This window comes from Colossoma macropomum, unplaced genomic scaffold (assembly GCF_904425465.1).
Source record: "Colossoma macropomum unplaced genomic scaffold, Colossoma_macropomum, whole genome shotgun sequence".
NCBI lineage: Eukaryota > Metazoa > Chordata > Actinopteri > Characiformes > Serrasalmidae > Colossoma > Colossoma macropomum.
The window spans coordinates 30,717,154-30,789,242 of record NW_023494800.1 but is presented as its reverse complement, the minus strand read 5'-3'; positions in this window follow the sequence as shown (position 1 = coordinate 30,789,242).

The window sequence follows — 72,089 nt, the reverse complement described above, 5'->3', positions numbered from 1 at the left end:
AGAGATGAAGAACACTTCTCGAGTCCGTTTTTGAAACTCTTCCAGTGATGTGGCGTTACCAAGTGGCCTACACCAAGGAACGGAATCCTCACTGTATATTCCTTCCCAGTCTGAAAATGCACAGACTATATACCTGCCATCGAGGAAAAAGAGGACCAACCATACAAGGGCTGAACCAATACAGTAAGAGATGCGTATAAACTTTCGTACTCTTCCGTTCCGATTCTGCCTCCTAGGGCCTGGCCACAGAGCATAAAATGTAAATGCACAAGAGGCTGCAGCAGGCACCACAGCATAGCATATGCACGACCAAACATTATGGCTTGGTTTGCAAGGACAAACAAAGTCACGATCCAGCAGTTTCTCTATAGCGGTGAGGATAAAACTGAATACAACAAAACTCTCCAAGGGGCTCTTTGTAACTATTTTTTTAAAGAAATAGAACGGCATTGCAGGACACGAGATGCACAGAGGGGAACCGATGCAGCAATGAGTGCAAGGTGTGGCACAGGAATGAGAGATGTCTGTCCGACAGGTACATACGTCACGAGCTCTTTAGTTTCGTTTCTGAAAAACTGAAAAACATGACAGTAAGGAGAAAGTCAGTAGAGGAAAACCCCACCAAAATAAAAATAACCTATTTTTCATACAATCTCAGAAATAAAGCTACACAAGAGTACAGATTCTGTACTTTGAAGTACAAAACTGTACCCCACCAGTAACTGTACTTCTTAAGGTACAAGTTTAAGTCTAATAAACTGGAATAAACCGCATTGGTTACTGATATTGTCTGAAAAGTACAGATTTGTCATGTGACAGAACAGTAAAGAGAACGTAATTGTCATATTTAAGGTACAGTTGGTCTTGTCACTGCGTGACACTTGGCATTGGAAACCCATTCCATGAAGCTCTCTACGCTGTTCTTGAGCTGATCTGAAGGCCACATGAAGTTTGGAGGTCTGTAGTGATTGACTCTACAGAAAGTTGGTGACCTCTGCGCACTATGCGCCTCAGCATCTGCTGACCCTGCTCTGTCATTTTACATGGCCGACCACTTCATGGCTGAGTTGCTGTCGTTCCCAGTCGCTTCCACTTTGTTATAACACCACTGACAGTTGACTGTGGAATATTTAGTAGAGAGGAAATTTCACGACTGGACTTGTTGCACAGGTGGCATCCGATCACGGTACCACGCTGGAATTCACTGAGCTCCTGAGAGCGACCATTCTTTCACTAATGTCTGTAGAAGCAGTCTGCAGGCCTAGGGGCTTGATTTTATACACCTGTAGCCATGGAAGTGATTGGAACACCTGAATTCAATGATTTGGATGGGGGAGTGAATACTTTCGGAAATATAGTGTATGTACTGTCCCAGTTCTGAGACAGGATAAATTAACTTCTGCACTAGCCTGGATGACAGAGACAGGATTCAAGCTTATAGACAGTTTCTGATAGCAGACGCGTGCATGCATGACGTAGTTCAAGACTGTCCAGTCAAACAGGTCTTGATAGGTTTCTAGGTGATCCTAGAATAAAGTAGAACAAATAGATGTTTTAATAAAACCTGAATAAACTAGTTAAATAGGTAAAACTTGTATAACCTGTGAGAGAGGCCAACTGTTGATCACGGTAAAACAGCGTTCAATGTCTTATGCGAGGTAGAACAGAGAATGCAGATGAGTTACAGAAGTTCTCAATTCACAAAACTAATCAAATCTATTAAGATTTTTTTGACATGACAGTCTCTGTAGCAGCAGATAATCAGTCCTATATCACATGTAGCACTTACAGACATGGAGCATAAAACTAAGCTGGCATCGACTAAGCCACCCAGGTTTGTTCCGGTCCTCCAGAAACTTCTATTCTATCTTCTATTTTAGTTATTTAAGAATAAATAATACACTTAAATTAGTCTATTTACATTATGTTTGCCAAATTATCTGTCTCGGGACTTTACAGATTCTCAAACACGACCAATGTCAGATTGCAAAACACAAAATGTCTGCATATACACTCCAACATACAGTGCACACAGACACATCTGTGGTCCAAAAATACATTTATGTAGATATTATGGGAGTTTGTGTATCAAAGGCTCTGTAACTAAATATGCAATGTTGTAAAACATCACTAAAGTCTTTATAATGCAGTGCAAAATAGATCTCCTGCAGGCCGTGTTTAGGTTCTCTTGCAATAACTCAAAATGATTTTTCATTATTACTAAATGCATTGAAATAGCTAGTATACAGTAGTTATAAACACTTATTAACATTTAATTTATCACCATTTATGACTATTTTTAGAATAAGAACAGAATAAAAGATAAAACTCCAGCATACAGAGTGAAAAAAGTGACTTCCACATCTAAGCTTTAATTGTCCAATTGTCCAATATCCTAGCTTGATGTTAATATTACAGTGGAATTCCCAGTGACGGACTAGTGGAAATTAGACATTGCTCTAATTAGGGTAGGTTCAAATATTCGTTATTATATTACTATATTTTACAGACTGCATGTCAAGTGTTAAGTTAATGCATACAAGGTAATTATCCTTAAATATCCCAAAACAGTTTAAACATATACTTTTACTCTTTTCTATCGTCTACAAACGACTGCACAGCATTAATCTGGAGCCTTGACTGTTTTTTATTCAGAACACGTCTAAAATTTCCTAAGCTACCTATTAATTACTTGTAATTGTATTAGAGATTCAAGTTGCTAATAAACAACTAATGTATTTAATGAAAATAACACTTAAAGTCTGTAATCTCATCAGATAAGAGCTGAGACGTTTCCTGTTTGCATATACGTGGCGAGTTTCATACACTGAGCAATGACATGGTCGAGAAATTTCCTTTGATCCCTCGTATCTCCAAAATGGTAACTTTACAGGAGAAGGAAAAAGCCTACTTTACCTTTAATGTAAGTCAATGGAACCAGACATCTTTCCAAGTCATTTTGGGTCGTTTCTTTTGGTCCGTTCATCATGAAATTCACACACAACATAAGGGCCAACAGGCATTTTCAGATTATGTCAAAATCTGAAAAACAAAAATGGAGATACGAGGTTTTCTTCCCACAGCAGAAATCACAAAAACGCAAACAAAAGTCAAGTTGAGGACACGTAACTCCCTCTTCATTTTTATGTTTTTTTGCAATGTAGTTCACACAACCTCAACTTATTTGTCTTCCAAGATACAAAGAAGAAACAAAGCCTGTCAAAAGTTAGGGGACATCATTTAAAAATGTTTTTATATTTGTTGGTTTTCAACAGCTTAAGGGTCGATGTTGAGATAGAGGAGTAGGGTGAAATGTTGGGGCTACATGGCCCTCCAAACTGAGGTTTTTCAGAGCATAACAAGCATAAAATATTGCTAGTAGTGCTAATATCTCAGAAGCTAGCTAAAGTTCCCATTCCACCTTAAGGAATCGCCCATCTCTAATTCTTCATTGATATGAAGCTGACATCAGCTATTTGCCAGCTTAAATGGTGGAACAGGAAAATTCGAACGAGAAGCTGGTGAATGTCTGACTTCAGCTTCATATCACTGAAGAATTCTAAATAATAAATAATTCTTCACTGGCAATAATAAATAATTGCCCCCCTCTTTGAAGGCATATGATGCCCTAAATGTAACTAAAGCCCAGCAGTGAGGAGCTGAACTTTACCCTCCTCTGCTGTCACTGCAGACTGGCAGGGTCGCCTACAGAGCAGCGCTGGTAGCTGTTAATGAAGTGATGTTCTTTTTATTTGAGGGTCTCATTTCAGAGGGAAGATTTCAACCACTACCCCTTGGGACTGAATTACAAGGTGACTTGAAAACAAGGGAGTAGGGGCTAAAAATAAGAAACAGGGTTGGGCCTCAGTCAGAGATTTAATATGTGGAACGAACACCAAGGTTTCACGCAATAGAGGATGGGCTGACTGCAGTATCATCAACAGCAAGGATGCAATCTCAATATGCAGAGATGGCTGTATAGGTACCAAAAATGAGACGAGCAATATATCGCTGCTGTCGGAAGAAAACCTTGTATTTTTGTCGCTTGTTGATCTTTACATTGTATGTAAATTTCATGATGAATGGACCAAAAGAAACAGCTCAAAATTACTCTGAAAATTCCATTCCAAAATTCTGGTTCCATTGACTTACATTAAAAGTAAAGTGTGTTTTTTCCTTCTCCTTTAAAGTTACCATTTTGGAGATATAAGGTTTTCTTCTGACACAGCGATATATCAGATGATGTGGCTCCTTACACCAAGGAACCAAACCCGTACAGTATATTCCATTCCAGTATGAGAAGGAGGTGGCATATCAGTATGGATGGGTGTCAGTACTGGGCTGTTACCAGGAGAAAGTGCTGTTTGTGATATGGGAGGGAAACAAAAGAACGAATGTGATACAATCCTGAAACAGCTCTCACTCACTCGTGTGAGGTGATGTAGCTCTTGTGGGTTTATAGTGTTTGAGTAGTTTCAGCATCAGTAGACAAATACAGTTTACAGCTCTTTTAAAGCTAGTTCTTAAGAGAAATGTTAGATCTGATACTCACGGTTTCAGTATCTGTACTGGGCAAGAAAAAGTGTTTGACTTACAAACTGGCAATATGTCGATATTTAATGAATGAACTGTGTTGTCACTAACAGACGAGAATGAATGCAATTACATTTCAATATAGTCAGAAAATTCCATCCTATTAAAACCAGAGTTGATCCTGAGGGTCCCCGACTACAATGATTATTAAACAGTGTAAAGAATTAACATAACATTTCAACATCAACTGACGTCTATTATTATTAAAAAGCAGTGAATTTCAATGAGAGAAAATCAGTTGTAGTGTATAACTCTTTTGTTTTTGTGTCTTGACATGTATGTGGGCGAGAGGTGATGAAACAAAGAGACCATTGCTAAAATGTGAACAGATTAAACAAGTCAAGCAGGTTAAAACATCCGTGTCTGACTGGTCAAACTCCTGCGGCTCGATCATATTACAGTATGAATTACGTACTGTTAACACATACAATAAGCTATAATGTCATATGCAAAATAAAACACATAGATGAGTCAGACTCAGACAAATGATGAGAACACAGGCTGTTTGGGAGCCAGACATCTTTAAATATCATAGACTTCACAGCGGCAGATAATAAGAAAGTTCCAACAAAATCCAAAAAAAGAAAAAACAAAACAGAAAGAGCTAAAAAATAAATAAATAAATAAATAAAAAAAAATAACGTATGTAAAAGGTATGCAAAAAAATAATTTCAAGCTGTTCTATGATTACTTTCAGTTTTGATTTGTCCTATATATAAATGGAAAGACCCGTTTCAACCTGAATTTGCCTGTTAAACCACACTGACAGTACATACTTAAAAACCGAAAGAGCTGAGTTCACCAAGTACATCAAATACCTGAAAAAGAAAAACGCTGACAGTAATGCACTGCACCAAAAAAGTACACAATTCTGTCTTTGGTCTAAACTCCACTCGACAGCAGTATGAGTAGTCAGCTAGCGCTCCTCTAGATTTGCGGTATCATCTGCTGTGGCCTGTTTCGCTGATGTCCTCGAACAAAATACGTTGAGCCTGTAAAAAGAATGAGGTGATTGTGAGAATGTCTAGTTTTTTTGTTGTTTGTTTTTTGTTTTTTTTAAATACTATCTTCAGTTGGGGAACTGACCAGTTCAGTGCTGGCTTTGTCCTTCCTCACTATTTTTTTCACAGCACTTATAAATCAGTACTATAACCGAGACGACAAACAGGAGAACAAAACCTACAACCTGGAACAAAAGACACAACAGCTGTAATTAATGCACCTCACAGCACTGAATAGCCAACAGAACAAAGAGACAATCAGTCATAAACACATCATCATCAAACCAAAGACTCAAAACTTCAGAAGAACCAGAGAACTTTGTAGTTCTTACATTCACTATTGATGTAAAACATCTTCATATATGTTACGTATCTTCACTAAATGCAGACGATCACTAATGTGTAATCTCAGTACTGTACAACCAACGGTAATATGGTAATGAGTGAAGTAATATGGGAATACAAACAAACAAACAAACCAAAATCGGTGTAATCTGCATACTGGCCTTTAACATAGTGCAGATGTGTTAAATTGCTTTTATGTGTCAGTGTTCAAACTATTTCATACAGCTGTATAAGCAGCTTTAGATATAAGAAGTTTACCTTAGATGTGTAAAATGATTTCTGTGCATGTTTCTGGCCACCAGTCAGTGTTCGGTTCTGGTCACACCATTCCCACGCAGGATGCAGGCTGCTGTCGGCATTTTCTCCCTCCAACTTAGTGCTCAAACATGCCACATATCTGCCATCGCTGAGGAACAGAATCCCCCAAATAAGACTTGGAATACAGCACTGCAGTACTACTAGCCATTTACCTGGTCTTTGTGTTACTGGAGTAGATTTTTCCCGATCTCTCAAAACATAAAATGCCAGAGTGAAAGCGATAAAGGCGGGAGTCACCAAGTACATGAAGAAAAACACTGCTCTAGTCTGTGCATCACAAGGACACACAAAGTCAGCCTCCAAAAATTTTTCAACAACAACGAGGCCGATTAAAATGAAGAGAACGGGCGGTTTCATTCCCTTAAAAACATCAGAAAAAAAACGGGGGAACTCTTCCCCTATCATTTCTAATTCACGTTGTGAGTAGCACGTTCCCTGAGAACCCAGAATCCGAACTCAACTATTGAGCTTTAGAAGGCTGGATGGATGGCAAGAGAAGACTGTTTTGTTTTAGCTCAAGACTCTTTTTATCCTGAGGTGCTTTTGGGTGACAGACAGCTAACAAACAGGTTACACAGGATAAATCATGAGATGAGCCAACTCCGGCAGAGTACTCATGTTAAACGTATGGATTGTGTACTTTCATGATGACTCCAAAGCTGTGTTATACACCCCCTTTTCTAAAAAAGTTGCGATGCTGTGAAAAATGTAAATAAAAACAAAATGCAATGATGTGAAAATCATTTAAACCCTATATTTCACTGAAAAGTACAAAGGCAACATATCAAATGTTGAAACTGAGAAATTGTACTGTTTTTTGAAAAATACTTGCCCATTTTGAATTTGATGCCAACAAAATTAGGATGGGGCAACAAAAGGCTGGTAAAGTTGTGTAATGCTAAAAATACCTGGTGGCTGACTGACAACAGGTCAGTAACATGATTGGGTATAAAAGAGCATCTCAGAGAGGCGGAGTCTTTCAGAAGTAAAGATGAGGAGGGGTTCACCACTCTGTGAAAGACTGCACCATCAAATAGTGCAACAATTCAAGAATAACGTTTCTCAACGTAAAATAGCAAAGAACTTTTGCTTTTCATCATCTACGGTACATAATATCATTAAAAGATTCAGAGAATATGGATAAATCTGATTCTGTCGTGGAAATCACTGCATGGGCTCAGAAACACTTCTGACAACCACTGTCGATAAAAACTGTTTGTCGCTGCATCCAAAAATGCAAGTTAAAACTCTAAAACGCAAAGAAGAAACCAAATATAAACAGAATCCAGAAATGCTGCCACCTTCTCTGGGCCTGAGCTCATTTTAAAATGAACTGAGGGGAAGTGGAAAAGTGTCCTGAGGTCTGACAAGTCAACAATTATTATTATGGACACTGTGTTCTCTAAAAGAGCATTGTGAAATAGTCTCATTTTAAAACAAAACATATGTGCATAATGTCAAATACCTAAAGTTAGTGACAAGCAAATCTCTTCTCAGGTGATGACACAATGTACGTTTTGTGTGTAACATTAAAATCAATGTATGACCGTAAGTTTTTTCATGAATCCATGGAGAGGCACCTCAGTTGTGGAGCATAAACTCTGGTTTCAATGTACAAAGAATAAAGCCCACAGGTTTTTCAATCAAAGCCTTCGCTTACGTTCTCCAGAAACTTCTAGAAAAGCTTTACATTCTTCTCCAACCTCATTTGGGTTTTTGGAACGAAGCTGAAGGCAGCAGTGATGACTCAGCATTTCTCTGGATCTTTAGTTAATCGTGGGCACCTCAGGAGCCACACACACACACACACACACACACACACAGACACACACACCATGGAACCGCACCGCAGGAGAGCAGACGGAGGAATTCCGCTCTTACTCATGGCTGGAGAGAACACGTGTCACTTTAAACCATGTCTGCAGCGAACCCACACTCTTCCTCTTTCTCTCGCAGCTTTCTTCTCCATCCCCCCTCATCCCCAACATTCCCTCCATGAGGAGCCATAAATCTTGACTCATGCATAGAATGACTGCGAGGCATTTGTCCGGCCTGCGGAGAGAGAGACACAGAAACAGAGAGACACAGAGAGAGAGAGAGAGAGAGAGAGAGAGAGAGAGAGAGAGAGAGAGAGAGAATCAGTATTCCAAATTCCAGCTTTAACTTTTTCATGTGTGCTAGCTTGAGTCTTTATCCAGGTTTGAAGTCAGTGCAGTGTCAATACAGGCAGGCAGATGTTTGAACATACAAAGTTTGGACATACAAAGTCAGCCTCCATGGTCGGGTTGTGTTGTGCTTTTTAAGAACAAATATAAATATGGCATTTTCCTGTAAACATTAGTGCACAATTTTGATGTATTTGCTGAGCTCAAAAACACTAGAAAAACAAAAACACCAAACACCACAACAAATATAAAATATGCCTTACCTTTACCTCAGGCCACATTTTATGTTTTGTTTTTTCCCCAATATGTTAAAATCAGCAAATAAACAGTAGTTTTCCATTAAAATGTGCAGAAGTATGTCTCAGCAGAGGACGTGTTAAACTATTTACATTCAGAAAATCAACAACAACATGGAATTTGACCAGGGGTGCCCAAACTTTTGCAAACGACTGTAGCTATACCATTCAAAAGTTGTAAAAGTCATGTTTTCGTCTATCTGCTATCACTCTACGAATTCCATTTACATTCTGCATGGACTGACTTCCGTTTTGTGTTTATTTTGATGTCAAACAATGACGTTAAAAATGTGAAGCAGAGCTTTTCTTTCTGCAGAAGAAGAAGGAACACGGAGCAATAACTTTTCATCCAATTCAGTAATAATCAGAGATTTCCATGTTTGAAATGCAGTGAAACAGGCTGTGGATTCCTTCATCCTCATTAGTACTGTGTTGTATGTAGGGAAGAAACCTTCACAATACTTACTTAGTGAACTACAAAAGAACAGAGCTTCACGCTGCTTCACGGCTCATCCAGAGGTAAACAATCACGACCGCCAACGAACGCCAGTCACTCCCGGAGGATCAGCTTCATCTTCACCAGCATCACAGGAGCCTTCATGAAGCTTCACTGACTGACAGCTGGGCTCATCACCCAGAATGTGTTCGAGCCGTAAAAAGGGCGCGGTCACTTCTTTGGTTCGCTGTCCTCGGATTCTTTAAACTTTGCTTTCAGACTTTTAACTGTTCTCGTTCTCCTATGACCGCGTTCGGACATTTCTTTCAAAAACTCGGAGGGTTTTGAATGCGTCTCTAATAATTTTTGATACAGAAATATCAGCCCAAATGTTTAGGAGTCTCAGCAGCGCAAAATTATGCAGAATGTTGAGTAGGATTGATGTAAAAGTTGCATGAATTCTGATCTGGCTGGTCAGACTGAGTCACATTGCTGCAGATCGGATTTCAGTACCGCATATGAAAGCGTCTTAAATCGGAATTGAAAATGTCAGATTCAGTGTGTTTATCTGTTCACACTGACACACAGATACACATCCGTGTCCGTCATTCTGGAATTCCACTTTAGGATTCGGATGCTAAGCTGTTCTTACACCTAGTTTGTTTTCTAAAGACCGAACCACAGATTTTTATGACATGGTATCTTTTTCAGTTGGTTCGGCTGGTTTCACATCACCATGGTTGCCGTCAAATTACACGTGCAGTTGTTCACTGATTGGTTGGAAATTTAGTGGGGATACAAGAACCCTGCTACCTTCAAATCAGAGCCAGTGCAAATAAACCTCACTTGATCTCTGTATCTTTACGATTGAATGGTTTTCAGTTTGAATTTAGGTTGCTAATGCTTGGCCAAACATGCATTCCACGATGTGTCGAAATCGAATGCATTGCATTGCTATTATGTCGTTATTGGCGCAGGTTGTGCTGCAAGAATATGAGGATCTGTCAAGAGTCAGATGTGAAAGCAGACAGATGATGAGGACAGCACAGCACAGACGTGCTGCTAGAAGATGAGAAAGCCATGCTGAACCCCCTCATTTGTTGCGGACCAACATAAAAATGTGTCCCCACCAGCGGCAAACTGAAATAGGCTACACCTGGAAGCGGACAGAAGCTCACAATTTTTGGTGGACCACCATTCAGTTGTTTAGTTGTTCACACCTGTCAAAACAAACCAAACTAAGGAAAAGGTTAGATTAGTCCACACCAAACAAGGTAGGTGTGAAAGCGTCCTACACACTGTAAAAAAGTGGGCTTTTAACATAAATTAGTTCCCTTCGAACTTCTAATAGTGAGTTGACAGAACAAGAACCTGTGTTTTTATGCCCTGTCAACTTATTTAAAAAAAACAAAGGTCCAACTTTATATTAAGTGTCTCTAATAACTGTGTAGTTACACATGGATAACATATGCAACAACACTGTAACTACTGATGATTTAGCCAGTGTTACAGATGGGTAACAGAAGTACAGCCAATGTAATTACACGAGCATCAACTTCAGCTTTGCCTCATGTAATTACACAAGTGTTACAACTACCATGATACACATGGTAATTAGACAGGGTGTACTTCTGTAATCCATCTGTAACAGTACCTAAATCATTAGTAGTTACACTGTTGTTGCATATGTTGTTCACATGTAACTACACAGTTAGTTAATTAATATAAAGTAGGAACAAAAAAATATATATATATATATAAGGCAGCCCAGTAACGAACCTTAAGTTAAACCCCATCATTTTTTATGATATAAGAGAAAAATGGAGAGTAGTGACATAAAGCGCCATTTCCGTCACAGGCTTGGGCTGACTGACTGAGAACTTTCTAGAACAGAACCCAGAAAAACAGCTGAATGTAAAAGAAAGAAGTTCTGAAGTCTCTCTCTCTCTCTCTCTCCCTCATATTGCAGCTAGCTTAGCTGGCAGGCTGTTCTCTGTGTGTTCTGCATGGTTAATGTCTCATTAACGTTTGGCAGAGAATGTGCGGAAACTCTGAACAGCTGCCTCGAGCTAACAAAACGATGACACACAGTCTCTCCAAACACTCATTTAGCCTCTTGCTCTGTAAAGCACACAGCGCATTTGTTTTCATACCTTGTCAGGACATGGGATCACACATATGTCCCATATGAATAACATTTATATTTAAGTACTTACATATTATTCATATTAATTGTATCATATAAATTGTACACCTATTACTTTCCTTCTAAGTTACTCTCTAAATTCCATCCTCTGAACTCCGTCAGTCCTTTTAGCACTTTGTTTAGAAAGAAACAGCCCATCAGAGTAAACATCATTTAAAAGGCTGGTCAGTATCACTGAACAAGACACAGCCAGTTATGCTTGTTAAAAATGATAAAAACTGAGAAACTGGCCAGTAGAAACAGTTCAAAAACAGCTGCTTTGAAATAAGGTCTTTAAGAATAAAATACAAAGCTTATAAAGCCATTCCTGTATGAAAATCGAGTCGGGACTGTTAAGAGGTAGGGACTCTGTCTTCTTCGGCAAAGAGATATTTATTCATGATAATTTATCAAAGGGATCCTAATCAATGGCAGGATGTGTCCCACATGTATTATACATAAGCTACTATTAGGGATGTACATGATTAACCAGTAAATAAACAATTGTTTAACCAACGCAATTAGTTAAAAATAGTTTTTTTATTTCATTTCCAATAAAAAACAGTTCTAATTTGAGTTAGCAAGCTTATAATTCAAGTTGAGGAATGCACAGAGGTATAAGAAAATCACACATGGATGTGCAGAATTAGGATGCAGTGGACAGCTAGATATTTCCCCTTATCTACTGTCTCATATTTGTTTATTTTTAGAAGCTATTTCTATAAAAGTTTATATAAAAATACTCCACTTTCATAAGGAAGAAGAAGGACAAAAGGGAATAAGTGAAAGGAACAGGAGTTTTCACAACTAGAGTGCAAAAACTGATTAAAAGCTAGAGAGAAAATGTGCCTCCTAACAACCACCTGGAAGACCTGGTGGACCACCAACACTGTCCCCATCAGATAAACAGCACTTAAAGCTTTCATCTCTGAGAGAGAGGAGAAAATCAAGCTGCTTCAGATCTGAAAACATCCACAGGTGTTTCTGTCCATCCTTCCACTGTGAGAAGACGACTCAGCGCTGTGGGTCTGAAAGGATGTGTAGCTGATCAAGAAGAACCTCACTGAGAAAAGGAGACGGACACATCAAACAAAGAAGCTGAACGATGGACTGACCACCCCAGAGTCCAGACCTCAACACCACTGAATGTGTTTGATTACTTCAGAAAATCATCAACCAGCTTCTAAGACTGAACTTTGGAGGTGTGTCTGCAGATTCTTTGAGGAACTAAACGTGAGTCTCCTGAAAAGAATGGAAGCTGGAATAAAGGTGAAGAGTGACTCACTGAGCACTCACACAGCTGAGATTAGATTTAGCTGTTGAGGCTTCTGTGTCTGTGTTTTTGGTTAAATACATTTTCTGCTTTTTTCCTCGTGGTGAAAAAAGATGAACTTTCTGTAAACAACCGTTTTGACTGGAAAATTAAATAAATCATGGGTGGTTTCTGACTTTTGCACAGAACTGTAATAAGAATGTTTTAGCCCTTTAGCCCTTTGTAAAAAGCACCTTACCAAATGAGGACCATTTTGTTGTGTAGGTCAGTCCTGCTTTTTTCTGTTGTTTTTCAGTTCATTGTACCAAACGAAACGTAAACATACACGACTGTGTAGATATCACAGTGAGAGATTCCGCCAAGAGTAAAGAAAGAAGTGAGTGAGAGAAAGACAGAATTTCAGAGATGGGGGGTGAGATAAGGATAAAACCATATGGACTCCATTGACTCTGTGCCAAAACACATGCGGCCAACCAAAGGCGCGAACATGCAGAACATAAACACACATACTTACGTGCACTCACACAAATGTGGCAAGACCAGACTGTCTTCAGTTTGTCTTGCCTCATATCGTCCCAGGTTTCCTTTTCCAATAAACTGCTTGAGGCATGTGTACCTTGTCACGTCTGCCACGTCAATCAGCAACATCAACAACTCTCATACCTTCTCAGAGAAATGAAACCAAAGCATTGTAGTATTTTTTGTGAATCGAGAGAAAGAGAAAGACAGAAAGAGAAAGCAAGAGAAATACTGGCAGTCACATTCATCATCAGTGAACCTAAATTTGTGTTCAGGTAAATTTAGGTTAATCTTGCGTATGTGGGCCTCAATATGCATGTACAAATTATGTTCTCTGAATAACTTTCTAATACCGAATAAATGGCTGATGTATTTTGCCAACATTCTCATCTTTCGATGTAAACTGGTTGGGTATTGCTTGCATAAGCGTCCCCTCACCAATCACTGATGTGGTTTGTGCTGCCCACAAAGTGTTCCCCCACTCTCTGTGTTTGAGTCAGAGGAACTTACAGAGAAAAGCTAACACCAAGCAATAGTTAACCTAGCACTCATAACTGACTGGCTGGCTGATCTGTCTGTCTGTCCTTATCTATTCGTTTGTTCCCTGAAACCTTCTTTAAGATGTTACCATATAAAAGCTACACAGTCGATTCACATTAATATGACCACCAGCTAATATCAACAGTAACCCTAATTGGTTGATAGTGTCTTCCATATGGATGAGTGGGCCCTGTGAATGCCACGAGAACATTCCCCAGACCATAACGCTGCCATCACCAGCTTGTGTTCTTCCAGCAATGGGTGCAGGGTGTTTGTTCTCTGATGTTTCTTGCCTGACACTCCAACGGCTATCTGTTCGAAGAAGCAGAAAACATGACTAATCGGAGAAGGCAACCCTTTGCCAATCATCAGAGGTCCAATTCCGATACTGCCGATGCAACTACGTTTCGCAGAGGTGCAATGACCATCCTGCTTCTGAGCCCCATACGCAGTAGGGTTTGCTGTACTGTTGTTTTAGACACACGTCTGGTAGCACCCGGTTTATTTCGGCAGTGAGCTGCTCCACTGAAGCGTGTCGGTCCACCCTTGCGCACCTTCGTAGCTAAAATTCACCTCTCACATCAATGGCACGTGGTGCTCCGCAGTCTCCACGTCGCTTATTCGCAATGGTGCCATTTGTCCACTCACGATACACTTTCACCACAGCAGCACGTGAATAGTTCAGAAATACTGCCATCCCTGGCCCGAAAGCCAATAATCATCCCTTTTTGCAACTAAATCGGCCTTTTTACCCAGGACAGCAATGATGGGTATGTGTGCAGACAGCCTATCGCACACTTTGTATACCCTCCAAGCCATCTCATGACACGTGACTCCCTTCATGAGTTACGCGCTGCCGGCGTCAAAAGTAGGAAGTGGTCATAATAATGTGACTTGACTGTGTAGATAATGTTTTTAGTGAGTGTAAACAGTGAGCGGTTACAACACCACCTGTATTTGAGCCCGAGCCTGTAATGCTAACTTCTTTCTAGTGTGTATTTCTGCATCAGTGATACAATCACATGTGCTCATTAGAATGTCAAGCCTTGCCCAGACATTAATCAGGTCTGATCAGCATTTTTTTTTCATTAAAACCTTACTGTATGTTTATTAAATCACTCAATTTTAGTATCACATTATAATCTTTTGTACTGTGTTCCCTGGGACTTTTTCAGTCGAGAACTCACTCTGGCCACCAAAATGACAACACAGCCATAACAAGCAACTGTTTATTTTGGGTGACCATCAAGCTGTCCATCAAAGCCTTGTCTCAAACACTGTACCAAATCTGCAACCACCTAAACAAGCTACCGAGCCAAAGACAATTAAAGGATGATCCAGTGTCTCGTCTGGGTCTAAACGGTGTGTCTAAAAAGCAGACTACTTGTTTCTGAGCTGTGTAAACACTGGCACTGTATTGGTTAATAGTCATTTGCAAATTAGATTAGTTTCTCTACAGCTAAACATAATGTTATTGTGCCCATTCTAATAAGGAACAATAAACACTTATGTATAACATTCACTTTTCTCATAAATAACTACCTCAAGTTATATCATACGCAAATATTCACAAGCACACCTTTGTAAACCCAGAGCGTTCGATGTATGTGCACATAACCCCACCTACTAACTGCTGGCTGATGAGGTACAGGTTTTAAAAAGTGGTTTTCAACAAGTTCAAAACACAACAAAAACTGAAACTGTAGAGATAAAAAGATAAAAGTGTTAATAAATGGAGTTTCCCCTCCAAAATGTTTTAGAAAAAAAATTATTTTATTCTGGCTAGAAAACAGAATTTACAATAACTCAAACATGTACATCTGATTCTGAGAGCTGAAACAGTGTTATTCTGTTGGTAAATATTCTGTTGGTCTTTTAGCACGTCTTCGACGCTCATGCTTCTGTCTATCTGCTGTGTCTACTGCCATTGTTAAATACAGCTTCCCAACAGCAATTCTAAGCTGTTCTACATTAAATCCGGACATTTGAAGCTTGTAAAACACATTAATATATATTTGAGCTTGTATGTATCTGTTTGCAATTTCTAACAACTGACAGAAACTTTTTAGACTATGCCTTCGTGAGACCAAGATGAGACCAGGTCAAAATATTGTCCCTTAAGACCAGAACACATTGTTACATTGCGTTCTCGAGATTGACTGGATTCAAACACAACACTAGTATGGAGACCTTACATAACACATGATCTGATTATATCAGTTAAAAATGGGGAAAATTTCTGCATAATTAAGTGATTAAGACAAAATCAAAGTCATTCAGAGTGGTTTGGTGTGAAATGCTCTGTTTTAGAGAAACTTGCCGAGTCTGAATTGTTCACAGTGGTGGTGATAGGAACCAGACGTCCACCTCTAAAAGCTCCCTCACAGAAAGTTACTACATGAAATGGTTATGAATTCACTGCCTGATGACTGAGACACTGTTTTATGACAGTTTTCAGAAGATTTTGACCTTAAAATCCATTCATGGTGGAGGGATACATACAAGTGCAAACTGAGATGATGTGCAAGTTCATTGCGGATAGTGTGCAAAATTATATGTGTTGTTGGCAACTCAACATCTTTTTAGCACCACCAAACAGTTCAACTCAGCTGTTAAGCTTCTTGACAACATCAGAACATTCTGAATGACATCTTAACAATGCTGAAATTTTAAGAAGTCTCTCTTCAATGTGGCCAAATCACAATGAAGCTGTACTACTGAAATGTACTGTCAATGTGTGATCAAGGGAATCAAAGCTGCTTCAAATGATGCACAATAATTGTTTATTGGAAAGCGTTCACAAGTATCTAGGCATGATTCACCTCTGTAAACATTAATGAATGCTTTGTGTGTCTCACTCTTTCACTCCTATTTAGACTCTGTGTTACCAGCGCCTGCGCTGTAAAAGCAGCTTCTGTCTTCCCTCTCTCACTTTACTCTGTCTCCTTTTTTCCTCTCGCACATTCTCTCTTTCCTTACTCTTTTTATGGCGCTTTTTTCAGTCACCCCTCTCATTTCCCGCCACAGTCCTCTCATTCTCTCCTCTCTTTCCTCAGCAGTTGTTTGAAGACAGAGGAGCAGCCTGGGTCACACAGTGCAACACACACACACACACACACACACAGTGTAGTGTTTCCATATGCTTCTGTATGAGTGTATTCTATGCTGTGCTCCACCAAATCCAAATCTTAAAAGGGAATTCCACTGAGTTTCCAACATTTCTGCATATTTCAGTGGTTGAGATGTAAACAGAGTCATTCAGAGTGGTTTGGTGTGAAATGGTTCTGATTTCTTTACAGTGGTGGTGATAGGAACCAGGGGTCGCCATGACTACAACACATAGACATTTTATTTACTATCTAGAACCACCAGTGAACCTACACGAGTCGAGAGGTTTATACGGAATGTTACTGATGGTTAAAAACAAAAAAAAAAAACAATGGTTTTAAATGGATTCCAATGGATTTTCCACACTGACGTGGTTCGGCATGGAACGCTTGCACACCATGCTCAGCAGGGTTGCCTTGGCACTGTTGGCCAACCATTTAGGTGGCATGGCTTAATGATGTAGCTATTCACTGATGGGTTCTATGCTTACATTGCTTTGGTGCTGCCTCATCCTGCCTGCATTATTTCAAAAACAATCACATAAAAGGTTATGTCATCAAATATATTAATGCAGTGCATGATGTTCAATCTATCATTTAATATGTGTCAAGCCATCACTCTAACAACTGTTTAAACGGTGCTGCTAAATGCCTCAGCATACTTCTTGCGGAGACGACGTTTGCCTGGCTTCAGGGAACAATATGACATAATTGTGGAGAAAACGAACAACCGGAGACGTCGCACGGAGGCTTTGTGCGATGTGTCACGCACATGCCAGCTGGGCTAAAACACTACTGATTGGTGGGTGAAAAAGAGGCATGCCCTGAAACACAGATGGACAACTTTGAGGAGCACCAAAACACATAGGCTTTGTATTCGCCAGCTTCTTGTTAGAATTTTCCCGTTCCACCTTAAATGGTGGCAGTATTCTGAACTCAAACGTCGCCCATAGTTAGAACTGTGATAGAATCGTTTCCAGCAGTCATGAAACTTATCATAAAATGTCATAGTGTCACCTATATTAGTGGAGACTCTGCGACGGGCAACACGAAACCTCAGAAAGTATGCGAGCTTGTAAGCTCACGAAGGCGCTTTCGGCTTCGCGCAACCCTTGAGAGTTTAGTTTGGCAAGAAGTATGCTGAGGCCTTAACTAGGACAGAGGAGCTAGCATTAGTTTGGCTAAATTGCTAACAGTTCTGCTCACCACAGAACATCAGTGTGTCCCAATTCAGGCGCTGTGTCCTTCAGAGGCTGCATCTGAAGGCCAACTGCGTCACAGCGGCGCATCTAGGCTGTCCCATTTCGAAGGCTCCTTCATATGTGGCTGAGAAATGTGTCCTTCTTTTCCATGGCATCAAAGGATCCAACGGGTGGATCCTTCACCAGCCAACATATCCCGAGGTTCATTGCGTGCCGGTGAGGATTCGAGAACATGGCGGCGTCAGCAGAGGAACGAGCAGCGGCTGAAAAGTACAATTTTAAATGGAAGTACTGGGTTTAAACGGAGGCGAGTAGCTAACAACACAAATGTAAAAAAAAAACAAACAAACCAAAAAAATCATCAGTAGCTGGCAGTGAAGCATCTCCAGCTACAATTTCAGTGCAGTCTTCACGGGTCTAGACAGCCTTTGAAGGACACGCCTTCATAGACCACCTCCTTTAAAATATCCAGCCCCTAAACTGGAACAGACTGTGTGTTTAATAACTATGGCTACACTGACACATGTTTAGATGATAACGACTAAAAACTGAATGAGTAAAGTTGAACGACTAATGCTGGAGGGACCGAAAGCCCATAAACATCTTCCTTGGCAGCACCTCAAATGGAAACCGTACCTGGTCTTGTAAGTCGGAACAGAACAACACAGCATGGCCAGGGGAACCATTTGGCTGTACAGTTGAAAAGAGGCTGTATAATATAGAATATACCTTGTGGGGATCTATATATATACTCACTGGCTACTTTATTAGTTACCTTGTTTCTACACTCATTGTCCTTTTTATCAGCTCCACTTGCCACACAGGAGAACTTGGTAAATCTACAATTACAGACTGTAGTCCATCTGTTTCTCTGCTCAGTTTTTTAGCACCCTTTTCAATGGTCAGGACTTCCACAGGACCACTACAGAGCCGGTATTTAGCGGGGGTGGATCATTCTCAGCAGTGACACTGACATGGTGGTGGTGTGTTAGTGTGTGTTGCACTGGTGCGAGTGGATCAGACACAGCTATACCGCTGGAGTTTTTAAACACAGCGTCCTGTGACCACTGATGAAGGACTAGGATGACCAACACAGACTGTGCAGCAGCAGATGAGCTGTCGTCTCTGACTTTACATCTACAAGGTGAATCACCAAAGTAGCTGTGTCTGATAGAGTGGATGTAATGTTGGAACTACAAAGTGCTCCTATATGGTAAGTGGACCAGATAAAATGGACATGGAGTGTAGCATAAAGTAGCCAACCAATGAATATAACTGTTGAATTATAACTCCTGTAAATTACTTGTTTTTCTCCTGTAAAGATACTTTTTATTTGGACAGTGACAACATATCTGACAATAATTTTCTCCATATTCAATTATAGTTGTAACAATGACCTTGTTAGATCATGTTCTTGACCATCTTAAGCAGGATTCATCATAACACTTAAAAGACAAAATGGTTGATTTCCATAATCTTCCATCAAAATGTACAGACTTTTGCTTTGCCTCTGATTTTTTATGACACTGAGCATCAGTGGGCGGGGCAAAATAATATTAACCAATCCTATCATGTTTCATCTCCTTCTCCCACCACTTCCACCTATCATACAAAGAAAACGCTAGCTAGCTCAGAGCCCATCCCTGATACTGAGTTTCACTCACAAATACGTAACGGAACGATATGCAATACATGATTTCTCATTCATGACTGATTCATGTGTACATTAAAAACACTATTTTAAACAGTGAGTGTGTTTATATGCGCTCAATAACGATCATAATCAGATTTCTGCAGTTATGCGATTACTCAAATGGTAATATGAACACCATACCCCAATCTAGAAATCCGATTAAGAAATCCGATAAAGTGGCTGGATTTTAGCTCAGTAGTCAGGTTTCTCAGCGCATGTAAACTCTTACTCTGATTTCTTTCGGATTACTCAGTCTGCACATGCGCGAGAACAGACTGTGGCCCCATCAGCGTTGCCGCAATATGGCAACAAAACACTTTTGTAGCAACGCTGAAACCGAATTCATTTTGAGTTCATACTAAGTTTACGTCACATCTTCTGTGAGTTTATTGGCTGGTTGTAAAGCAGAAATCTGATTACTGCCTGACTCATGCAGACCTGGAGTTTCCCTATTATCTGATTACTCAAGTGAATGTAAACACGCTGATCAGATTACTGACAAAATCTGATTTTCTGCAGTTATCGGATTATTAAGTGCATGTAAAGGCAATCAGTGTGAATGGCGCAGAAGCAGTAAAAGAACAAACTACCTTTCCCAGTAACAATAAAACTGAATTAATTAGTTTCTGTGGCGTCAAACTTGATGTTACTGACCAAGCAGCCCAGTCCTCAGTCCTGAAGCATGCTGACCACAGCAAAACAGCACTGACTTGGTGTATAATGTCAGCATATTTAGAAAGACTCCATTTAATTGTTTTCCAAAAAGCTCAGTTCTCAGTGACCTAAACTGCTGTATTTCAGTAATTTAGCTTAGCACAGGCGAAAAATTTCCAAAAATTAGTAATCTGTCAACCGATGTTGTTCATTTTTCTGTCGGCCAAATTTGTGCACGAGTCTGCAATCTAGTGCCCCCTACCTTATTTTAGTGATGTAACTTTAGATTTGAAGTGTTGACAGGCCAACTAATCGATAATAAGATTTGTTGCCGAGTATATTTTATGACTGTTATTGATTTTTATTGATTTAATCGATTCTTTGTTAATTTTTTTACTCTTTTCATTGTGTCTATTTGGGTGTCTATTTTGAGTTGAATGTTCCTGAATTTCCATGTGGAACGATGAGTCTGCACAAAGTATTAAAGAAACACTCAGAAACACACAGAGCTCTCTCTGTCTCTCATTCACACACCCACACCTTGACCATACCAGACATCCCATGGTCTATGATGATGAATAGCTTTGGATGAGGTAAAATAAACCGTTATTAACTGCACTTAGAGAATATAAACCAGCTCGCAGTCGTTGCGCTCGCTCTGGCCAAGACATGACCAAAGGTTTATGTAGAGGTTCCTAAACACCATCCAAATTTCTGTGTAGAACACACACACACACACACACACACACGTGAGTTAAATTAGGAGTCTGAGCAAATGTGTATATTCTTATTCTTATGTTCATAAGTAACACAGTTTGTGTTGTTTAGGTTTGGTACTATAGCACATGGAGTAGAAATAAAACAATAACTATGAGGTTGAAGTGTAGAATAACTTTATCTTTAAACTTTATGTAGTTTTAACATAATTAGCCCATATTGACTGAACTGCGGTAGAAAAGTTGGAGAGTTGTTTTCCCAATGGTGAAAGATCTCTCCTTTTAAAAGGCGCTAACATCTGCCCCACAGCGAGGTGAAAGCCAATGACGTGTTATAAATTTTGGGCCGGCATCTGAGTTGGCCAAGTCAGATTTCAGGGAGGGCACTGGCTACTCCAACCACCCCTTTAAAACTGCACGTTTTGCCCAAATAGCTTCCCAGCATTCTTAGCACTTTCATTGGTTTCTGTTAATTAACTCTTACTTTTCAAACTTTTAATGAATTCTCTTTGCATAATGATGTTATTTTTGTGTCATAGCATGTTCTTATACTACATGTGAAGTTTAAATGCATTTTGCATGTTTTTGTTTTACTGTCACCATGATGGTGTTTTGTGCTGGGGTCAAGGCAATGAGTTCAAACAATCTTCTTGAGAAAAGGGACGTTATTTGGGGTAGTTAAATGAGAGGTGACTAGGCTGATTAAAGTTAACCTAATTCATTCAAGAGGAAGTGTGGATCACTGAAAATTAGGAAGTAACTATAACTCAAATATACTGTTATTTAAGCTTGAAGCTTGAATATAAAAATAATTTGCTAAGCAAATTGTTTTTTTTTGGAGACAATAAGTTTGCATGATTTTTAAGTAAAAAGTTTATAGTGTGCACATCACGGATTGCTCAGCTGCATCGTGCACAAGAGAAAACAATAATAATAGCTAATAATATCATGTTTCACCTCCCCCTCCAACCTGCCCCTACCTATCACCAAGAGAAAACACTAAGCTAGCTCAGGGACCCTCGCTGATCCTGTTTTACTCAGAAATACTAATGAAAAACACCAATCCTATCTTCTGAATCATATTTCCGAAGAAAAAGACTTCAATCACGGGTTAAGCAAGAGATCTTTTGCTGAGGAAAAAACGTATTTTTAAACATCAGCAGTGTTTTTCAGCACATGGATTTGAACAGAAGCAACCATGATTGCAGGAAATCTTTAGCTTGTTTTATGTAGCTTTAATTAAATTAGTCCATATTTGGTGAACTGCGCATGGATTACAGCCCTTCTTTAAGTAAGTAACTGGGCAAAAGTAACTGGTTTGCTGCTCAGTTGTTTATTGGCCAGCTGCATCTCTAGTTCATGCATAAAAGAGCTACTAAAATTTGCAGAGTTGAGTTTGGGTTTGTACTTGAATGCTGTTGTCTCTCAAGACCAACAAATTGTTTGAACCTGAAAAGCAGGTCTTCGGAGCTCCTGAGTGGTGGTTATGCCATCTGTAGGTGGGTAGGATGGTCCTCCCTCTCCCCCATCACTCCGCACAATGCTAGCCAATGCAGACATCTGTTAGCTGACATAACAGAATTAGACAGTGTTCTTTTCCAGGTGTGCTGAGCTGTCCAATGACATTGTGTTAGTGACAGTTCAGAAAATGTGATGGCTGGATTGATATGACTAAAAAGAACCACATGCATGTGCTAGCCTTCACTTTTGGTAACATAGTAGCATCTTGGATGCATTGTGTGATGGGCGGAGACCTAGCTTGCAAGTGGAATTTGGAATTTAATCCAAAAAAAGTAGCCCTAAAAGCATAATACGTCAATCAGAGCGCATACCAAAAACATAAAAAAAACAACTGTTTGGTACATTGTTAAGACACAAGTACAAACTAGTGAGCCTAGAAATAGCAAACAACCTACCAAACTACAAAAGACACCAGTAGGAGCTAAAGGAAGAACTCTTTGAATCATATAGAAGCAATTTTTAGCAATTGCTGATTAGTGGTAATAAATGCCATTAGTACAGGAGCAGCAACCACACTGAAGCCTGCAACTCCACGGTACCCACAGCAGGCATGTGCCAGTAAAAAACCAATCATGATGTTATCATGATACTGCATTAAAAAACAAAAAAAATTAAAATTGTTTTTAACATTACAAAGGTATTTCCTCTTTTTTTAAAAAAAGATGTAAATGTGTGCAATCATCAAAAAAAGTCCACTTACAGAAGCTAGCTGAGTGGACCAGCAGTAGTCAGGACTGGAGTTGGGAACGTGCAATAGAACACTGAGACCTTTACCAAGAGATGCTCCAACATACCAAGTACCACATGGAACAAACTGCTAGTACCAATACTTTATCAACATATTTAAAGTGTCCACGAGTTTGTTACTGTGCCCGTTTAATATCACTGTATAGCAAATTACCAAATACCAGCACGTTTAGCCTCATGCAACTCGGCCCCCTTACAGCTTCCTGAACCCCTTATGCACTTTGCACCCATGGCTCATGGGTATCCCACAATAACTTAGTAGTATATACTACAATTCAAAAGTACAAAATCACTGAATAATCGTAGTTACATTAATAATGTGTTTATATATATATATACATATATATATATACACATACACACATACACACACACACACACACATACACATATATATATATATATATATATATAACATATATATATACATACATATACACACACACATACATATATATATATATACATATATATATACACATATATACACACACACACACACACTAATAATACTAGGGGTATCTAGACGAGTTACTATATACTGTGATTATCTATTTACATGATTTCTTGTCAGATTATCTACCTTAATAATCTAAAATATCTACCTTAAATGATGAACTTGATGAGCTTTTATAAATTCATTTTATACATTCAACTGAAACCAATCCAAATTGTTTGACTGTCGAACACATTGATTCCTAACTTTTGAACCATAGTGTACTTAGACTGTCAACCTGCATTAGATCACAAACTTGGTTCAGACAAAGCAATACTGAGTAAATAAGCAAATTACACTCTCTTTTATCATTCTTTGAAGGTAATTTCCATATCAGGAGCCTATTTTTACTTCAATGACATGGGAAGGATGGGAGTTACAGATGACCCAATATAGAATGCAAACACCCTCAATATAAAACTCATATTCACTTTAAACTCACTGCCAGTGTTTCTTTACAAATCCACTGTGTTGAAAGTCAAAACAATCAATGTCCAAATACTTCTAGACTGCTCTGCAGAGTGTGTGTAGGAATGCATGAGAGAAAGAAATGTTAGCACTTCGGGGATTTAGACAACACTGCAGATTGGAAAGGCAGTCAAGGAACTGTTGTTAAGTGCAAACAGGGCAGGAGACATGCTGCCAGTGCGTTCTCTCCAACAGAAGGGGAACAGGAGAAAGAGAATGAGCTAAGTCTCCTCAACAGGCTGATGTCAGTGCAAAGGAGGCCAATTTGGAGCTGTTTCACCATGAGCAAGAAAAACATGGCTTCCGCAGAGAACTCGGCAGTGCCTGGTCCGGGCTCCTGCTGCTGAGTCTGGATTTTGGAGGTTTCTCTCGGCGTGGGTTGTGTGGGAAAACACTAAATCAAAAACTCTGTTTTTCTGGATCTTTCAGTGAAGCATTTGTAGAACACTTTCTCAACATCTTCAGCTGAAAGCCTAGCATGCGAACTGTATAAATCTCTGTGGTATTCCTGCTCGGTCTGTAATGATAAAGCTTCATGCCTTTTCAGCTTGTAATGGTACATTAGCTTCATAGTGTTGAGCTATGTTCATGACTGGTCTGACTGTAATGTGTGGGCTGATGCCCAAACTCCCCAAACTTCCTAATAGCTACACGTCATGCTTTTTCCTTCTTACTCAGCTGGTTCCACCACAGAAGTGCTGCTCGTAAATGAACTCATATTAGCCACACTGGGCTACAGTTAACTTGTAGGATCTCATCTAAGGCCAGGATTCCAATACGTGCTTCTGAAAGCATTACAGCACAGACATAAATACAAAGCCCAAAGTTTTATTACACACATCTATATCCTAAGAATATGTCGGAGCAGTGAATAGTGCTGTCATTTCACTGCAAGAAGGGTCTGGGTTCAATTCCCCGACCGGGTGACCAGGGTTCTTTCTATGTGGAGTTTGCATGTTCTCCCCGTGTTTGCGTGGGTTTCCTCCCACAGTCCAAACACATGCAATTAGGCCAGGGGTCGGAAACCCAAATGTTAGGAAGAGCCATTATGTCCTTTTAACAAAAATCAAACCACCTTGGGAGCCGCAATATTATATATGCCTATTTTATATCTTGGCTGTAAATATGTCTCAATATGTAGGCTAAAAACAATGTTACGAGCTCAGGAACCACTAAAGCGAAAGAAATGGCAAATTGTCTAGGGGCTAATTTATATATTCTAGCCCTGACTGTAACCAAGGCACACTGTCCCTACGTGTTGCGATTTAGTGTGAAACATGAACCCAAGTGAAAGTGCATGCCTGAGTCTAGTTGGAAACTCCGACCGAAGGCCACCTCACCTGCTGCCGAGTCTCTGAGTCACCTGGAAAGGGGCTGAGGCCAGCCCAAGCCTTGAGCCCGTGGTCAATCAGCTCAAGCTGTGTCCATGATAGCGTTCAGGTTTTATCAGTCAATGGAATGGGTGCTCCGACAAAAATCCAAAATATATGCAATACGAGTCCACAAAGGGGAACGAGAGCATAAGAGAGAGAGAGAAAGGCGCCAGACTTCAGGGTTAATGGCTGGTGAATTAGCAGTTATAGGCTACTGTAACTCCAGCATTTAAGACCATTTATTGCTCACACTGTGTAAGAACAGTGTGTTCATTTTACTGTAAAGGAGGATTATTTTATTTTACCTAAAAAACTAATTCTGCTGTGGAGCCACAACAAGGCAGTAAAAGAGCCGCTAAATTGACACTAAATTGCCCCTAGGTGTGAGTGAGTGTGTGAATGTGTATGTCTTTGTAAGCCCTGTGAAGGACTGTATAGGGTTCAGTGCTGCCTGTAACCCAGAAGGATAGGCGGCCTAGATAGCGAGTGAGTAATGTAATAAGCCTGGGATATTAAAGGGTTAACAGAAACCCTTTGAACAGAAACTCACAGAAGTGTTCTATGCCTAGAAGTGACTGCCTGGCCATGTTTTGTTATTTTTAATTGTAAAAGAGTGATACAATAAGTTATTGACAAGAGTTTGTATAATTTCACAACTCAGAAAATAAGCCTTTTAACAATATCAATTATTAAACAATGGGGTTATCCGTCAAGCTTTTTGCTGAAGAACACTGGTGCTCCTGATCTGAAATAAAAAAGAGCACACAAAAAAAATCTATGAGCACAAACTATCTAATGAACACGAAGTATGTTTTTATATCAGCATGTACTAGTTTGGCCTGCCAAGCCGTTTGCTGTCAAAGCTACTGAACGAAGAGCCGTTTGGGAGCTGAAAGAGTCGGCTCTTACTGGTGAGCTGAGCCAGTTGATCTGACTCACTGAAAAGAGCCGGAATGTCCATCAGTAGTTGTCCAAGGGTGCAGGCTGCTTTTTACTGCACTTTCATTTCAAACAGCCCTGACGCCATGATCTTTACAGCACATCTAAAAACTATACAAAAAAATCTTTTCCCCTAGTTTAACTTCTCAATGCAATCAAATTAATCTATGCTTTGCTTAGCATAGTTTTCTTGTGTAAAATAATGCTATTTAGCTGCTGGTTGTTTTGTGAAACAAATGTTTTAACCTGTGAGATTTACAATTACTGCTGTGAGACCACAGCAAAGGATGTAACTTTACAGCTACGCAGGTTAGTTATTTAGCAGGCTTCTTGTGGCATGTGTGATGAGCCAACTGGCCAGGGGTCAAACCCAAATGTTAAGAAGAGACATTTTGCGCTGGACCCATTACTGTGCTGTGCAACGGTAAAGCTATGTCAGCACTCGTTTTGAATTGCATGAGTGAGGATCTCTCAAGATAAACCTTCATCAACCTGCATCAATCAGATCTGCTGCATGGTGCATTTAATATTCTGACTGGCTACCAAGTAATGACAATTACATGCCTGCCAAGTTATATAGGTTTAAATACTGACATTCATTCTTAAAAGGTTGAGAGTTCCCTTCATTGCCAGGCAATGAATTCTACGTGCAAGTAATCTGATGAGGTTTTCCATCCAAATGTAGCTGGTGGTAAAAGCCCCTGTAGGTCCACCCCCACTCACATACTATCTTGGACTGAACTTACTCATTTCTAGGAAACGTGAGTGAACCCTTCTATGTGCAGGAAAGAGAGAGAAAGGCACACAGAGAGAATGTGTAGGCTTGGGGCTCGTGAATTAGGGGAAAATAAGCCAATATCAGAGAGTTCAAGTGAGTGGGTGTAGAATGTATATTGTGAGTGTGTGTAGAATGTATACAAGTGTGTGTGTGTGTGTGTATGTGTTTGTTATAATTCTCTATCAGGACAGCAGTCAGACCCTGACACATAGAATAAACACATATGCAGAGTCACAGACTCGCTACCAGAATTCCAACATTTTTTGAGAAATCATTTTTCAGGACTTTTCCTGGACATTTTCCACGACATCCATCTTGAACATCACAATCACGACTTCACATGGTAAAAATCACATGCAACTCTATTTGCTAAAAACTAAGATAAAACTAAATTTCACTTGAGCTACGTAACATACATCATCATGCAACTCGTTTGAAACTTAGCCACAGCACTGAAAACATGATCACGTCAAACGTCATTGTTTCGTATGAATGAGAAAATGATACAGAAGATGGCTGACTGGATGCCTGAAAAGGAGATTCTCCTGATTAACTTTATTCAAGGCTGGTAATTTTTCATTTTGTTAGGTTCCTGAGCCAGAACGACAAACATGAATGTGTTAAAGATTTCCATAACCAGCTGGCTTAAGTAGCAAATGCTGGGCTACTGAGCTAAAAAGTCAGCATTTTATGCCTTTAACTGCATTTGTAACAGTTTACAAATGAATATTACATGTTATATATGAATGTTCATATTCTGCAATGCCACTCCAACTGGATATAGTCCCTATTTCCACACATTATAAATGTATTGTATCCCGGCAGATATTGATATGTTGCTGCTGTCGGAAGAAAACCTTGTATCTCGTTTGTCGTTTTTCAGTTTTTGACATGATTTGAAAATACGTGTTGCCCTTTACATTGTGTATAATTTCATGATCATTGGACCAAAAGAAATGGGCAAAATATTGGACAAAAGTATGTTTTTTCCTTCTCCTGTAAAGTTACTACTTTGGAGATGAGGTTTGGTCCGACAACAGCGATATGATAAATATCAGATGGTCTAAATTAAAAACAGGCTCTAAATTTCCTGTTTTTCCAAGACACGCGGTAAACCTGCACTGTATACCCTTAAAAAGATTCCAAAGACACGTCTTTAACCCCCTCCCTCCGCTTAATAAAGTTGTGCAATTTTTGTAGACTAGCTCTTCCAAATAGTTGTGTGTGTGAGTGCGTTTGAGAAACAGACAGAGAGAGAAAGTTTGGTCTGGTCTGTTTGTCTCAATCCGGTCGTTTATCCAGAGGATTCCATGTTTCTTAATGAGGATTACAGTTGGGCTCAGACACTGTTTCCTGTCTTCTGCACATTCAACACTCACACACACATTCCCAGTTACTCAACAAGGACGCCGCATCCTGTGCTGTTTTCCAAAAAATCTGAAGCGTAATGCTACAATCCAGGTCCTGGGGGTGGAGGGGGGCCCAAGGAGAAAAAGACGATAGTCTGAATGTGAATTAAACTTACAAACTTTTAATTTAATATGCAGCATATTGCAAACACTCCTATCAAGTGAGTGTACTCGTGTTTTGGAGGGAATCAAACAAAGTGTTACATGTTTTTCCCCAAGGCAGCCAGAAGTATACAGGACAGGGATGTTCGAAAACAAACTGTAAATCAGTTGTGCTCTTTACTCTTGCTTCACTTCTTGCACGGAGTTCCCTTTTTAATAGAAGTAATATTTTTTAAAACGTTTTCTGTTTTTATGCTGTCCTAAGTAACAAATTTATGTAGATATGTTTTTAATCATTTATGCGTGAAAAGGAGACAGATAATGTTTTTTACCCACCGTATCTGCTTATAATGTATAGAGTGATGACATATTTGGTTATGGACTAATATCTCCTACTCTAGTGCACAGGAGAGTTTATTGAGGTTGTTTATGGATTAATATCTCCTATTCTAGAGTATAGGAGCATTTTTTTTTAGTTGTGTATGACTAATAGCTCCTATTTCAGTGTATAGGAGCATTTACTGTGGTTGTTTATAGACTAATAACTCACTGTGCTGTTTACAGAGGTTATTTGTGGACTGATATCTTCTATTTTTGTGCAAAGTATTTGTTATTGAGGTTATTTATGGACTGATATCTTCTATTCTTGTGCAGCGTATTGGTTATTGAGGTTATTTATGGACTAATATCTTTAATTCATGTGCAAAGGTCTGTTTTATTGAGGTTATTTATGGACCAATATCATCTATTCTAATGATTTTTTGTGGTTGTTTATTGACTGATATCTCCTATTGCAGTACAGAGTGTTCTTGAGAGTGTTTATGGCGTTCACTGTGGTTTCTAACAGAAGGTTGTCTGATTGACTGTACAAGAGTTTCCTTTGTGGTGAAAAAAATATCATAACGCATTAGTGTCAATTTAAGTGTCATAGGGTTTCAGGTCAGTTACAGATCTCCCTCCAATCGCATTTCTGCCTGACAAAGCAGCCCTGCCAGGGTTAAAGGTCATCTCTGAGGGGTAAACGAGTATATTTATGGCCTGCAGGTCTGTCCCACTCTGTTCCCTCCGTCTTGTCCTCCAGCTTTCTCTCTGCCTTGAGGAAACTCTGGAATGTCCTGATTCCGAGATGTACATCTGCATTCTTACTCAGAGATTCTGCAATCAGCCATTCGAATGTTTGTAATACACTACATACCCAAACGTAAACCCAAGATTTATTCACAATTTAAAATATTTTGGGACCAATATGTTGAGACATGGAAAAATAAAGTTAAATATAATCAAATAATAACTTGTATTATATATACAGTAACTATGAATAGACGTGAGATTTGGTCCATGTGAGGCATTCTGAGAAGTTCATTCTCAGCACTACACTTTCTAAATTATTATAGAATCATCTACAGCTCTATTCATCATTGAAAATTTCATCATTTATACAGCTTTTTACAAATTGTTTAAACCATATAGAATATTGGCATCATAGTATAATAATTTTATTCATGTACCTCCAACAAAAATGACTGTATATTATTGAAAACAGTGATTCCAAACTTTTAAACAGTATTGTAGTTCACATGCACAGAGTAAAGACACATAAAGGAAGGGAAGGCTAAAGGACGGCGGAGAGAGAGAGAGAGAAAAAGAGAGAGAGAGAAGGGGGGGCATTGCTTTTCTAGAAGACAGTAAAGAGGAAAGTTCCTGGAGGAAAGAAAGAAAAAAAGAAAGAAAGAATACTGAAAGAAAAAGCAAGTAAAGAAGCAAAGAAAGAAGAAGGAAGGATGAAAAAAAAACAGGACAGTAAAGAGAGGATAGATCACTCATTCAGTCTGTGTATAATAAGGGGGTGGGTTTTTCGAAGCTGGTGGGTGGGCTAAAGCTCTGACTCCGCCCTTCCACACTCTTTAGCCACCCCTCTCTGCTATCTCTGTCTCGCCCCCTCCGTCTCTCTCCTCCTTTTCTTTCCCCCCATACACTGTAAGAGCAGAAACATATGCGCGCTCTCTCTCTGACATCACTGTTCTGCAGGGTCCAGCAGGAGGGTGGGGGACAGACGGTGAACTCCGGCACTCTCCCATTCTTCTCTTTCTTTTCTTTGCCTCTCCTCCTCCTCTCTCGTTCCTGTTCTTTTCTAAAACATGACTCCCCCTTCTGTCTACTTCTCTGTGTGGTTTTTGAACAAAAATGACAGAGATGCCTCCATGTCTTCTTTGTATGAACGGTCCTGTACATGATGACTCTTGGACAGAGTATTCCCTTGGCGCTCTCTCTCTCTTCCTCTCTCTCTCTTATCCGTGTTCAGCACTTTTATCTCTACATTCACCTCTTCACACCCTTCCCTCTTTCTCTCTCCCTTTTTCTGTCTCTCTATTGCCTGCGACGCTGCCCTTTCACCTGAGGCTCTAATTTAAAATGGACCAATGAGAACACTCCTGAGAATGTGGGGCGTGGTCTAAGGATCTAAGTGAGAGAGAGAAAGAGAGAGAAAAGAGAGAATCAGAGAATTATGAGAGGAAGAGGAGGATCTCATAATGCAGTGTGTTTGGCAATCAGCAGCTGACTCTGTACTCTCGTGAGGACTCTGGAAAGGGGATTTGCAGCACTGAGAGACAGATGGATGTGAGGACAAACAAACAGATCACATGTGGGAGAGAGAAAGAGGGATGTCCCTTGCACTCCCCCTTATCCTTTCTCTCTGTTTTCTGGAGGGGGCGTAAACAGTTTTTCTCCTGAAATGAATGATAACTGCTTTTTCATCTAGGCTGCTGGAAGAGGATTTGCTACCTGCTGGCCAAAGGGAAAGCAAAAAGAATGGTTAAGAAACAAATAAAAAAAAGAAAAGAAAATAATTCAGAAAAAGACGAAGGAGGAAGAAAACAGACATGAAAATTCCCAGATCTGAGTTCGGTTTAAGCGGTTTTACAGCTCATCAAATCTACGGTGTTTGTTCAGCTTTGTTAAGAGCCTGTTTTTGAAGCAGGTTAACATACAATCTGCTTTATGAGAACCACCTACCCTCTGCTTCCACTCACTGGCCATTTTATTAGAAACACACACCTTGTACTTCTACTCACTGACCACTATATCAGAAAGACCTTGTGCTTCTACTAACTGGCCGCTTCATTAGAAATACCTACCTTGTACTTCCACTTGCTCGCTACTTAATGAGCTCCAAATACCTTATAGGTCTACTATATAGATAGCCCATTCATTACTGGTCAGTTCATGACCACAGAACACTGCTGACCAGATATAATTTGGGTGGTGAACCATTCTCAGTGATAATGATCATGGTAGCGATCATGGTAGTCCTTATGGTGCCAGTAACAGTTAGGTATAGAGCGGTCTACCACCCAAAAATATCAAGCCAAAAGCAGCTTTGTGGTCAGAAATTGAGCGCTAATGAAGGACTAGATGATGGCTAACACAAACTTTGCATCAAAAGATGACCTACAGTCTCTAACTGTACACCAGCGAGGTGAAGCTAGAAGAGAGGGGTTTCAGTGTCCAGTTAAAGTACATCTGCAGTCAACACATGTAAAAGCATGTAGGTATGTGGTAGACACTGAAAACTGAATGACATACTGTTTTAGGCACGCTTCACTCATAAAATAAAGCCGTAAAAATGTATAGGACACACAGACACATAAAGAAAACTTTAGAAGAAGTGGAGCGTCTGTGGTCTGAACCCATAATCACGGACCATAAGGCCGGCGGACCGCAGGAGAGGACTGACCTCAGCGGTTTTGGTTTCACTAAAGGCCAGTTTGGGCTTGAGAAGAAAACACAACAGAGTCATAAATCACAGAGCAAATGAGTGTGAGGAGATCCTGTCAGCCTCAGAGTCCCCACTTCAACAGCGGTTCATCCAGAGCGCATGGTACAGAGCTTACTGTACACTCACACCTTAACCCTTGTGTGGTGTTGGTGTTTGTGGGACCCATTTTCACCCCCTACACATTAATATTACGCATGTGGTGTTGGGTGAACCCGCAGGGAATACAAGTGTGGAGGTGCTGTGTCCTTCACTCTGTTCTCCTCCTACATGGCCTGCTGTTAGCGTGTGTGTGTGTTTGTATGTGTGTGTTTGTATGTGTGTGTTTGTGTGTGTGAGGGTGGACAACATCGGCAGGCTGCTGACTGGCTACAGCTGCTGAAGGAGAACTCTATGCTGGACACGTGATATTTTTAAACATCCAGTATTTTTACATAAATTGTTATGGCTGTATTGATTTTACTAAACAGTAATGTGGTGGGTCCACCAGACCACTGAGTAACAATCACATCAACACCACACAAGGTTCTGCTTATTCACATTCACATACAGTGGGGTCCAAAAGTCCGAGACCACACTGACAATCTGGTGCTTTTGTCACCTAAACCTTTAGAATTTTGAAAAAAATGAAAAAAAAGGTATGGCAAATCAAATGAAGAAAAAATATTCAAGATTCTGCACTATTACTAGGCCACTGTCAAAATATGAAGCTGCACTATGTAGGATTTTGTTGTTAAAATTGAAAGAAGCATTACTGAGTTGGAAAACAAATGGGCTAAAATATGGTGTCCGAGTGCTGCTGCGAGTCGCTCGGAAAAGTCAGAGGTGTTGGGTCAGCCTAGTCATTCACCTCGGGGAAGAAGGCTGAAGCACAACCCATGCTACAAAACATTCTCCTGCATGCTGCGTGCGGTTACATGTTTCCACCAGAGAGCACAAATACCCAAAACATTGATAGTGTAGCTTAAAACAATTTTAGCTACGTTCACATTACAAGCCTCATTGCTCAAAACCCGATTTTTTGCTCAAATCTGATCTCTCTGACAGGATGGTTCACACTTGTATAGTTAAGTGATTCAAATCTGTCATTAATGTAAACGTACTGGCGTCCTGAAATGACCCTCATGAGCACATCCTGCTCAGTAACGTCACGTGAGTGAATCACGTTCATCATCAGCACAAACTAACGAGCAGAACGAGCTTCGCTGAGAAGATCATTAACTCTGATCAGCTCTCAGCTTCATTATTAGAGCGAGACGAAGGAGAAAAAGGTGAGGTGAGCTGCTTTTCCACCGTTTACAGGCTTTAACTTCTGTTCGGCGCTGCTGCCATGGTAACGCTGAATGATGGCGCATGCGCAGTGGAAAAAAAGCACTTTAATTAAGATCTGAGGGTCACATTAAGCTCGCATGGCCATGAATCGGATACGTATCCGATCTAGGACCACATATGAAAGTGGGTCAGGTCGGATTTGAAAAGAGCAGATTTGTGTGAACACACATTTGTGCCCACTTCAGCCTGGTAATGTGAACGTAGCTTTTGTGACACGTTAATGCAGTTGTATAAAAAGGTCAGAGTCTCATCTCTTCAAATGATGCTTGCTAGTTTGCAATGTTGTCTGTTTAGTTACTGAATAATAAGCATTAAAATATCATCGCTGTCCTAAGAAAAACGTGTCTCCATTTTTTTGTGATTTTCACTTTTCTACATCATTTGATCACAGCAGCCATTCTTTAAATTGTGTGAAATTTCATGATGAATGGACCAATAAGAATGCACCAAAACTGCTTAGAAACAAATCTCTTTTCATTGACTTACATTAAAAATAAAGAATGTTTTTGCCCTCTCCTGTAAAGTTGCTATTCTGGAGATACATGTTTTTCTTTGGCCCTGCGATGGACTGGCAACCTGTTCAGGGTGTATTCTGCCTTTCGCCCAGTGACTACTGGGATAGGCTCCAGCTCCCTACACAACCCAGAGGGATAAGCGGCACATTAGAAAAAGTGTGTGTGTGTGTGTTTTTTTTCTTTGGACAGCGATGATATTATAAGCCTGGGATTTTAAGGGCTTATAGCAAAAGGGGGACATACTGTACCAAATGCTAAACATTTCTGAAATTCAGGTAAATATTTAAACGATTCTACTTTTCACTCATGTATTCATGCTAATAACCTAATTTGTAGTAAATAACTTTTTGTTACAACTCAAGAACGCAAGACTTTTAGACACAAAAACACATACACACGCATATACATGCACATAGTCACTGTCTCTCTCTCTCGCTCTCTCTCTTTCTCTCTCACTCACAATCACACACACACACACACACACACACACACACACACACACAGAACACTCCCGATCCTAAATCTCTCCATTACATCTTGGAGAAAAAAAGCTTTCGCTTTAGTCAGTCCTCACAAGGATACCACTCAAACACACATAGACACACACCCACACCCACAGTGCTGAAGTGTTTCTGCAGCCCGAGGGTGTGAGTGTGTGATTTAGGTGTCAGTAGGTATGACATTACACCTGATTTATGGGCACCTTTTGTGTCAGCGTAAAACTTTCCTTTTCTCTCAGCTAAGCATGACTTCAGGACAAAACACTGAAGAGCACTGCCAGCCAAAGACTTCATATCATTTGCTGTCAGAAGACACCTTGAGCCAGGCATACACAGTGATTCCAGAAATCTTTTTGCTTTGCCGCATACTGCTCATTTAAATTAGCCATCGTGTCTGAACAAAGGCTAACACTTATATCCTCAGCGCTGTACGGAAATGCTCTGGCATGCTCCAACATGAAACACTGCACAACCCCTGCGGAGAGCTCTGTCTACGGACAATTTCCCATTAAGCTGTTTCATTCAAAACAACATGCTGCACGCCCGAGTACTGAGCAAACACGCTGACAAAGCAAAGTGTGCCACTGCAGCTTGTGCCCCACTGTGAGCTGGAACTCCGTGGCCTTTTGTTTGTATCTTTTACACCTCATAATTCCAAACAGAGCAAAGTCGGCATAGGACTTAACGCCTTAAACTATCAAGTTTTTTTGGCTATGTTTTGTTACCTGTGTACAATGACATGTTGATTATTCAATACTTATTTAATTTCTAATAACGATTTATGTAGACTTTATGCATGTTACCAAGTCTTCTTAACCACAGAAACATGCAGAACATTAACCACAGAAGTAGGAATGGTTTATACCCAAAAGCTTCAACAGAAAGACAAAATGGATACATCAAGAGTGCCCAAACTTTGTCTTTGTGGGCCCAAGTGCAAAGTTTGTGGTGGCCATAATGAATAAGAAAGAAAAAGGAAGAAAAATAAATAAAGAAAGAAAGAAAGAATTACTAAGTAAGGTGTTACAGATAGGTAGGTAGGTAGGTAGATAAATAGATAGATAGATAGATAGATAGATAAAGAAAGTTGTTTATAATTATCATGATTACAAGTACAATTACTACTATGAGGCAATTATCAATAAGAATCTAGTATTGTTAATTACCATCTTGCCACACAAGCTGAGAGCATGAATAGAGTTGTACTGAAAAGCAAAGATGGATGGATGGATGGATGGATGGATAGACATATAGACAGATAGATAGATAGACAGACCGATAGATAGATAGATAGATAGATAGATAAGCCTGTCTCAGTGCAAAATAACTCTCTCTTAAGTGCTCACCCATGACTCATAAAGATGGGGTGACCCAGAGGCCAAATTTCCCATGACTCATCAACATGGGAAGATCAGAGAGTTCACAAAAGAAACGAGACAAAAGTTTGTGGACCTTCATAAATCAAGCAACGGCTATTAAAAAACCTTAAATGGAGCAGCAGTTACATTCTGGCGCTTCAGGCGTTGATACACTAAACTATTTAAAGTGGAACAGAAAATTTCGCTAGCTAGCTACCGAGACGTTAGCATACTATTAGCGATTTTTACGCTAGTTACGAAGAAAATTAGTATAATACACTGAAACAACATTAAACTAAAATAATACAGTGGTTAACGTATTTTTTAACAAAGAAAATTCTCACATTTGTGTCTTTCTTTGGTCTCTCTCTCATCTTGCCGGTTTTTCTTTTTTCTCATAACACTCTGTTTGGAGTCTCTGAAGAACCTGCGTGTGGAGGGTCATGTAGCCCTAACACTTCGCACTACCCCTCTATCTCAAGAAGAATCAGGACACCCTTCACCTAGACGTGAACACGCAGAGGGCTAAGGGCCAAGTGGTAGGGGTGAGGGGGTGAAATGGGATTTGGCCCAAGTGTTCAAAACTACAATTAGATCCATGCCACCTCCATGCCAACAGAGAGTGACCGTTATACACAGAGTACCCTGTCCTCATTTTTAGGTTTGGTGGAGGATTTGAGATGTTTTGGGTTTGTTTTTTCTCAAAATCCTCCAAATGCCCTGACTGCCTCTGCCAAAAAGTTAAAATTGGTGGTTGGATGTTCCAGCAGGACAATTATCCAAAACATATGTTTAAATCCACAGAAAAATAATTAAATGACCACAGAATCAAGCTTTTTACATGACCAGCTCAATCCCCTGACCTAAACCCCACTGAAAAGCTGTGACCCTGGAGAATGTGGAGAGATTCTGCACTGAGGGGTGCTCTCAAAGCGCTTGGTCAGTATTCTCATCAAGCATTACGGGAGAAGACTCATTGCTGTTATGTTTTAACGGTTTTTGTTTTCTTAGACTACACTTACTACAATTAAAGGTTATACTTGCTCATATTTATAGTGTAAGTTAATTAACTATAAAGATATTTTTCATGGCCTTTTTACTCATCTTTAGCAGGGGTGCAAACAATTATGGAGTGTGCATGATCTGTATAAATGTCATCGCTTCTGGGAATGTGGGGTCATGGTCTGAGTATGGTCAACTGCCAAATTGGCAGATGTGTCAAGAAAAAGAGAAAAAGATTAATATTTAATATTAATTAATAATAATTACTAACTATTAAATCAGGGATTAGTACCATTATTACCATCTATGTACTTTTTATGCAAGTTGCCAAGCCCTTCATGTTAAAGAAGCTAAAAGTATGAATGAAGTTACACCCAAAAAAGTGCACAGATAACTAACTTTTCATTTTCCCACAACTCTTTCATTCCTCCTCCCATTTCTTTCTTTCCACTTCTACTGAAAAACTGGAACTAGCCCCGCTTTCTTCCTACATCTCTCTCTCTCCCCTTTGAAGGAGGTGTTTACAATTGCAACCCCCCCCCAACCCTGAATTCTGAGAACCAGAGGAGCTGAGAGAATCATGAAGAATGTCCAACTGGTAAGAGAGACTGAAAGAGAGAGGTAGAATAAGTCGGAGAGCAAAGAAAGAAGAGAGTGAGACAGGAAGAAGAAGCGACAGAAGCCAAAACCATTCTAAAATTCAGTGACTGTGGAAGTAACGGAGCCATGCAAACTAGAAATATTTGTTTCCGACTGTATAAAAACGCAGCTCCTCGTCTAGCCCCTTCCCCTCTTGTTCCATTTCCCCCTCCCTCGTTCCCTCTCTCCATCTGTGTAGAGCGCCAGAGTCAGTGGTGAGTGTTTCTCATAAAAACCGCTGCGCTCTGGGTACTGGGGGTTCGAGGTTTGGGGTTTAAAAGCTGGAAAATATTCTCTGACATTTTTCCATTATTCATGGAGAACCTTCCAGGCGTCCATTAGCAGTGGTGAAGGAAAGAGGGGGAGACCGGAAAATATATAAATTGCGAAAAATGGGAAATTGCATTACATTGTGTAGAAATGATATGCAGGCACTGTTAAAATTAGCCATAGCAAAAGTCTGGAAGGGCTAATTTCAGACCTGAGACTGCTGCAGTGTATGTATGAGTTATTTTTGCTGGGTTCAGTTCAATTCATTTACACGTATATAGTTATTTCTGCAGCAGATACTGTCCCAAGAAAGTTTCCAGAAATGTAGGTCCGGCCCCCTAATGATCAAGCCGAGGGAGACGGTGTCAGGAAGAGAAGTGTCTGAGAGCATGAGGAAGAAGCACTGAGAGGAACCAAGACTCAAAAGGAGAAATTCTCAAAGGAGACCTGTGGAGGAACCACTGAGAGGAACCGAAGGCCTAGCTCTGATATTCATGGCTGCTACTGATATAATTTAACAGCCGCTTAGCTTAAATTTGTGTTTAGTGTTTAAGCAGTGGTAGCCTTCCAGGTGTTAAAGTTTAGAATGGTGAACAATCCAACTGGATGAAAAGTGTGTGTGTGTGTTTAGTTTAGGCTATGATGGATGAGAGTGTAGGGACTCTAATGCCTTCACCAGACGTCCTCTTCTATAAACATGCACACATACACACACAATCTGGCCCAGAGAGAACACACACACACACACACACACACACACACACACACACACACACACATAAACCCACAACACCACCATCTGAGAAATGAACCACGAATACAAACAGAATGTTTGCGTGTGTGTGTGTGTGTTCCACTCTGTAAGGTCAGTAGGGGAGTAGAAAGCTCCACATCCCTCTACAGATGGGGGATGTTTTCCTATTGACTCATCCCAGACGGACTGAGCTTGCCCTGGGATGCAGACTCCCAGCCTCCCCCTGCCCTCCTCCTCTCTCCCTAGAGCCTGTTTCTCTCTCTCTCTCATTCTCACCGAATGTAAGTGAACAAGTAAGTGGAAATTAGTGATTAACATATCTTGTCATGGTTTGGCTTGATTTTATCTATGGGTGTGTGTGTGTGTGTGTGTGTTGGGGTCATGTATCCTGTTGCTGTGTGTATATCACTGTTTGGTGAAGGCCAGATATCTCTGTCACACTGTGTGGGTGGGCTAGTTGACTTCGACTGCAGGATGTCACCTTGCTGTCTGTTCCCAGAGGTGCCATCACTTCCATTTGCCTCCTGACCTGCACAACTATAACCTGGAGAATGTCACCGCGCTTAGTCTTGGTGTGAAGGATGAATACTGCTATAGCTGCTACTACTACAGCTACTGATACTATTAATACTATTAATAATAACAAATGTTTCATTTAAGCCCTGATATCCGACACTAAGGCTGCAAATTTGCGTCTGGAATTCTCCACCAGATCTTTTGAAAATCCAGCACCAGAGTCACAGAAGAGTTTTAAGAAGTAAAAAAAGACATGTATTAACATAATCCCAATGTTATAATAGCTTCACATTAGACAAAGATTTGATACGTTAGTCTCAAAAACTTTTACTACTTATTTACTGAGGTCTTATATGATGATATAAGGAATTGGAGTCACCTCACCTCTTTAAACTCGTATCAGTGATGAAAATGAATATTCTCCCTAGAATTAAGTTTTATGATTCCATTACCTCCTCCTCTAGATTTCTGGGACAAACTCCCTTGTAGCATCTCATCTTATTTTTGAAAAGGCGAAAAACCTCGAATTAGACTCTCAACTCTTCAGCGCAAGTTCAAACTGTATTATTACACTTTTGTTCTTTGTCAGTATGACTCAATGCAGATACTAAAACTATACTATGGCCTGAAGAAAGTCTGGTTGCTCCACACAGATTACAAGATCTTATCTACTCAATCATTCCTATAAAGTGATGCAAACTAAGGCTGTGTACACAGCAGGTAAAAGTGGCCCAAATCCGATCTTTTTCTTCATATGTGACACAGATGTGTGTCTGTGTGTCAGTGTGAACAGCAATAAACACACTGAATTTGACATTTTCAATTCCGATTCGAGACACTTTCATTTGTGGTACTGAAATCCAATTCATATCTGATATGCAGTAATGCAACGAGTCTGAACAGCCAGATTGGAAATCATGCAACTTTTACGTCAATCCAACTCCACATACATCATCAGCTGCTGAGACTCAAACATTTGGGCTGATGTTTCTGATTGGAATTGGAAGGCACTTATCGCAACCGCTTCGAGTTTGAAGAGATTTAGAAAGAAATGTCAGAACGCGGCCGTACGAGAGCAGCAGCACCAAGGAACAGTCAAAAGTCTGAAAGCAAAGTTTAAATGGCTCCTGTGATGCTGGCAAAGATGAAGCTGATCCTCCGGGAGCGACTGGTGTTCGTTCATAGTCATGATGGTTTACCTCTGAATGAACCGCGTGAAGCTGCTCTTTTGTGCATGCAGGTCAGTTCAGAGCTGATCTGTTCAGACTGATGTCGCATATTGGATAGCATATCAGAAATTTTTCGTAATTATAAATTACTTACTGCTCACAAGACTTCTTTCCACAATGACAACAAAATGGAATGCATGTTTGGATGACATATTTAATAATTCGGCTCTCTGGACATTCCAAGACATGCTTTTTACAGTATATCAGGTTTCTGATTTTTTCTCTGTCTGCGTCGTCACTCTGCCATGAAGTCACACCATGTCTCTTGGGGCTCTGCTTTATTTTTACACCCATTACATAAATTATTTTCTGCTGGTACAGGACCTAGAAGACGTGTATCCAAGAATCACCATACTATACTATACACTACATACAAACCTTCAGGACTGCAACCTATCTGGGAAAAACAGTTAAAAAGTGCTCAGGATCAGTTCAATTAGGAAACTGTATGGAATAACATCACATCAGCCTCTAAAAACCCTAATCACCAACTTATTCACTATACTAATGTGCCTATACTAAAGTTTGGAGTGATGCGAGTGACGGCGGGAGGAGGAGGAAGACGGCGGGAGGAGGAGGAAGACGAGGACGTTGCCGGCACCGTCGTCGTGTTCCTCCTCCTCCTGCCGTCACTCGCGTTATTCGGAGGAGCTCGGGCTTTGCGCTCCGCCCCCTCCCCACTCGCGGCTCTCTCCCTGCCGTCGTGGCCGAGGTTCGTCGCCGCTGGGTGTTCGGGCCTCGCTTTCCTGCCGGCTCTCGCGGCCGTCATCGTCGGGGCCCGGGGGGGGCGGGCGCATGCCACACTGGTCTTATTTTCAATTACAAGGGTCAAAGGTGTATATTGGGACACTTTGAACACTTTGGAAAGCGCAGCTCAGAGGACTGGTGATTTATTGAGAAAGACTGCTTTATTTTTATTGGCATTATTAGCACTATTACTGCTGGTATGATAATTGTGTACTGTACTGGTTTGTTATGCTTTACTTTGTGCATTTATCTGTGTCTCTCTCTTTTCTTTTGACCGATGTAAAATTGATGGGTGCCATTGGGGTGGGAAGTTGGAGGCTGAGTGCTCCTTTTTTCTATTTGTATTTTGCCTTTTGTATTTGGTTTTAATAATTTGGAGCTTCATGTTGAACATATAAAAAATATTTAATCACAAGAAATAATTACTATAATAATAATAATTTAACCCAGGAATCCAGAGATGGCAAACTTTGTTCCAAGAAGGCTGGAAACCAGCACAGCTTTGTGCTTATTCCATGGTCAAAATCGCTGACATTAGGTTTTTCCCCAATCTGATGGCTGATGTGAACTTTACCTGAAGCTGCTGGCCCATATTTGCACCTGAATTATTACTGTATATGCACTGCACTGTCATTCATTTTACCTTTGGCAAAAATTGTGTTTAATGTGATGTACTGTTTCATGTGGAACTAAAGTACAAATTTAAATTGAATGAATTCAAAGCTACACATTTCAGTGAATGGCACCTGTGATTGGACCCTGATGACTGCCACTTGGGCTGTAATTTATAGACAGTCATTTAGCTCTCATATCATTAATGTCAGCCCACAGAAATCAGTATTTTCTAATCAATTTGAGAGGAAATGAAAGCAAAAGGTCTCACTTTCTAATAATGATAATTCACATATATTAATCATTTTTTGACGACCATTTGAATGAATATGCTGCTGACACAACGTGACTCTTTCCACATTTTGATAACATTATCTTAGTTCTGATTGTCCAATAAAAATTAAATACTTTATCTGTTGGCTGAATAATGATGGTGAGCTGCTGCTGTGCTGTGTTTGGGGTACAGGAGGGGTTCTCTCTCAGAACCGCCCACCTCCCAAAATTAACTCTTCAGATCTACACAATTCAAGTGAATCGCATATTCGTCATTTCAAATGTTGAATTTTGCCAAAGGCGAGGCATTTACATGTATGATTAGACAACTTTAGGCTACGTAATACACAACACAGTCCAATTAAACCTCCTGTAAATCTTTAAATTTACTTTTGAATTTAACCCCAGCAATTTACACCTCTAGGAAATATCAAAGTTCTGGTGGGAAATGTGTCCCCTCCTCCATGTGGTGTGACTATCAGTGGTTATGTTATGTTAGGGGCCCTAAAGCAGAGGCAAGTTTTTGAAGATTATAAAATTGCATAAAAGAACTCATGAATTGTATGGCAGTAAACGGCAGGGCTAAATTCTGCTTTTGCTGTGCCAGCATTGCCTTCAGTGTGTCTTTGTTGTGTTGGACCCGCTTTATCTCAGCGTGTGGGGACATCCTGGACAAGTGTCTGCTCTTCTTGACCATGAAAGGCTGAACTTTCAGCTCTGCTGGGTTTGCAGGACAGTGTTTGAAATGTCCAACAATTTTACGGCACTTAGCTAAAGCACCGACAAACCCACTGTCACGGAGAGCCGCTGTGATGACCCTCTGTATAATGTGCTCGAATGGTAGCTTCCGTGCTGCTGCGATCTTATTGCAAGCACTATCTGTTCCTATGGTGGTGACCTTTAGTCATCCAATTCCAGACGGATCTTTAGTTTTATCTAAACTTCCATCTGGAAGCTTTTTAAAGCCAAGCTTGTCGTTCAGCACGGGGGATGTTCCCTCAGTCATCGTATTATCTATGTTTGCGCCTTTCAGTAAATCCACTCGGGAATTACAGGAGGAAGTTAGTCAAACTTTGTAATATGATTCATTAGTGTTAAAAATATTTATGCGTTAGGGTTTCCAGATTAATCGTGAGCGTTAACATGTTAACACTGACAGCCCTAGTTTTTTTGTTTGCATTTTAGAAGATTCCAATGAAATGGTCAGTGTTTGTTTTCTAACATCATTGGTATTTTTGCGGGAAAGCTTTTGTGAATCCAGGCCTATATTGTTATCTGAGCTTATTCCAAAGTTTTGTACAGCTGACAGGATTCCGGAACAGGCACAGGGGAAATACCCTTCCTGGCATATCCAGGGATAGAAGCTCTTGGCTGGGGAGGCGCGGTGATTTTACCCCATCCTATGGATTTCACTACTGAAGAAAAAAGAGATTCCAGAGTGTGTGTGTGTGTGTGTGTGTGTGTGTGGTGGGGGTCAGAGTACAAGAATGTGGAAAAAGTGACACCAACAAGCAATTCACCCCTCCTCTCTACCTTTCTTTTTCTATCGCTCTCTCCCTTTTCTCTCTCTCTCCCTTCTCTCTCTCTCTCTCTCTAACGTGTTGACCAGCTGTTGTACATTCTTTCCACCTCAGCTCGTGGGTCAACTGTTTTAACATTTCTCCCCAGTTTACAAAGGAACAGCTGTATGTGAGGCTGAGAGAGAGAATGAGAGAAGAAATGTCCAGCTGATTTCTCTCAGCTAACAATTGCTATTATCTTTCTTGACCCTGTGCGCCAAAGACTGGAGCTGTCATTTTAAAACAGCTCCAATAAAAGAACAGCTCCTTTTTCTCCGAAGTCTGCGCTCCTCAGGAGCCAAACCTGCTGCTGAGATACTCTAAAGCCTTCGCTGAATTATGTGTTTGTCCTTCACAAAGTTTTATTGTTATGTGAACTCTTATTTGCCAGCTCTACAATCGAATGTCTGGTTCGTCTAATTGTCATCTTTCTTAACACAGGACCTGAAATATCAGTAGCGGCTGTATAAAACACCTTGAGTCTAGACAAAATGGGTTTAGTTCAAGACTAGGCTCAACCCATGTCCATTAAACCAGCATCAAAAGTATTTAAGTTAAACCTGCCAGAGATAAATTGGTTTCCGTTCCAAAATGCATTACAGTCCATGTTCAGTCATCGTTTTTTTCATGATGTACATTGTCGGGATTGGGCTTTACACCTGCTAGAAATACAAATGCTATATTATGATTCATATAATATAGAAGAATTAGTTGCAGATTAACAATGTGTTTTCCATTATATGTCAATCCTTTTCAAAAACGCATTATATTTTACCCTTGTGTGGTGTTGGGGTCTGTGGGACCCATTTTCAATGTTTACCAAAAGAAAATTATATGATTTCAACCTCAGACTCCTTGGCCTTTGCTCATTTTTTGTGAAGAACATATAAAATAACCTATTTTCAGTGCCTTCACTCTGTTCACCCCCCACACATTTATATTACACATGCAGTGTTGGGGTGAACCCAGCGGGGAGTAAAGTGTGGAGGTGCTGTGTCCTTCACTCTGTTCCCCTTCTACATGGCCTGCTCTTAGTCTGTGTGTGTCTGTGTGTCTATATGTGTGTGTGAGGGTGAACATGGACAGGCTGCTGACTGGCTACAGCTGCTAAAGGAGAACCCTACGCTGGACATTGGTGATATCTGAAACATCTGGTATTTTTACATAAACTGTTATGGCTGTATTGATTTAGAAAAACAATAATGTGGAGGGTCCACCAGACCACTGAATAACAAACACATCAACACCACACAAGGGTTAAAGATTGTAATGGAGAGTGTAAAATTAAACTTGTGCTGTAACAAATTCAATTTACAATATTTTTTTTTCCCCACTTCCTTCTTAAACAGCTCCCTGAAGAAATTTTATGTAGCTTACGTAAGGTAGAGATCAATGTGAATCGGAAATCACAACTCATTTTCCTTCTGTACTGTGTCGTATTTCTGGGTGAACTGCCGTAAAAGCTGAATGTTTTCTCTTGATGATAAGTTGGGTGGTGGGAGTGGAAGCGAAATATGAAGCATTATTATTTCAAATTATTTAGCCCGCCTGCACAGTGCACAGTGACATAATCAAAAATCAGAAGAGGTTTCCGAAAGCAGCCAGAAGTCAGTACAATTTGATAAAAGATTTTGAGAAAACAAGAATTTGATGAATATGAATAATACTAGAACCCTAAGGCCACAATTTGCAAAATGATCCATCACTTCTAGCCTTCAAAACTTCAAAACAGTTTAAGATACAAACATGATCTACATATGAGGACATTCAGCAGACGCGCCCCTAACTAGCAAGCATGACGTCATCGAGCTGTGACATCAGCATCAGTGAGTAATTCGGCTCAGAAAATCACCTAAAATCCTGATACTATTGCTCTACTGTTTGTCTTTCATATTCGAACGAAGGGTTAAAACAGCGACATGATTCACACATCAGCTCACTCATCAGATTCTGCCTCACCATCCAGAGTGATTTCATCCACCTGTGACCGTCCATCGCTACTGTTATATTACAGCTCTGCTTTTAGCCTTCATATTATAAACAAGATCTTTCAGTTTACATTGATTTTGAGTATTAAAAACATCTGATATTCAATATGCAACTCAATTTGTAATTAAAAATAAATCCTAAAGTCTTGCTGTGCATGAGTTTTTAGCAGTGAGCCTGAATCCAAGAGGACAGAAAATCAATAAACAATGAACAATGGCAAAACAATGGCATATCGGAGAAGCCCAGGGTCTCCTGAAAAAAAACAACATATGGCATGGGTGACTGTCACATGTAAATACTTTATAATTGCAACTGTAATTATAATTGACCCAAAATAACAACAACAACAAAAAAAAATCCTCCAAACTTTAGGGTTCTACGAACAGGGACATGAACTAACAGGGTAAATTTTAATTTCAGGTTGACTTCAAGGACAAAATTTACTTTGTGTTAAAACTGCAGGCCCAAAAAATCTAAATTCCATTTATTCCCAAAAGCTCAAACAAATGAGGATTGAGAACATGACGCGCTGCCCATCAAATGTTCAAAGTGAAGTGAGAAAAATATCTGTTAACATAAAGCAGTGCGGTGCTAATGCTTTGGGTGTATTTATCCTTATCTTGATCATCAAAGTGTCTTTCTTGGTATGAAAACCAGGTAAACAGTGATTTCAGGAAAAGAAAAGAAAAGAAAAGAAAAGCTTTTGTCCCAAAGATGCTTCTTTAACAAGAAGGAAGAATGTTGTCTCAACCTTCACAGACATTCAGCCCCGGCTATAGACGTTGTTAGCGCCCAGTCTTTTTACGGCTGGCAACAAAAACAGAACAAATGAAAGCAGAGAAACACCCCACCCACCCCCCCCCAAACCCGGCTCTCTCTCTCACTCACTTTTTCTATCCCTCCTTGGTTTGATAATTGTTGCCATCTGCACTTCCAGAGCAAGTAGTAGAAAACGTGACACGTGAGACACACACACACACACACACACACACACACACACACACGAAAGTAAGTGTCATTTTGTGTGCGTATGTGAATGCAGACGTGAATCATCTTAACAGATTTAAACACTGGACATGCAACATAATGTAAAGCTCCAGATGTGTTCAGATGTGTCTGAAGGACACGAGACATACAGACCAGCTGTTTTCTAACCATATCAAAATCCAGAACTTAAAAGACTGAATTCATCAGTGTGGTATACCTCACCATCTGCTACACACAGACAGCAGAATGAACAAAACCTGTTTGCTTAAAGAAGCCATTTTATTTGCTGTTTAGTTCATAAAATGAGATAATACGACTGAATAATAAGCTGCAAAGTGAGAATTAAATTGTTTTTCATATGAAATTAATACGAACCCATTAAAATCCCAGGATTAATACATACTAAGGCTTATTATTCAGAAACTACAGGGACTCTACTGCAAACTGGTTGAGCTAGTCTTAGGTTACAGAAATGTGTAATAAAACTTTAGGCCTGCCAGCGGGCCCTGGCCTTTTAAAGGGTCAACGAGATCATACACATACAGTATTAAACTAGTTGTAATTATTCAGCAGTACTGTTACAGCGAGGAAATAAAAGGTTCTAATGTGTCTCTTAGTCTAGACAATGAAGTCTTGCGAGCAAATAAATTGTTCAACAGATATGCATCAGATGTCTTAGTAGTCTCAAGGGGTCAGATGTGATCCTGTAATGAGAATAGGACAGGACATTTTGGGCTAAATGTGAGTGGGAACGTAGGCTTATTAGGATGGGAGCAAACTGAATGTGAAATTACTGAACTAATCCAATGCCTCATCAAAGTAGGGGCCCATGGTGTGCACAACAACACTGCCTGATGAACAACAAGCTTATCGATAGCACATGGATGTAACCTAAGTTCAGAGTTGGGCAAGATACTTTGAAAAGTTCGGGGTGGCTGAATACTGAATACACTGTCATAATTGTATTCAGTAATGTATTCCACTACAATACATACCAAAGTATTGTATTCGCAATACATTTGTAATATATCTTAAAACGCACATTTTTTTTTAATTAGTTCATACTGATCCCCATTGTTACTGATTTACGGTCTTCTTCAATTTATTTTTTTAAGAAGATGTTTCATGAAAAAGTCCTTAGAAAAAAAAACTGATCATCACATTGATTTATCAGTCTACTCAGGCTTTAGCAGAGCTCAGTAACACTGAGATTAATAACTGATCACATTGATTTATCAGTCTACTCAGGCTTTAGCAGAGCTCAGTAACACTGAGATTAATAACTGATCACATTGATTTATCAGTCTACTCAGGCTTAGCAGAGCTCAGTAACACTGAGATTAATAACTGATCATCACATTGATTTATCAGTCTACTCAGGCTTTAGCAGAGCTCAGTAACACTGAGATTAATAACTGATCATCACATTGATTTATCAGTCTACTCAGGCTTTAGCAGAGCTCAGTAACACTGAGATTAATAACTGATCACATTGATTTATCAGTCTACTCAGGCTTTAGCAGAGCTCAGTAACACTGAGATCAATAACTGATCACATTGATTTATCAGTCTACTCAGGCTTTAGCAGAGCTCAGAACACTGAGATTAATAACTGATCATCACATTGATTTATCAGTCTCCTCAGGCTTTAGCAGAGCTCAGTAACACTGAGATTAATAACTGATCATCACATTGATTTATCAGTCTCCTCAGGCTTTAGCAGAGCTCAGTAACACTGAGATTAATAACTGATCATCACATTGATTTATCAGTCTACTCAGGCTTTAGCAGAGCTCAGTAACACTGAGATTAATAACTGATCATCACATTGATTTATCAGTCTCCTCAGGCTTTAGCAGAGCTCAGTAATGCTGAGATTAATAACTGATCACATTGATTTATCAGTCTACTCAGGCTTTAGCAGGAACTTCAGCGTTTGTAAAGAGACTGTTAATTGAGGTCGTCGTCTAACAAGTATGTTTTCTACATATGTGCTGAGTCTAAAATACAACAAAAAGAAGCATTAATGGTGTTTCTTTGAATATGGTATTTTATTTTTTTATTTAATGGGTAAGTATTCTAAAAGTATTCTGTGTAAAAAGGTAAAAAGTAACTGTATTCTGAATACTGCATTTACAAAATTGTATTGAATACAGGTGTATTCTGAATACGTATTCCCAGTACTTTCATTCCTTTACATCCACACCCTGCAAAAATTATCATGGCTAAAAAGTCATGATAGATGAGTGTCACATATGCAGAGAACACATTCAGTAAAAATAACTCTCCAATAAGGGAAATACACAGAAAAACAGTTCTGTTAAACCAGACTATACTTCGGATTTAGAAGACATACATGATTTACTGTCTTCAAAAGTATCTAAAGTGGTTTCAAGGAAATGATTTTTGTTTCTGAAACATTCATTTTGAAGAATAAACATTAACTAACGATAGCTTGTTTTACTTGCGATATCGATTGCGCTCCAGACGTGAAAAGAGCAGAAACTAGAGGATATCTGGAGGTGGGTTTTAGATTGGGTGCACCCTTGTTAGTAAGGCTGAAAGATTGTTTTTATATTGAAATTGGAATTTAAAAGAGTGCAATTTCTAAATAGCAACAGCTGCAATTTTTTTTAAAGTGAGGCAATTTTTCCTTAATAAAATAGAGCTTCTGATCTGCCTATAAATGAGTAAGAACAATCAGAGGCAACCAAACACAAATGTGCTGTGACAAAACCACAACTAACTGGCAGTCTGGGACACTACATTCAGCGTTCAAGCCTTCAAGCCAGAACAAGTGGGTATGCTGGTGTTCTTGGCCAAAAAAATAAAATAAAATAAATAAAATAAAACGTCAAGTTATAGAAAATAATCACAGTCATAATGTTAGTTATAATAATCGCAATTAGATACTTTCCCCAAATCATTCAGCGCTACCTGTTAGGTCAGATTCCACTGCAATCCAGCACCAAAAGTTTAACAAGTTGTCCCAGACGTGTTTTCTAATTACTAAACCATGTCTGGCACCATGAGGCTAATGCCCAGCTGCAAAGAAAGTAAAATCTTGGAAAATAGAATAGGGCCACCCCTGTGAGAGAAGAGAGGGGAAAACACTCTCCCAAATATCATGTAAACAGATATCTCAGTAGTGGCTATTAGAGAAGCCAAACTCTTCGTTCACGTTTTCCTCCCATCAAACACTGAGTCACAGCTGACCTCAGAAACACACACACACACACACACACACACACACACCCCACAGGGACTGAACATGATTGGTTGACAGAGTTTAGTTTCCACATTCGCTGTTCTTTCTCTCCCTCTCTTAATCAGTCTTTTTTTCCTTTTCACCGCCCTCTCTGCCTCCCTTTCTTTTCTAGATTGCATCCTCACGTTAGGCCGTCCCCAGACGGGTTTTATGTACGAAGCAAAAGCTCCTTTACATTTGCTGCTGTCTGGGATTCACCACTTCTTCCACTCTGTCTTCTCTTTTTTTTTTTTCAAGGGTCTGTATGGGTGGGTGGAGATGGGGGAGGCCTAAACTGACCCAAAAGGAGAAGGGTGGGTAAAAAAAAGAGAAGAAAAAAAGGAGAGAGTGTGTGAGAGAGAGAGAGAGAGCAGGAAGATGTGGCTTTGGTTTATCCATCATTCCATATGCGCAGCCTACGACTGCGTGCCAGATGTATTTAACTTGTTCTCTCTCTCCCTCCCTTTCCCCCTCTCTTCAGTTGTTCCTTTCAACCTCTCTTCCTCTCTCTCTCTGCTCTGTGAGCCTCAAACACTTCGTCATCCACATTTTAGTGGATTAGCAACTAACGATCCATTTTGCAACCATCAGATGGAAGACGCAATGTGTCGTTGATAAGCTGGCATTAAAGGGGAATTCCATAACTTTTTAAAAATTTCAGTAGAATTCAGTCGTTGAGACGTTCAGAGTGGTTTGATGTGACAGTGTTAATTGTAGAGAAACGCACTGACTTTTTTATTTACTAACCAAAACCACCAGTGAACCCACACGTGTCTTCTAAGTTTTATATGAAATGTTGGTGATGGGAAAATAGTGATCATTTTTGTCTCACAACAGCCTCAATGTATTAAATGTTTTAAACCAGCTTCTCAAAAAACAATTTAAACCAACTTCTCAAAACAATCATAAAACAGTCATCAGGCAGTGTTCATAACTATTTCATGCAATAACTTTCTGTGAGGGAGCTTTTAGAGGCATTAAACTTAACAGATTCCTGTTAAGAGCTTGAAACAACATGCATTGTGGGAAATGTAGTTCATGAGAGGTAAATGAGTCCCAGCACTGGTGTATATCATTGACTGATTCACAGAGCTTTCATGTGGTCCCATTGTTATAGACAGTGTGATCTGCCCCCTAGTGCTCATTAGAAGAATAACATCATGGCCATCGCCTGCTCCCCATACGAACCCTACTACTCACAGAGACATACGTACAGCAGAGCCTCCTCTGCAGTGACACACATACACACATGGAGAATAACCTCAGGACCAAATCCCACATGAGTCATCAGCGTCTGATCCTGCAGCTTAATTTGGCTTTGATATAAAGCTGAACTTGTTCCAGAGTAATCGCGTCCGGACTGGTTGGTGGGGTTGGATGCAGCATATGCGACTGGGAGTACTGGAGCGCCTCGGGCTTTAATGGGTTCCAAATGGGCGCCGGGTGGTGTGTCAGCGTGAGAATGTGTGTGTGTCTAGGTGAAATGGAAAAATGTGTCGACTGGAACAGGATTTCCTCCAGCCAGATGTCAGAATACCACCCCCCCCCCACAGAACACACAACCACCACCACCACATACAACACCCACACAGAGTCTGCGGCCCCCTCCCGACTCCACAGGAGTCCCAGAGCTCTGCCAACTGGACTCGATAACTTTCAAATCAATTCAAATACCCTTCTGGAATGCTCTCAGTCAGTCCACAGCTGGCGGAGAGTTCTAAAACTCAACTTTAGTTTACCTCAGTAGAACCAGAAATGGTAGAACATGAACTCCAGTACAGCCATATCTACTGAACAACTCACAAAGCACAACACACCAAATTTCATAACGTGTAACCAACAATCAAAGTACCTGTGTATGAGTGGAGCTCAAGTCCTGGCCTTGTGACTCGTAAAAGGTAGGCAAGCCAATCTTGCAGATGTATAGTTAACTCTTTCAGTCCCATTCAGGCCTCTCGGCTTTTGCACACCTTTGTGTTTTGCATGTCATTTTTATAGCAACAGCAAGTTTTATAGCTATTTTCCGGAACAATTTCAGCTAAATAGATATGGCAATCAATAAACTCTCTTACACTGAAATGAGAGAAGGTCACTAGAAGTGCTTAATCCCCAACAAAGATAGCGGATATAAACTGATCAATATACGTAGCAATAAAGCAGTGTCCCAGGCAGCTGGACAAACTGTTTTTTCTACACATTTGTGCTATAGCTCGATGAGGAAGGAACTGTCCCACTATAGCACATCTAACGAACTTGCTTTAATTACTACGCTATAATCAGATTTCTCCATTTCTGTTTCTTTCTCAAACAGTGTTTCAGACTTTATGAATCATAACCTGGACAGAACAGCTGTTCATAATCTCAAGCTACCCCCTTATCTCTCTTTCTCTCTCTCTCTCTCAGAAATGTATACCATGTCTTTCTATCTTCCCTAAAACTACTAAAACTATTTGTTTATCTGTCGTGCTGCTTTCATAAATCAGATTTACCAGTTAAAAAAAAACCTTTTCAAAACTCTCTCCCTCCTTTTCCTCTCTCGCTCTCTCTCTCCCTCGTTCCATGTCTCGAGCGGTTCCAGATGTGAGCTGGAACTGGGCACTGGTGATGTCATCGCAGGCCCCATGTCCATCTCTCTTTCTCGCTCACTCTCTTTCTCTCTCTCTCTCTCCATCCAGAAAGCAGACGGAGGAGAAGAAAAGGGGGGGCTGAGGAATGAGGAGGGAAAAGAACATACTGAAGATGGCCGACAGGAAGAAACGGGGGCGGGTGGATTGGCTTTTGCCTTGGACAGAGAGGGGGAGAGAGAGAGAGAGAGATAGAGAGAGAGATAGATAGAGAGAGAGAAAGAGAGAGAGAGAGAAACAGGCAGTAGTAGATACTCACAAATAAATTTACAGAGCTCTCTTTTCTGGCTCAGGACAGAGAGAGGCAGAAAACAGAGATTATGCAACATGCACACGTGTGTAAGCACAGACACACGCATGCTGGTCAGTTTTTTACCTTGTCAGAACACGGTCTCACACATACACGTCCCACACATATCATAAATATATGTAACTTCTGTGTATGTAATTTCTATAGTTTGTCACTGTCAGTACAAATCTTTGGTCAAAAATGGCTCAAAGTAAAATGTAATAATTATAATAAAGTCCCATAGGTATTATTATTTGCTGAATTTAACATGGCAAAAGCATAAAATGTGGCAAAAGTTAAAAATATGTTAAACTAAGCAAACAAATAGAAATTGTGAAATTTGCAGATAATGATGTATTTAAGTTCACAGCAGAGGACGTGTTAACATATTTTCACAGAGAAAATCAACAAAACATACATCCCACACATTATATATATTATATATATACACACATTATATATATATATATGTCACTGTTGTCAGAAGAAAACCTCTAAAACGGAACCAGAATTTTTTAAAGTCATTTTGGGTCATTTCTTTCAGTCCATTCATCACGAAATGTACATACAATGTAAAGATCAACAGGTATTTTCAGTTGCACAGTTTGAAATTTTTCGGTCCCAACATGCAATAATAATGTCCCAGATATTTTACATAGAAATATCTACATATAATAAGAAATTCATGGGAGTAATCCTAATAACAATGCACTCAACCAAAACAAATGGTTTTCCCCTTTTAGGTTTAAAAATAAAACACTTTATAAACACTATTGGTCTTGTAGGTTAGTTCTGCTTTTCACGGCAAAGTCAGAGGTGTTATGTGTGTGTGTGTGAGATAGTTATCTGCATGTAACTTGTTTAACAGCTCACATCAACTGCAACCAAAAGGAGCGTCCAACAGAACACAGACTCACAGAAACTCACAGCATTTACTGTGTCACACTTCCACTGATCAGACGAGCTCTGTCACCAAGACGTGTCAAAAGCCACAAAGAAGATTACAAACACATGCTTACTGCCTCCTCCTTCTGCTTCTCTCTCAGTTCCCAAACTACCAACAGCACCTGGACATCCCAAAGGCATGCAGCCTCTTTGGCCCAGATGTGTGTGTGTATATGTATGTGTAAATGGGTCATCTGCAGATGGCACGTTTATATGAGCGAGTAGGGATGGGTTGGGGGTTTATGGGGAGGGACACTGTTTGGGTTGTTGCTATGCAACATACAAATAAACCACAGAGAGAATGGATACACTACAGACAGACACACACACACACTTATACATGGACACACAGACTACTGAGCAAAAGTCAGACCCTTCATTTATTTAACAACTAGTGAACAATAATTTTTTTAGGAGCTATTTCTGAGGAGATTAGATAGAAAAGAAACCACTTCTATAAGGAGCAGTGTTTCCAGAACTGGAGTTGAAAAAATCTTTAAAAGCTGCAGAGACAATGGGGCTCCTAACAACCACCTGGAAGAGCTGGTCGACCCCAAAACTGCCCCATCAGATAAACAGCACTTAAAGCTTTCATCTTTGAGAGAGAGGAGAAAATCAAGCTGCTTCAGATCTGAAAACATCCACAGGTGTTTCTGTCCATCCTTCCACTGTGAGAAGACGACTCAGCGCTGTGGGTCTGAAAGGATGTGTAGCTGATCAAGAAGAACCTAACTGAGAAAAGGAGACGGACACATCAAACAAAGAAGCTGAACAATGGACTGACCACCCCAGAGTCCAGACCTCAACACCACTGAATGTGTTTGATTACTTCAGAAAATGATCAACCAGCTTCTAAGACTGAGCTTTGGAGGTGTGTCTGCAGACACCACACCTGGCGCGCTCTCCCCCTCTATCTATGAGCTTACGAGCGCCCTCTGCTGCTGCAGCACCTCTCGCTAACATTTACAGACAGGTTTCAATGATGTGGACTTGAAGACAGGCAAACATGGACCGCTGGCTAAAACGTAAACCTACATCACCTGAAATGGAACCCGCTTAGGTAAAACCCCGGAACCCGAAAGGGCTAGCGCAAACAGTAGTGCTAGCGACATCAGCGCTAACAGTATTAACCCTCAGCATCCTCAGCCAGGTAACAGTAATGTTAGTGAGGTGAAGCAGCAGCACAAAGACAAGTTTCAGACTGTCTCAGAATACTTCTGTGGCTCAAACTTAGCAACGGTGAAATGAGCTGCTCGATTTGTAAAATGTACGGTGCTGCGCCTTTTACCAGCCGATGTTACAAAACATCAACTTTACGGCGCCACTCAGATGGCATTTCTCATACCACAGCCTTGTAGAAAGAAAGCATGAGGCAGATTCGGCAAAGAATGTGCGAGGAGGAAACGAAGGGGCTTCTCAAAACCGCCTACTTTATAGCAGAACTCAAACTGGCTAATTTAAAATTTGGTTATTTGGTTTGGTTATTTGAAAGAGATGGAGTGTCCTTCTTTCAAAAAGAATGGGACACGGTAAGATATATAGTTAGGTTCACGCTGAGTTTGTTTCTTGCATAAATACTGAACAACTGTTATAATATTTAGATGTTGAGGCTTCTGTAAGATGTTTTCCTGACACTGAAAAATGAATAACTTGCATTAATTTGCTGCTTTGATTGAAAATTAAATAAACAAATGTGGTGGTCTCTGAATTTTGCACAGAACTTTTAATGCACACAGACACACAAACGCACTCCTGGAGAAAATTTCAGATTAAAAAGTTCATCTTATCTCATTTCCAGATGATCAGCTGTAAGCAAAGAGAGTGACCTCTGTCCGTGGTGGTGCTTAGACAAGATTGTCATCATGTCCAGTCAGAACATTTTAGTCAAAAACACACACACACACACAACATCGGCTGAATTGAGAACAAGCTTTCAAAGTAACGTCACTTCAAAAATCTGTCTTCTGAACCAAGAACGTTTTGTGCTGGAACCCCTTGACAGTTGCTCTGATTCTCAGACAGGGATGTCAGCTTGTATTTTTAGACGAGACAAATGAAAGGAAAACATCTAAAGACAGAAGCGGACAATCGTTTGGACCTGGGAGTGAGGGAGGCTTCGGCCAATATCAATAGAGCGTGAATGCCTGTCCAATGCTGCCTGTTTAAAACGCACTCTTTCTTCTTCTCGCTCTCTTCTCTGACAGTGCCGCACTCCCGAAATCGTCAAATTTCCTAACTCGTGAACAAAACGATTTTAATGACGCTGTATTTCACGCTGAACAAAAGCTGCTTGTTTAAGCTGCTTTCCAAGATCATTTGTTATCGGCATCATGTCTTCACGACTGAAGGATTCTGGAGGGAAAAGAATCTTGTGCTGTGAAATGACAGGAGTGTTTAGAAATTATTTTTATAATAGAAATATAACTACAATTAATAATTTGCCATTTTTGTTCACTGTATGTAACTATAAACATACAAAAATAGAGTGGACAAATTAGCTGATTAGCTATCTCGATTCCTAGCTGTCGATACTTAGTAGTGCCCAATGGATGACAGAAACACTGAGGTCAATTATTGCTCATCACCGCCCTCTAAAGGTGTTATTGCACCACAACAAGTTAAAACCATTGTTATTTTGTAAGACCCTTGGCATGTCTCATTTCATGCGTTTTCTACTTTTTTTTTATTTAGATGCATCAATCCAAGTGAAAACACAGTCTGAGCTCAAATAAACAAACATTACTCATTAGCGCCCTCTAAAGGGGATGTTAACAAATATCAAATAAACAAGCATCTCACTACCACCCTCTAAAGGTGATGTTAACTAATATAAAATGAACAAACATTAGTCATTGCTGCCCTCTAACAGTAATGTTAACAATATCAAACAAACATAACTCATTGTTGCCCCCTAAAGGTGATCTTAACAAACATAAAATAAGCATAACTCACCACTGCCCTCTAAAGACGATATTAACAAATGAAATAAACAAACATTACTCATCGTCATACTCTAAAGGTGATGTTAACAAATATCAAATAAACAAACAATTCTCACCATCATCCTCTGAAAGTGTTACAGCACCAGTCAAAAGTTAGAAACTGTTGTTTTTTGTAAGACCCACAATGTGTCTTAATTAATGTTTTTTGCTTTCTTTTATTTACATGTATTTGCCTCAACCAGAAACCACATAACATTGATATCAGAACAAAACCTTTCTCCATTTTTGGGTTTTTTAATTGGTTAAATATCATTTGGAAAATACCAGCTGCCATCTATGCAGTATCAAACTTTTACGACAAATGAACCAATAGATATGGTCCCAAGTCACTTATGGCATTAGTTTTTTTACATTAACTTAGATTGAAAGTTTAGAAAAGTTGCTTTTTTTGTAGATATTTTTTTCAACAGCAACGATAATTAGAGATCACTCAACAACTCCACACAGTTTGAGTCAAGTGTGTGATGATTTAGGGCTGCAGTTAGTACCATGCTTTCAGTACATAAATGTACATTTCGTGTTATCTACATTAGACCTGTAGCTCCAAAACTAAAGGCCTTCAGACCTCAAACATCTCGGCTGATGAACTACATTTTGCGTAAAGGGGGAAAGTGGGTAAATTTGATTTTTCGCCAAGCTATTGCTTTAAGAAGACGACGCCCGCACTGACCTCATTTTTAAGGAGGCACAGCAGTATTGCCTAAACCGACTATCTTTCTGATGTAACCAGTAAAACTGCATTGCCAAGTTTCCCCCTAAACAGCAAGAGAGGGCACATATCCATGGGTAAAATAATCCAGCAGCATTCAGCAACACCAATCAAAAAATACATAAGAGAGCTTTATACATACTTCATTAGAGCTCTATAAAGGCCCAATAAAAGCTTCACATAAGGAGTACACCAGCCACAGCTGAGCATAAACCACAAGAAACCATTATATCCAAAGCAACTGGAAACTAGGCAGTGTCGTACACAGCAGTGCAAAAACTACAAAGATTCTTTACATTAAATAAGGTGAAAGACCAGAAGACAAACGCATTATGGCATATGTATTTTCAAAATTAATCATTGACAGTTTCTCACCAAACAAGGTGCGAGACAAATGCATTAGGGTCAAATGGAAGATGCACTGGTTAATGACGAAGGGAACTTCAAATCAGGGTTCAAGGTTAACTTTTCTTCCAACTTGCCAAGTTGGGTAAGCAACCTGAAAATTCACTGTCCCGAACCAAATTCCTTCTGTCCCGAACAAATCTTTGTATTTTAATGTGTTATAAATCAGCACACATAAACTAACATATTTAGATAAGGTTATTTATTCTTAAAATAAAACGTGTAACAAAACTGCTCGAATTCCTACCACTGATTTGTATTGTTACTTTATTACAAATAAATTCACAGTAAAGTTATCAATAATCTTAACATTAGCATTTGCACGCATAGGTTAGCAAATATTACCTTCTGCAAGCCATATCTGTACAATACAGGCTACCAAGTTCCAGTCCATTTGTAATGTGAAGGTCTTAATGTGGGTAGTCGGTGACGGGTCTCTCTCTTCTAACCGTATGATATGCTGTTGTGACTAACGTCAACCTGGAATCTGCTTCACTGTTCATCTGTCTGGTGCACATGTCGAGCAGCTTTTTTCATTGCTACACACCCAATGTGACAGAGAGACTCGTCGTGACACTCGAGCGACTGTTTTCTAAAAGTTGTAGTTCCAACAAAAACAGAACCACTTTTATCTGCCTTGTTAGGATTTTCCTTTCAAACCTTACAGACCATCTCAGGTACAGAGTCAAAATCGACCCATGAGAACTGAGTTTTCCATGAGGGAATGAAGCTGCGGCCTCGCTTTGCTTCATATTCGCGCTTCGCCGACATGTTTCTGCATGCCTCGCTCTGACGTCAACAGATAAAACCATTATTTTATTTTGTATGATGCAGATAAAACGGGACAGTGTTTTAGCTAATATGGGACACACAGATCGTAGGCCCTGGGTGACAACTTTTATTTTCATTATTTTACTCTAATTAATCAGCAAAGATTCTTTTATTCCTTTTGAATTCATTCAACATATTGGAGGAGAGGGACTAAATTAGCTGCTTTCACTGTCAAGAGAGAGTGAGAAATAAGGGTATATATGACTTAAATTTCTTCTCCTGTCATTTCAAATGGAGAGCTGCAGTAAGCAATGACACCGGCACCAAACTTTACTGCTTCAGCAGCCAGCCAATAACAGATGTGCGACCCATACAAAGGCATCTGCGAGTCTGCCAAATCCAGCAAGTTTCAACATCATCTGCAACTCTTCGAAATTGTCACATCCACTTAATTTTCGCTATTTTTCTAAAGCAACAAGTTTCTTTCCCAGAGAAATGTCACTGGGCTTCAAGGCTTGTAGAACACAATGCTGTTGACTGCTGGGTGGGACTGCATGACTTGCATTCATGCTATGTCAAGATATGAAACCTTTACAGCATAACAACCATAATTACAAGGGCAAGACAGTATTCACTTTGATAGTCATTCATCTTATGATGCCATTACACTGTGCTACAGTTATTTAATGCCAATGCACAGAGCTTGGCGTATTCTGTACATCTTAGTACATGCTTATAAAACTCTAAAGTGACAGTTTGGCAAATAACGCATCTGTCAAGAGCCATAAATGTAAATGTTAATGGATCCCTGGCCCACTCCTTAAAAAAACAGTCAATTTATGCCCTTTTCACTTTAAACAGTATTTCTTGTCAGTGGAAAAGTCAGACGTGCCAACAGCTGGTCAGTGGTTGAAGTCTCCTCATTGTTTGACCATTGAAAACATAACATTTGCAAATAAAGGGAAACCACGGACGTTTTTGGAAATTTGGGGACAAGTCTGTAAATTTTTAGAAAGCCAGCCACCTAGTATGTGTTTGTGTATCTAAAGAATGCTATAACCTGAAATAGCACCATGGCTTAGATTAATGCCACATATGTATCTCTGCAGAACACCACATTATTTAATACATATAAAATAAACAAATTTAAATATCTTTTTAAATATTTATTTATTTAAATAATATTTAAATATTAAAAGCTCTTTTTTAACATAATTGTACACTTAACAAGCACTACATTAGGAACACCTGTACACCTTCTCATTCTATTGTCTGATTAGCCAATCCAGTGGCAGCAGTGCAGTGCCTAAATTCATGCAGATACAGGTCAGAAGCTTCAGGTAATGTTTACATCAACCATCAGAATGGGAAAAAATGGGATCTCAGTGATTTTGACCATGTTGGTGCCAGCCAGGCTGGTTTAATTATTTCTATAACTGCTGATCTCCTGACATTTTCACGCACAACAGTCTCAAGAGTTACTCAGAATAGTGCAATAAAGAAAAAAAATCCAGCAAGCAGCAGTTCTGCTGACGGAAACGCCCTGTTGAAGAGAGAGGTCAATGGAGAATGGGCTGACTGATTAGAGCTGACAGAGCTACAGTAACTAGAAAACCATTTTGTACAATGGTGGTGAGCAGAAAAGTATCTCAGTATGCACAACACATAGAACCTTGAGGCGGATGGGCTACCACTTCTGTCAGCCAAGAACAGAGAGCTGAGGCTGCAGTGGGCACAAACTGGACAGTCTAAGGCTACGTTTACACAGCAGGTAAAAGTGGCCCAAATCTGATCTTTTTCCTCATGTGTGACACAGATGTGTGTCTGTGTGTCAGTGTGAACAGCAAAAACCGCATTGAATCTGACATTTTCAATTCCGATTTGAGAAGCTTTCATATGTGGTACTGAAATCCAATTCGTATCCGATCTGCAGCAATGCGACTCAGTCTGAACAGCCAGATCGGAATTCATGCAACTTTTACGTCAATCCAACTCGACATTCGTCATAAGTTTCGCGCTACTGAGACTCAAAACATTTAGGCTGGTGTTTCTGTACCAAAACATTAGAAGAGACTCATCAAACCGCCCCGTGTTCGAAGAGGTTTCGAACGAAACAGCCGAACGCGGCGGAGGAGCCCGAGGCTGCAGTGTCAGAGAACAGTTTAAAGAATCCGAGGACACGAGCCAAAGAAGTAGCCGTGGCCAAATAATGTGAAAAAACATTGTTGATAAAAAAAGTGATAAAACATATTTGCTTGCGTTTTTTACTCCTTTGCTTATGATGCTGAAATTATTAATCCATGAGGATGAGGTCATGTGTACTGAACAGCATCAAGCTATTTCTACTGCTGTACACAGAGGGATATGGGACTTGAGAAACTGTCAGATTAACCTTTACAAAATGCAGACTTCAACACTCGGTCACATATGACCCTGACCCAGTTAAGGCAAAGTGCTGGGAACTCATGAAAGGCGTTATTCAGAGAGAAAGAGAGCATACAAGCATAAGAGAAAATGAGAGAGGACGCAAAAAAAGGACAGAGATGGAAAACTGGAGAATTAGAGAGAGAATGAGAGAATTAGAGAGCAATGAAGAATTACAGTTTGAGGGAGAGAGAGAGAGAGAGAGAAAAGGACAGAAAAGGAGTAGATGATAGCAGTTCCACGTGTACATTAAGGAGGAGTCTCGGGGCAGGAAGTGGTACATCTTTGGACTAATGTTTAATGGGGGGATGGTACAGTATGCACGCTTTCCATCCTCACTCCATCCCTCGAAGAAAGAAAGAAGAGAGAGAGAGTGAGAGAGAAAGAGAGAAGTGCCGTCATGAGTCTGGACTGACCGGTATGTCAAAGGTGGTTTTTCTGTCTCCGAATGAAGAGCCGATCCTGCTACTGCGGTTGGGTACAGACTCACACACAGACACCACTTTCACCATTACAGACGAAGAATTGAAATAAATCTGCTAGAGGAGGAGGAGGAGGAGGGACGGAGAGATTTCTGGAACTCTGCCTCACACGTGTCCCAATGTTCCTGAACACAAGAGTCAGACAGAGGCATTATAAAATGGGCTGGATTAGTCTGTCTTTATAAGAGGAAATGTTCTAAAAACGTCCAATGAGCATACAGCCAGTAAACAAAGGGTCGATTGTGTTCTGGGAAATGTAGTTGTCCCACTCACACAGTCTGGCGTTGGTTGTTAAATATGGTTATGGAAGCAACCAAAAGTCATGTTCCATTCTGTCAGTATTACTGGGGGAACTACAGTGAGTATGTGTGTTTGTACAGTTACAGATGACAACAGCACAGTCAACTGTATATGCTATATTTTAGGGATGGACATTATAGTCAAATTTAATATATAAAATTAAAATAAAGGGACAACTTTTTTAATTCATTTAGCATGATTAAATTATTAAGATGTAAACAAAGTCATTCAGAGTCGTTTGGTGTGGAATTCTCCATTTTAGAGAAACATACAGAGTCAAAACTGTCCACAGTGGTGGTGACCGACTTAACAGCTTAATGCCTCTAGAAGCTCTCTTACAGAAAGCTATTAAATGAAATTGTGTTATAGTTTGTTACAAGTACGCTTCCTAACGCATTGAGTGTGTTTACATGCACTTAATAATCCGATAACTGCTGAAAATCAGATTTTGTTACGCGTTTACATGCACTTGAGTAATCAGATAATAGGGAAACTCCAAGTCAACATGAGTCAGACAGCAATCGGATTTCTGCTTTACAACCAGCCAATAAACTCACAGAAGAAGACGTGACGTAAATGTAACGTAAAACTCAAACTTCATACTGCGGCTTTGTTTTTAGACATCGAGCGGCTTTACCTGAAAATATGAACTTACATCATCTAGAAGATGAAGAACATTGAACGCTTTTCGCACATGTGCAGTCTGAGAAATCCGACAGAAATCAGAGTAAGAGTTTACATGCACTGAGAAATCTGACTACTGAGCTAAAATCCAGCCTCTTTATCGGATTTCTAGATCAGAGTATGGTGTTTACATGACCATTTGAATAATCAAATCGATTATGATCGGATTACTGAGTGTAAACGCACTCATTGTTTTACAGCGGTTTTGCAAAGGTTTTGGCCTAAAACCACAAAGTATTTTTTTAAATCTGTTCATGGTGGTAAGGTACACCACTGTTTTACCATCATCAACATTCCCCATAAATGCTCAGAAGACACGTGTAGGTTCACTGGTGGTTTTGGATAGCAAATAAAATGTCTGTATTTGTGGTGTAGTCATCACAACCCCTGGCTACTGTCACCAACACTGTAAAGAAATCTGATTAAGCAAGTTTCAAGCATTTCACATCAAACCACTCCGAAAAATCTGGTTTACATTTTAAAAACTTGCTGGAATTCCCCTTCAAGGCTACAGGTTACTGCACACAAGGGTCATGCGATACTCAGCAACTTTTATTATTATAGATATATACAGTCTATACATCCAGACCACACATCCCAAGTAAGTACACTGGCTTTAAATTTACACAGAAAAAGCAGCCAGTCTACAGTCTTTAAGATAAAACAAGTGCTAATTATCTAATACGTTACTATACAAGTCTCACTAGGCCTGGGTAATGTGATCAGATATCATCAATAATAGACAAGTAACCCGATGGCGATGTGCAAAAGGCAATATTTTGGTAAAAGAACTGAGAGAGAATTACACAGGACTAATTTACCATTAAACAGCCTGCAAAATATATTGGGAAACTGGGGTTCATGTTTAAGAAGTGTGTGGGCTCGCACACCACTAGTCAGTTTCACAGAAAGAGAGAGAGAGGGAAAGAGAGGTAGAGAAAGAGGTTTGTTAAGAAATGTCCTGCGTTATTTATCTCTGCTACGCACTTTAATGTTAGCTTTACTCCGGTAACGTTGGCATGGATGCCGCTTAACTTACTTTATGTAAACGGAATCAAAAATGAATGCCGACATGCTTTGGAACCTTGGCTTGCCTCAAAGAGCCTCACTGCAGTAAAAAAATGAGCTAAAATGACTGGATGTTAGCATAAAGCAGCTAATTTAACTCTAACCTGGAGAGAAAGTTCCTCTGATCCCGTCTACGATAGGTGTAATTAAAAAAAGGTAATAAATAATATTAAATAAAACATACACATAATGTTTTATTCACTTTTACTCTTTAACCGCTGAGTAATAATGGGGCCTTTAAAAGCTCTGGTAGACTAAACTCCCCACTGTGTCTGCTGTGTGTGATTTACTGAGTAAAATGTGCAGTGTTTTTTGTACAGATTGTGTCCCAGTGGATAGTTGAACTATTTAAATGTCCCTGTAATGATGCGAAACTCCTTGTTTTTAACGTGGAAAGCACGTTGGCACAACTTTGGAAATCACTTGCAGTCTAATGTTTCTCCAGCAGGTTAGCATGTAAGTCGCCGCAAATCTGCAGCAGAAGCAGCTCATAAATGCAAGGGTCTGCAGTTTATTATAAAATTAGGTGAAGTAGCTCTCAAATGATGGTGGGCTACTCAGTATTATGTTTACATGTGAGTTTTATTTAACATTTTTACAGAAACAGTTAATGTTAAAAAAGCATATAAACTAAAAACAGAACAGACAGTAGATCAAAGCTGCCATGGACCACATGTATTTGTTTTGGGGTAGGGGGTCAGAGGCAATATTATGGATAATCCTGTTTTTTTTTTTTTAACTATAAAATAATGATTTAAAAAACTATTTTTAGATATCGCACAGGCCTAAATATAACTGTAATTTATTTTACTTGTGTGTATGTAGCTTTTAGGTGGGTAACAGCAAGGTTTATTCACTAAAGCGTTATTTCGCTCACACCAAACATGATAAATTCATAAACTATGTTGAAAATTTTGTTTAAGTAAATCTTCACAAGCAGAGTGTAAAATGGGCTTGAGCTTGTTCATCAGTGCTTTTCTGCAACACTTCATACATAATACACTAGAGCTCTGTACTAACTGCTGTGCAGCATGGAGCCTCTTGCCTGGTGCATGGTAGCTTTAGACAGCTGCAGAAGTCTTTCTGTTATTTCCACTAGATAAAACAGACAAGACCCTCTTACTGAAATAAAAAATGCAGGCTATTCACTGCCCTCTGGTGGAGTACAGCCTTTAGACATATAGAAATACCTAAAGTCATACAGATGTTAATGTACTGATCAAAAATTATAATTTGCTATTTTAATTTTTACTTCTATGACTCTTCAAATATGCTGACTCATCCCTACTATATATCCACGTTAGCTCCCCCAATTCTTGTTTCTTATCATGTACTGATTCATAGCAGTAGATGGACACTACACTATCCAAAGTACCTCTACGCCAAAGACACTTAGGGTGGAGCCACTGCAACAAAAGGTTTTGCATCTATATACACTGTAGAGAAAAAGAAGTCACTGACAGGAGAATGCATGTAATATTGCATCTGAAAGCTCTAAAACTTTGGAGACACCTTCAGCATTTCTTCTGGGAAGGCTCTACACTAGATGTCAGAACATTGCTGTGAGGATTTGATTGCATTCAGCCACATGAGCATTAGTGAGGTGAGGTACTGATGTTGGATGATTAACTCATCTCAAACACCACTCCAAAGGTATTGGATGGAGCTCCATCATTCCAGAGAACGCAGTTCCAATACTCCACAGCCCAGTGCTGGGGGGCTTTATACCCCTCTAGCCTACACTTGGCATTGGGCATAGTGAACTTAGGCTCATGTGCAGCTGCTCCAGAGCGTCCAGTTCTACTGGTCAGTGCTTTTCTATAGAGAGTATACAAGCTGTGAAAACGCTTGTGTTAGCAATGGGTGAAGCTTAAAGTATATGACACTTTTGGTCATATAACGCCGTACTATAAAGCATAAAGTCACCTGAAAACAAGCCATTTAAAAGCAAGTTCATTGCCACTCTTTTTCAGATGCTCTTGCTAACCCTAAAAAAGGACGAAATGAAGCATGTCATCATGCCTGGACGGAGGCCCATTCACTCAAAAGTGATAGATCAGCAATACCAAGAACTATGCCCTACTTAGCAAAGCAATGCCTGAGACACCAACCTCCAGTATCATATGATTAGGAATTTCTAAAAAGCTCATTGAGTTACCTGTCTAAGTCAGTTACCTATGCAACAAATCAGCACAGTACTGGAAAGGAACAATGACCACATTTGGCCGATGACCACAATGCTAAACATTGTGTGGAATATTTGATTATTCTAATGTGTATAAATTCAAATGTCAAAACATTTTACAGCGTGTCATGTGATTCAGTCAGGCATTCCTACTGGCAGGAATACAAGAATATGTGAATGTGAGTGTGTAAATGCGTGTATTTTTCCCTGTGTTTGTCCCAGTTTTGGGTCTTTCCCAAGCCCAACACGTGACCACCATGCTGTGGTATTCTAGCAGTTACCAAATGCAAACTGACTAAGCTTCAGTGTTGTAATAAGACTGTGTCCTATGAGCAAAATACTATTCAATCAACAGACATATGAAACTTATTTGACATTTTCAAACATGTTACAGAAATAAGATTGGTATTCGACCCCCATCAGTGTCTCTGTGTCATAGTGAGAGTCCATTTCATCCAGCGTTTGGCATGGAGACCTGGAGAAAATGCCAGAAAAATGCAGTGGAAAGTTGGTCCTCACCCCCCACCATACCCCCCCCTCTCTCACACACACACACAAAGTCTTGCGGAAAACATTTCACATGACAAAAATCTATGGAACAAACCATAACCAGGCCAATGCACAATGGGAGCTTTGTCAGCTTTTACTTGAGTCTTCAAAGCTTAATATATCTTTACATCACATCTTCTTAATTTCCAAGCTTTCAGCTCAAACCATTTAAGATACAACACTGGCTAAGAGATAAACTAAGCCTGTCTGACCAGACTGCCCGTCAGCACTAATGGAATCCAGTCAGGCTTATCCTTCTCCACAAAGGTCAGCTGGGCATGTGTGCATGAAGGGACCTGTCCACTGCCTTTGTTTAACCCTTTAAACCGCTAGGATCATTTATGTTCCTCACTCCTATAACCTAAATGGCCACATATTGGTTTTCCTCACTTTAAGAAAAACATTATTTTTCTGATATGTACTTGCATGTATCCAATGCATATGACACATCACAGCCTACAGATGTTTAGCTCTGCCCACTTACACTGGAGTGATAAGGAGTATTTCAGCCTGCACTGGTGTCTGAATGATAAACAACACACGGCAGCCAATCGTAACAGAAATCATTTGCATATACCACTATTAAAGGTCCAGTAACAAGAACAGCCTGTCTAATTCTAAAGAATGAAGAAAGGGTAGAAAAATGATCATGTAAAAATAAATGATGGCTGATTTTGAAGACAAAACCAAACAAACGTTATAAGTAGGGTACCGAAATTCAATACCAAAAAGGCACCGACCGAATCATCTCAGTACTACCGAGTACTGAAATGTCTCAAAAACATTGGTGCCTATTTTTGATACTTTGCATAAAATGCAAATCACAAAGGATTATTGGAATAACCTTACAAGTAATGCAAAAAAAAAAGAAAAGAAAAGCAGAAACGTAGAGAGCGCACAGCTAAATATGTCGAAGAGGTCGAAAAGTCTGGCTCCCACTTCGAAAAAGACACTGGGAACAGTTCCAGGTGCAACAAGCATCTTAAGAAAGTGGCTTCCAAAACGGGTAATACGTCAAATCTGATGAAACATTTCATTACACACGGAATTAATCTCCGTCAAGAAAACTGCAGAATTTTTGACTGCATGAAGTAACATTACAGCACTGCACTGCCACCGGAGAATCTGGGCTAAATATATTACAGGCACATGCAGACACCAGTGTTTCCAGTGATAAAATATCATCAAGCAAGGTAACCGTTTACTGTGCCCCTTTCTCGCTTTGCCAGAGAAAACCAGCGCTCGCCACTATGCCGTTTGTTAGCGCTGAAAGCCAGTTAGGATTCAGCTAACGTTAGCATAAAACTAGCACGTATTAGCCAGCCAGCTGCTACAATTCGGCCAACGTATGAACATATCTGTAACGCTGTTATAATCCATGTTCCGTATGTTTCATAAATGAACCGTATTAACTGCTTGCATGTCATTTTCATGTTGGAGGTGAGGGCTTTGACAGTGCTAGGGCCAGTTCACCAGCTCTACTCGCGCTAATAGCGCTGTAGCAGAAAAGCTAAGGATGTCAGTTACAAGAAGGGAAGAACGCCACAGAGCAGTAACCCGTTTTATTGTTAAAGGATTGCTGCCCATCTTGACTGTTGAATCTCCCGGGTTTAGGTGGGATACGCGGGATAGATCATTTGTTTTACCCCTCTATGGCAGACCTATAACTGTGGTTACAATAATGTGTTTGTGAACAAGTTTTTCTCTGCGTTTTCATTTATTCAGAGAGATGACAAAAGCATTAAATCCCAAGTATCAGCCCCCATGCAGAGATGCCGTCAAACACACTAATATCTGCTGGGTACGCAGTAGAAAATCATAATCATAATTACTCTTTTTGTATTTTTTTGTCACAATTAGAAAAAATGTCTTGGGAAAAGTATCATTATGGTATCGATATCAAATTGAAAGTATTGTATCAGTACTGAATATTTTCAAACAACACCCAGTCCTGGTTATAAGTGGAAAAAAATACAAGAAAAATAGAGGTTGACAATTACTCAGCCAGTCTGCGTTGTTTTACATGAAATTACTAAATACTAGGCCCTCAAAACCGATAAGCCTGTGAATTTAAAGGGCAAAGAAAGAAAGCCTGCTGGAAATAAGTAGATTAATAAAAATATTTGGCAAAAAATGAACTTGATCGGCATGTCCACAAAGATTACGCCCATGATTTGGTCCCCTACTAGAGCAAATGTAACACAAGTGTGCTCTCTCTCCCTCACTGTTCCCCTCTCTCTAATTAGTAGCAGCAAATGAAAGAGTGGCGAGTGGAGGGTGTAGGCAGAGGTGGTTTGGTTGAGGTGAAAGTGAAAATTAAGAGTTTATACAAACCTCAGGCACCTAGCCTGCAGCTGTAAGCACCCCCATCCCCCTCAACACTCAGATATACACATTTGAGCCAAAAATCATTTCCTTTAAAAGTACATAAAACTGTAGACCAAATAATTACGGTTTAAAACAAAAATTGTCTTCTTTCTCCTCCTCAAAATCTTCATTCACTTAGTTACTAAAACTCTTCCTGGCTGGTGGGACTCCTTTTTAAACAGTTTTTAAAACACACTTGACCTTACTCTCACATACACAGTCCAAAGTGGCTGTGTGTATCATTTTTCACCGTGACTCACACATGTGGAGGAGGTGACGTAAAGCTCGTTGGCCGCTCTCGCGGCGTGTAACTTGTGTTCTCGGTTTTTTGGTGCGGTAGATGAGGAACAGATTGTGCTGTCGAAACTTTGGGCTCTAAAGCACTTTGGTTCAGGGTGATTTCCCTGCTCCAACATGTGGGACTGAATTTAATAATCAATTGAGTTGAATGCTATAAACTATGCAAACAAGAACAAATTTGCAGCTTAGAAGCCTGTGGACCAAAACATGATGGGTTCCAATAACCTATAATACTGACTCGTATAATGTGATACAGTCAAAAACCAAACAGATTCCTAATTTTCATTAACCCTGTTATACCTGAAGTATTGTCAACAATCCATTCATACACTCTGGTTCTCCTTTAACTCCCCCAGAGTAGCTGGTGAGTGCGCATGTCCACACTGGTCATAATAAAACGGATTAGCCTTTGCTTTCTGTGCGCTGCTGTGTAACTGCATCACTGTATAAAATTAGCTCCATGCCTTTATTGTTGGATGCTCTGTGATAGTTGTACTGTATACTGCAGTAGTGAAGTGTAGTGTGCTGCAATACTGTCAACACTTCACAAGCATAAAAATGCAAATAATTGTATGTAAAGCCAGCTAGAACTACTTTCAGTGCCGGCAATTTTGCTGTTATTACATCAGTGCCTTCTTTGTTTTGCACCATCATTAGCTTCTCCACGGAGAAATATAGCTGTCTGCATAGCTGGTTCAATTGTGTTTTTTTTTCTAAGTGAACTACTCTTTTTTGGGCTGAATTAAACACCTTGGGGGGAAATATTAAATTAGATATGACCTGTGCTGAAGCTAAGGCACATTTTTTATTTTTTCTAATATGTTCTCAGCAAATAAATAGAAACTGTGCACTAAAATTTGCAGGAAATTGTCATATTTAAGTGTGTTCCCTATAAAAGAAGAAGAACTGTTAATTCTTTTTCCTTTGGAAAGTCAACAAAACATGTCATTTGACTAGGACAAAGCTTTTGCAGACAACTGTACTTGTTTGAGTACAAAACAAAACAAGATTTTGGGCCTGGCTGCCAACATTGCTACTTCTCACAAAGGTTTTTCCTGTTTCCTTCTATTTTTCCTTTTACTGGCTCCACTATCCCACCATTAATATTTTGCACAATCATGTAGGTTAGCCTATCAGACAAAACTTTAATGAGTTAGGAGTATTCTTTTAACAGCCTAATATACAAATAACTGGTGCAGAAATATCGTCTGATTGATCCAATCCCTATAAAAAAGAAAGTCCATTAGTGTTTATGTATGAACCGCTAGTGTTATAGTGTCATACCATAGTAAATCTCATCGACTTGTCGAATTCCTGACATAATAAAGCATGATTCATTCCCATTCACAGGGCTCAGTGTCTGTGAGAGCAGGAAAAACAAAGGTTGTGAATCCTCTGTGAGTGTGTCGGGGGGAGAAGGGGGTCAGATTTCATTCTGGGGCCCCTAATCTCTCAAACAGACTCAACCCTGTAAACTTAGTCTCTCTTCATCTCAGCAGGGTTGGGATGTAATGGAGTACAAATATTGGGAATATGTGTTCAAAATACAGAAAATAAGCATCTGTATTCAGTTTCAGTTACATTTTGTAAAGACATTTTCAAAATAGTTTCTTTTTACAATTTTAGGAGAATACTTACGCACTAAATAAGTGTTACTGAGCTCTGCTAAAGCCTGAGTAGACTGATAAATCAATGTGATGATCAGTTATTAATCTGTGTTACTGAACTCTGCTAAAGCCTGAGTAGACTGATAAATCAATGTGATCAGTTATTAATCTCAGTGTTACTGAGCTCTGCTAAAGCCTGAGTAGACTGATAAATCAATGTGATCAGTTATTAATCTCAGTGTTACTGAGCTCTGCTAAAGCCTGAGTAGACTGATAAATCAATGTGATCAGTTATTAATCTCAGTGTTACTGAGCTCTGCTAAAGCCTGAGTAGACTGATAAATCAATGTGATCAGTTATTAATCTCAGTGTTACTGAGCTCTGCTAAAGCCTGAGTAGACTGATAAATCAATGTGATGATCAGTTATTAATCTCAGTGTTACTGAGCTCTGCTAAAGCCTGAGTAGACTGATAAATCAATGTGATCAGTTATTAATCTCAGTGTTACTGAGCTCTGCTAAAGTAATAAGTTAAGAATTTTCAGAAATTCGTTTAAATTAAATTTCAATTTTAAGGGTTTTTTTCAGGAAACGTATTTCAAGAAACAGAATAATTACATGAAGAACACAGACAACCAGTAACAACGAGAAACAGTGTGAATAAAAAATAATAAAAAAAAATTAAATAAAAAAAGATTTCCAATGTGCCTTTCCAAGATGTGTTCTAAATATATTCCGAATACGTTACCTTTTTTCGTACTGTAATGGAATTTGTTACTAAATACGTTCAGGACAGTGTACTCAGTACTCAGCTGTCACTACTTCTTCAAAGTATCTCAGACACACTGGCCATCAGAGAAAGACACAAATAGAGACAGATAAAGTCTGAAAAATAAACCAGCCTCTCCCTTAAGGCTAGTAAAATCCATCAGCACCTCAATGGGAATGGGAACCACTAGATAAGCAGACATTCATTAGGGTTTTAAATGGAGCTGGGCTGCCATCTAGTGGTGATAAGGTAGAAGACACTTGGTGACATTAGCATGCTGAAATAAAGCACATCATCTATTTTGATAATGAAAGATACATATGAAATATGATAACGGCAACATAACTGTAAATACACAAGCATTTATTTGTAATTTTAATGATAAACAACCACTGAAGATGTATTATTCCCTTTTTTAATAAAAAAAAAC